Raw genomic sequence first — 72,089 nt, 5'->3', positions numbered from 1 at the left:
ATAAAAATTTAACACTTGTTTATAATAGGAACTCTTAGCATGGTAGGAATAAAAGGTAGTATTTTCCTAAATCTGATTTCAGAATATTTATGAATATTTAATGGATAACATTAAGCTCAATATTGAAAGATAGAATACTTTTTCCTAAGATCAAAAAGGAGAAAAAGATGCCTACTTTTACTGTTACTCAATATTTCACTAGAGTCTTCATTAATGTAATATATGAAAAGTAACAAAAGACATATAAATTGGAAAAGAAGAAGTAAAATTCTACTTGTTTATATATAAAATGATTTTGTACATAGAAAATTTTAAAGAATCTACAAAGAGTTGCTAGAACTAATAAGTGAATGCAAGATGGTAAGATAAAAGGTCAATAAACAAAATGTATATCTCTATAAACTGTGAACAATTAGACATCTTAAAAAAATTCCATTTATAGTACCATAAAAATACTTGGGGATTGTCATGGTCTGAATGTTTGTGTCCTCCTTCCCCACCACGAAACTCAACTCCCAGTGCAACAGCATTAAGAGGTGAGCCCTTGGCTGGGCAAAGTGGCTCATGCCTGTAATCCCAGCCCTTTGGGAGGCTGAGTCAGGCAGATCACAAAGTCAGGAGATTGAGACCATCCTGGCTAATGCGGTGAAACCCTGTCTCTACTAAAAATGCAAAAAAAATAGCTGGGCGTGGTGGTGCCCACCTGTAATCCCAGCTACTTGGGAGGCCGAGGCAGGAGAATCATTAGAACCTGGAAGGCGGAGGTTGCAGTGAGCTGAGATTGCACCATTGCACTCCAGCCTGGGTGACAGAATGAGACTCCACCTCGGAAAAAAAAAAGACGGGAGGCCTTGAGGAGGTGGAGGAGGTGACTAGGTCATTGAGGAGGTGACTAGGTCATTGAGGGTGGAGCCCTTAGGAATAGGACTAGTGTTCTTATAAAAGAGGCCCAAGAAAGCTTGTTTGTGTTTTCCACCATGTAAGTATGCAGCGAGAAGAAACAGTCTACAAGGAACAAGACACTTTCTGGCACCTTGATGTTGAACTTCCCAACCTCCAGGACTCTGAGAAGTAAATTTCTATTGTTTACAAGCTACTCAGTTTGTGGTATTTTGTTATAATAGCCTAGATGGACTAAGACATGAATTTATCAAAAGATGGTAGGACCTTTACACTGAAAACTACAAAATCTTTCTGAGAAAAATAAAAGCGGACCTAAATAAAGATAGACATACATGTTTGTGGATTAGAGGATTCAACATTGTTAAGACAGCAATTCTTCCTAAATTGATTTATAGATTCAATGTAATACCAATAAAGATGATAATAGGCTTGTTGGAAAAAATTGACAAGCTGCTTGTGAAATTTACAAGGAGGAGCAAAATTAAAGAATAGCAATAATGATTTTTAAAACGAAGAAAAAAGTTGGAGGATATAGCTGGGCACGGTGGCTCACACCCTTAATCCCCACAATTTGGGAAGCCGAGATGGGTGGATCTCTTGAGGCCAGGCATTTGAGACCAGCCTGGCCAGCATGGTGAAACCTCATCTTTACTAAAAATACAAAAATTAACCAGGTGTGGTGGCATGCACCTGTCATCCCAGCTAGTTGGTGGCAGAGGCAGAGAAATTGCTTGAACCTGGAAGGCAGAGGCTGCACTCCAGCCTGGGGGACATAGCGAGATTATCTCAAATAAAATAAAATAAAATAAAATAAAATAAAATAAAATAAAATAAAATAAAATAAAAGTTGGAGGATATACATCTCTGAGTGGAAAAATATCAACTGTTTCTCTGCTGTTCAACCACCATAACAGTCAACACGGAAGACTTCTGTGACCAAATATGCGATTTCTCCCCACCAACAAGCAAGCAATCAATTCTGCAGTATACACCAGCTGGGTGTCCTCTAATTCAATTCTAATACCACTTACCTGGAGATAGCATCAGATCACACAGATTGAGAATTAGATCCCTCAAGACTAAGTCCCATTTTCAATTCCAGTCACATGTTCCAGGGGTTTTACCTGTGCTTTTGACGTACCAAGTAGAAATTGGGGTTCCCATGCTCTGCCCCTTGGATTCAATTAATTTTCTAGAGTGACCCAAAGAACTCAGGTAAATATTTCTGTTTATCAGCTTATTACAAAGGACATTACAAAGGATATGGATAAAGAGATGCATAAGGTGAGGTATGGAGGAGGGGACATGGAGCTTCCATGCCCTTCCAGGAACCTCCATGTGTTCAGCTATCCAGAGTTAATAAAACTATAAAGGTTTTTATTACATAGGCATGATTGAGTAAACCAAACTATTGGTGATCACCAAGTCACTCGTGATCAACTTAACTTTCAGCCTATTTCTTTTCTCCAGAGATTGGGGGCGGGCTGAAAGTCCCAATCCTCTGATAATTTATTGGTCTTTCCTGTGATCAGTCTCCATCTTGGAGCTACCTAGTGTCTGTCAGCCGTTAGTCAACTCATTAGTGAACAAAAAAAATCACTTTGGAGATTCTAAAAATTTTAAGGGGAAATAGCTCTGAGACCAAATATGTTTCCAAACATATATTTCCCATTGTCACGATACTTAATTTCAGAAGTTATGATAAAACTACATTATTCAGGCCGGGCACGGCGGCTCAAGCCTGTAATCCCAGCACTTTGGGAGGCCGAGGCGGGTGGATCACGATGTCAACAGATCGAGACCATTCTGGTCAACATGGTGAAACCCCGTCTCTACTAAAAATACAAAAAATTAGCTGGGCATGGTGGCGCGTGCCTATAATCCCAGCTACTCAGGAGGCTGAGGCAGGAGAATTGCCTGAACCCAGGAGGCGGAGGTTGCGGTGAGCCGAGATCGTGCCATGGCACTCCAGCCTGGGTAACAAGAGCGAAACTCCGTCTCAAAAAAAAAAAAAAACACAAAAAAACAAAAAACTGCATTATTCAATACAGTGTGTTATTGGTATAAAGATCAATAGATATAAAGACAAATAGATCAATAGAACAGAATGGAAAATCTGGAAATAGACTCACATTTATATGATTGATTGGTTTGCAGTGAAGATGCCAAGTAATTCAATGTGAGAATGATAGTCTTTCACCAGTGCTGAAATAATTATCTATCTCTGTGGATTAATAAAAAATTAACCTTGATCCTTACCTCATACTATAAGCAAAAATTAACTCAAAATGAATCATAGAACTAAATAAAAAAGCAAAGACAATAAACCTTACAGATAAAAACACAGGAGAAATTCTTCATGACGTTGAGTTAACCAGAGTTTTCTTAACTAGGACATGAAAAGCACTGATCATAAGACAGCATTGACAAAATTGACTTTTGCAAAATTAAAAACCTATACTTTCAGAAAGATACAATGAAGAGCATAAAAAGGCAAATTGTAGATAGAGAGAAAATATTTGCAAAGCATATGTCTGTCAAAGGGCTTGTGTCCAGAATCTATAAAAAAGAAATCTTACAATTCCATAGTAAGAAGGGAAGCACAATGAAAAATTTGGCAAAAAGATTTGAACAAACTCTTCACATAAGGAGACATACGGATGGCAAATAAGCATATGAAAACCTACTCAACATCTCTAGTCAACAGGGAAATGCAAATTAAAGCCACAGCAAGATTTTACTACATACTCACTAGAATGACTAAGGTGAAAAAGACGGCTAGTATCAAGCAATGGTGAGGAATGTGGAGTAACTCATGCTGTTTAGTGGAAATGCAAAATGTTAGTCTTTTTCAGAAAGCTGACAACCCCAAATATTGGCAAGCATTTAGGGGGGAACAATACCTCTCATTCATTGCTAGTGGAAGTGTAGAATGATGCAGTCACTTTGGAGAACTGTTTGTTAGTTTTTAATAAAATTAAACATACCAGGACTTACCACTTCTACTCCCATGTATTTACCAAGAGAAACAAAAATATAGGTCTCCAAGAAGACTCATACAAGAATATTTATAATCCTAAATTGGGAAAGAGAGCCCAGATGTCCATTAACAGGAAAAGGGATAAACAAACTGTGACATTCATAAGAAAGAATATCATGTACCCCAGAAATATATAGATCTACTGTGTACCCCCAAATTTTTTTAAATAAAAAAGGAAAAAGGAATACTTTTCAGCCACAAAAAATGAAGAACTACTCATACTTACATATGGATGAATCTCACAGAGTAACGCTGTGTGAAGGTGAACACATGATTTCATTTACTGTATATGAAGTTCAAGAAAAGGCAGCATTAATATATTGTTATGTAAATCAGAACAATTATTGTCCATGTAGGAACTGACTGGAAAAGGGTGCAAGAAAACTTTTTTAAAGCCATTGAAATATTCTATGTCATGACAGGGCTGTTGGCTACATGGGTATACAAATTTGTCAAGACTAAGTAAACTGTTCACTTAAGATATGTGTATAAATCTTTCTCTGGGAAGAATTATAAAGTGAGGAATTGTAGGAAGAAAAGAGGAAAAAAAGACAGGGAATGGTGGAGACATTATTACTAATGTGAATTCAATTTTCCCCTCCAGTTTGGAACTTTTTTTCTTTTTCTTTTTTCTAGAAACAAAAGAGACGTAATCTTCCTACCTCGGTCTCCAGTCCTCAGCCTGCTGGGATTACAGTCATAAACCACCATGTCCAGCCCAAGGCAAGAGTGCGGGGGCACAATCTCAGCTACTGCAACCTCCTCTTTCCGGGTTCACATGATTCTCCTTCCTCAGCCTCTGGAGTAGCTGGGATTACAGGCATGCACCACCACGCCCAGCTAATTTTTTTATTTTTAGTAGAGACAGGATCCTCATCATGTTGGCCAGGCTAGTCTAGGACCCCTGACCTCAAGTCATCTTCCTGCCTCAGCCTCCCAAAGTGTTAGGATTACAAGCACGAGCCACCGCACCTGACCTTCTTTTTCCTTACTCCTCATCTTCTGTGCCAGAAGGTTTTTGTTTTCTTAATCAATAACTCTCTGTTTGAAATGGCTAGTCTAAAGCTCTTTGATTTTGTTTGTTTGAATTGGTTGATTTCATCAGGTTTAGATAATATTAAACTGTAAGGGGCTGAAGTTAATATTTATTAGACTTAATTATTAAACTCTTGTTATATTCTTAATTTGTTCTAGAAAAATATTATAGACACCATATGTACAATATTTTATTTATTCTTACAGAAAACCTATGGGGGAGTTCATATTACATAAAGTCAGGCTGGGCGCAGTGGCTCATGCCTGTAATCCTAGCACTTTGGCAGGCTGAGGCGGGTGGATCACCTGAGGTCAGAAGTTCAAGACCAGCCTAGGCAACATGGTGAAACTCTTGTCTTTACTTTTTTTTTTTTTTTCTTTTTTCTTTTGAGACAGAGTTTCGCTCTTGTTACCCAGGCTGGAGTGCAATGGCGCGATCTCGGCTCACCGCAACCTCTGCCTCCTGGGTTCAGGCAATTCTCCTGCCTCAGCCTCCTGAGTAGCTGGAATTCCAGGCACGCACCACCATGCCCAGCTAATTTTTTGTATTTTTAGTAGAGACGGGGTTTCACCATGTTGACCACGTTGGTCTCGATCTCTTGACCTCGTGATCCACCCGCCTCGGCCTCCCAAAGTGCTGGGATTACAGGCTTGAGCCACCGCGCCCGGCCTAACTCTTGTCTTTACTAAGAATACAAAAAAATTAGCTGGGCGTGATGTCAGGTGTCTGTAATCCCAGCTACTCAGGAGGCTGAGGCAGGCAAATTGCTTGAACCTAGGAGGCAGAGGTTGCAGTGTGCCAAGATTGTGCCATTGCAAGTCAGACTCCATGGAAGGAAGGAAGGAAGCAAGGAGGGGAGAGAGAGAGAGAGAGATGAGAGAGAGAGAGAGAGAGAGAGAGAGAGAGAGAGAGAGAGAGAGAGAAAAGAAAGAAGAGAGAAAGAAAAAGAAAGAAAGAAGACAGAGGCAGACAGTTAGTTAGTGTTAAAGTTAGATTAGAACTCAGTTCTGGATTTTTTTCCATTTGACCCAATTCAGTTAACACTACAAAGAAACAACTTTCTCACTGCCAGAATTGCCCACTTCAAACTTCCCGTTCATGTCACCCCTTCATTTCTTTTGGTTACCATGTTGATTATTAGTTTGTTAATTCTTTAAATCATTTCGCAAGGATTTACTGTACTGAACACCTCTTCTGTGCCAGGAATGTGTTAGGTGCCTGCTGGGAAGGATTTCAAAATTGAGGGTGGAGACAGGAAAATAGACAACGTCACTGGCAGCATGCTAAGAGAGGGTCAGTATAAGATGGGTGTAGCCTCCAAGAGATCCTTAAAACAGTCTGGGGGTACTAAAAACAGATACTCAAAACAGGCTGGGGCAGACAAGACTTCTTGAAAGGGATGTGGCCTGTGCCAAGCCAGCCAGGCGAAACAGCAGTGGGGGATGAGCCTGCAAAGGGAGCTGCCCATGCATAGACATGGCATCACAGGGAATGTGCTCTTTTCTGGAACTGCATGTCATTTTATCCAAAAAGTAGATGGATTTCCAGTGGCAAAGGGAAGAACAGTGGGGACGAGAGAGTTAAATGGGGGTTTACTCATTAAAGTCCCTGTATGTTGGGTTTGAATTTTATAAAGAGGCAAAGGCAGGGCATCCAGGGAGTTTAAGCCTCTTAGGCAAAGGCAATTGAACGTGCTTGTGTTTTGGGAAGATCACCCTAGCAGGATTAGAAAGGAAGAATCAAGCTGGTGTTGCTATAATGCTGTCAAAACCTAATGAGTGTCTGACATAAGACAGTGCAGTGAAGAAGGGTGAACCTGCTTTCTATTCAGGAAGAGATTTCTTTCTCTTCCCTTTGTTGGTATAAAGAGAAGAAAGTAAAGCACAGATGGGTTTCAGGCTTGGACCTGAGAAGCTGGTGGTGGTGCCTACTGAGAGGAGAATGCTAGGGGAGCAGGTCTACCTAATGTTCCTTCCTAACCAGGGACAAGACCTAAAGCGTGGACTCCGGTTACTTCTGCAGCCGTATGGTACAGCTATTCAAGGGGCAATTGTGTTGTTCTTCAACCTGAATAGAAGATATTTTTGTCTAATTGATCACATCATTATTCCCCTATTAATAACCTCTAATATTAATTTGAAGAAGTGAGACCACTGGCTAGATAACATTTATTGATTCTCTAAGAAAAATTATCTTCTTTGGCTAAGTGAAGTAACTTAGTTAAGTGATTTTTCTTTTTTTTTTTAATATTAATGTTGAAGTCACCCACTATTATTGTGTGGGAGTCTAAGTCTCTTTATTAGTCTTGTATGTATGGATATTCCTGTATTGGGTGCGTATATATTTAGGATCTTTAGCTCTTCTTGTTGTTGCGTTGATCCTTTTATCATTATATAATGTCCTTCTTTGCTTCTTTTGATCTTTGTTGCTTTAACGACTATTTTATCAGAGGCAAAAATTGCAACTTCTGCTTTTTATTTATTATTTTTGCTCTCCGTTTGGTTGGTAAATCTTTTTCCATCCCTTTATTTTGAGTCTTTGTGTATCCTTACATGTGTGATGGGTCTGAATGCAGCATACCAATGGGTCTTAGTTTTTTGTCCAAATTGCCTGTTTTTGGATTGAGGGATTTAGTCCATTTAAATTGAGAATTAATAATGATATATCTGAGTTTATTATTGCCATTTAATATTTGCTGGCTGTTTTGCCCATTAGTTGATGTAAATTCTTCGTTATATTGATACTCTTTACTTTTTGGTATTTTTTAGAAAGGCTGATACTGTTTGTTCCTTTCTATGTGTAGTGGTTCTTTCAGCAGCTCTTGTAAAGCAGGCCTGGTGGTGATGAAATCTCTGAGTGCTTGCTTATTCACAAAAAACTTTATTTTTCCTTCACTTATGAAGCTTAGTTTGGCTGGATGTGAAATTCTGGGTTGAAAGTTCTTTTCTTTAAGGATGTTGAATATTGGTCCCCACTCTCTTCTGGCTTGTAGGGTTTCTGCTGAGAGATCTGCTGTAAGTCTGATAGGCTTCCCTTTGTGGGTAACCTGACCTTTCTTTCTAGCTGCCCTTAGTATTTTCTCCTTCATTTCAACCCTGATGAATCTGACAATTATGTGCCTTGGAGTTGCTCTTCTTGAGGAATATCTTTGTGGTGTTCTCTGCATTACCTGAAGTTGAATATTATCCTGCCTTACTAGGTTGGGAAAATTTTCCTGAATAATATCCTGAAGCGTATTTTCCAGCTTGGATTCATTCTCTTCGTCACATTCAGGTACACCTATCAAGCGTAGATTAGGTCTTTTCACATAGTCCCATATTTCTTGGAGACTTTGCTCGTTCCTTTTTATCCTTTTTTCTCTAATCTTGTCTTCTTGTTTTATTTCATTAAGTTGGTCTTCGACCTCTGATATCCTTTCTTCTGCTTGATCAATTCGGCTGTTAAAACTTGTGCATACTTCACGAAGTTCTCGTATTGTGTTTTTCAGCTCCATCAATTCACTTATATTCCTCTCTAAATTGTGTATTCTTATTAACATTTCGTCAAACCTTTTTTCAAAGTTCTCAGTTTCTTTGGATTGGGTTAGAACAAGTTCTTTCAATTCACAGAAGTTTCTCATTATCTACATTTTGAAGCCTGCTTCTGTAATTGGAACACACTCATTCTCCATCAGGCCTCGTTCCATTGCTGATGAGGAACTATGATCCCCTGCTGAGGGAGAGGCATTCTGATCTTGGGTATTCTCAGCCTTTTTTGGCTGTTTTCTTCCCTTCGTTATAAATTTATCCATCTGTGGTCTTTATAATTACCGTCTTTGTAATTGGGTTTCCGAGTGGACATCCAACCTATTGATTCTTAGCGCCGAAATCTGAGCAACACACTGTGCCGACTAAATCAGCGGCATTAAGATTGATGGTGCTTTTCTGACTCTGCACCAAGAACCGATGCTCCGAGGCGCCGGCAAAACTGCCTCGCCGGACACAAGAGTCGCGCTGGTGACCCATGGGGCTCCTCTGCTGAGAATCTCCTGATGCCTGAGCAGCAAAAAATTCATCTGAAAGTGTGGCGTCCTTTCATTCTCTGCGCTTTCGCTGGGAGCTACAATCCCGAGCTGCTAGTGATCAGCCGTCTTGGATCTGTCTAACGATTTTTTTTTCTAAGAGTAGGAACTCAGCCGGGCGCGGTGGCTCAAGCCTGTAATCCCAGCACTTTGGGAGGCCGAGGCAGGTGGATCACAAGGTCAAGAGATCGAGACCATCCTAGTCAACATGGTGAAACCCCGTCTCTACTAAAAATACAAAACAATAGCTGGGCATGGTGGCGCGTGCCTGTAATCCCAGCTACTCAAGAGGTTGAGGTTGAGGCAGGAGAATTCCCTGAACCCAGGAGGCGGAGATTGCTGTGAGCCGAGATCGCGCCATTGCACTCCAGCCTGGGTAACAAGAGTGAAACTCCTTCTCAAAAAAAAAAAAAAAAAAAAAAAAAGAGTAGGAACTCATGCATGTACAAAAATCCTTACCCTTTTTTCTTTTTCCTTTTTCTTCCCCCTTTTCTTTTTCTTTCCTTCCATCTTCCTTTCTTCCTCTCTCTTTCTTCCTTCTTTCTTATCAATTTGGAAGAAAATTGTCTCCAAACTTGAACTTACTGCAATGACTGGCTCTAGCACAAACATCACGTACTCTGAAATCTGAAGTTAGATGGACATGTGATACTGAGGTTGACATTTCCAAGAAATTTTCCATCAAATGTCCCCGACTTACCACCTCCTGCTCTTCACATAATCCATAGTTTAACTTCTGCAGGACGAATTACATTCTAGCCCCAGCTGGTATACAGATACCATCTCATGGAAAGAAATTTAAAAATAATCATAAACTCATTAGATGTGGCAGTATCTGGGTGAGGAGGAGGACACTGGATGAGGGGACAGTGGATATAGGAGAAGAGACGGGGCACCTGTTTCCACTTCTAAGAGAGGGTACCAAGATTATATTACTGCACTCCAGACTGGGCGACAGAGTGAGAACTTGTTTAAAATAAAACAAAATAAAATAAAATAAAATAATAATAATAAGAAAAGCGAGTGCTTCAGAACTGTGCTAAGTAAAGCTGCTGCTGTACCAGTGCAGGGTAAGCAAACAGAACACACATCTCCACATTTGACTATGACACAATACTTTGGCAGAAGCAATAAAACCATTTTTAAGGAACCTTTATTGGGGACTTTCAATGGTTGCTTTATTACAATCAATACTTGTTATGCAAAACTAATAAAAAGAACAATGTCCTGGTAAACTAGTCCTGAGCTCAAATCATGAGTTTTGTATTGCTGTGGTATCTGAATCAAAAAGACTTTTAATTCCCCAGGCTTCAGTGTCTTGATCCATCAATGAATGACAAGAATTGCTGCCAAGCAAGATTTTATGAGAAAATCCTGAGATAACCTTTGTGAAAAGTTTCCCATTATGAATTTATTTTATTGATTCCATTTATTATTTTTGAGAAACATTTTTCAGAGTCAGAGGGTATTTAAGTGTTTTAAAAAGCAAGGCACAAGAAAAATTAATTTATGGTGAAAAATGGTTTTATGTAAAATGCCGATCTCGCCATAAAACTTTGAAACAGTGAATATTTTAATCCTTAGTGGAGACCGTAACAACATCTTCCTGCACAGATAATTTTTGGTTTGGCTCTTGTGGAACAGATATCACATGAAATATCAGTTAATGAAATAACCTGAACTACAAAAATCTATTTTAGTTTTTTAACAATATCACAAATAGTATTAATATTATTTGCAGTGGGATAAACCTCATGGCAGATGCAATGGTTTTGAATTTCTGCTGTGATGAAAGATCAAGCATTTTAACATTTTTGCTTTATTTGAATTCAGTTTTATTTTTATAGCATGTATTCAACTGCCAAAAGTAATATCACCTAATTTCAGTTTTGTTTCTATAAATCACAAGCAAAGATCATGATGTACATGCAAATGTATATAAATCAAGTTCATTGGGAATCAAAACCTTTTTTCTTTATTTTTCTTTTTTCCACTAAAGAGCATGCATGGAGACTTTTTCTACTTTGATCACTAGATTGGAGCTGTTGCAGCTATATTCTGACAGTGGATTTGGATAATGTTCAAGTTTTAGGCTTTGCTAACAAGAGCTATTAAAGCAAACAAACTAAAATCCTCTGAATAAATTCAGTGTATCCCAGACCATTGCCTCTAGGCAGGCAAATCTGGTTCACTGGGGACAGCTCAGGAAGTGAAAAGTGAACCTGTACGCGCAATCTGTATAACCAGACTGACTATAACAGTACTCAAATATTAATGGAGTAAACATTAAAACATTCCCTTTCAACAGGCATAACTAGATCTCAGAAACATATTACAAATAAATGGCCAGGGATTAATTTCTTTAGAACCCTGATACCGCTATTTTTCTTCTGGAAAAATATAGGCATAAGGGTTCCTTATACCTGCTTAATGTTCAGCTCATCAGAGAGATTAGTGTCTAACTTGTCAACAAAAACACAGACACATGAGCACACACACAAAGGAAGTACTGCAGCTGCCGTCCTTTGTCATTCCCTCCATCAGTTGGAGCAGAAGAATGTTAACTGCAGGGCACTTTGCTGGATTTGATCAAGCTTCCTCAAGAAGATACCACAGTATGGTCTTTACTTTGAAGAGCCTGAAGACCCTGAAACCTCTACTTCATATTGCCATCCACCAAGGTGCAAATCTCATTTGAGAACAGTAGGGTTGGCCGGGGCAGTGGCTCACGCCTGTAATCCTAGCACTATGGGAGGTAGAGGATGGGGACCAACGGAGCCCAGCAGTTTGAGATCCGCTTAGGCAACGTGGTGAGACGCCATCTCTACAAAAAATAAAAATTAGCCAGGCGAGGTGGTAGGAGCCTGTAAACCCAGCTACTCAGGAGGCTGAGGCGGTGGGATCACTTGAGCTTGAGGAGTGGAGGATGTAGTGATCTGAGATCGTGCCACTACACACCAACCTGGGTGACAGCATGACACCCTGTGTCAAGAAAAAAAAAAATAGTAGGATAACTGTTCTTATGTTAGGGACAAAGATTGTCAATTTCACTACCTCTATTGTTATTAGTAAACACAATTTTACTGCCATAAAAAGTGACACAGCAACATATGAACAAAACCTAGTGAAAAGAACATGGGAAGAGGAAAAGCAACAGTTGGTGTTTGAGTAACGGGAGTGGGGGTGAATTTTGTTTTTACATTTTTTATTATTTTTGATGTTATTTGTATCTTTAAACCTCTGGTTCATTAACACATGTTCACTCATGGAGAATTTTTAGTTACGTGAGCATGAACTCGCTTTGTTTATTTTTGTACTAACTAACTATGAAAGAGATGTTAACAAAAATTACAGATTTAAAAAATGTTGTTTGGAAGGGGAGGTGGCTTGCTTAATCTGAGAACAAATTATTTTTTAGCTTACCTTAGACTCATTGTAGAAATATGCAATCTAAATTCTTTGTTATAGCCACATTTGTCAGGACCAAAGATGCCAGTTGTGTTTTAATCATAAGATCACAGTATTGTAAGTACTTGAAAATGACATATTTGATTTTCTTTAAGAATCTCCTATAATCTTATTGTACCAATTCCAGGCTTTCACCTTCTTCTCCTAGCCCCCCACCCTCACCCCAATCAAGCATTGCTGGAGCAACCTTCTTAAAGACTAGCTTCCTCATGGAACTCTTCTGCTAATACTTCATTGGGTTTCCAGTGCCACGTGAACATTTTCGTGTGTTTCTTTTTAAGATGTAGTTTTGCTTTCTCACCAGACTGGAGTTCAGTGGTGAGATCTTGGCTCACTGCAACCTTTGCCTCCTGGGTTCCAGCAATTCTCCTACCTCAGCATCTCAAGTAGCTGCGATTACAGGTGCATGCCACCACGCCTGGCTAATTTTGTATTTTTAGTAGAGACAGCATTTCACTATGTTGGCGAGGCTGGTCTCAAACTCCTGACCTCAAGTGACTGGCCTGCCTGGGCCTCCCAAAGTGCTGGGATTACAGGTGTCAGCCACCATGCCCAGCCCCCTGTGAACACTTTTGGTTGACTTTTTCTCAAAGCTTTCTATAATTCGTTCACACATACTATACGACCTTCTCTTCTAAATTCCCAACACAAAATTTGCGTTTCTCCTACTGAAAAACCCTTCCCTCTCCTTTCAACTCATCTAAGTTTTAGCTTGCCTTCCAGTTTAATTTCTGTGCCATCCAAGTTAAGAAACCTTCCTGAGAATCACAGCACAATTTGGTAGCTCTTATTTCTGTTTCCATAAAAACTTATTACACATACTTCTATCATCACACCAGCATAAATAACATTGAATTATTTAAAAATTCTAAAGATATGTATTATTTTTTAACCAGATTAATGTCCCTTACAACAGCTACCTTTCATTATACTTACTTCATATGTTTCCTAGCACCTATTTATTATGCAGCCAAGAACTGTTAAATTGTAGTAGCATGGTCTAGAGTAGACAATCCCTGAATACTTGTTGAATGAATAAGGGTAGACAACACTGTACTCAGCCAGCAAGCAAGATGCTGACTCCAACGTTGCTCTATTTTAATCACAGTGATAGCGGCCAAGGTAGTTAATATTTTTGGTTTCCCGTTTTCTCATCTATGAAAGGAACCAGTAAAAGAGTTGATATTTTAATTCAGGCTTGTCCCACTTCCAGTGAATATGTATCTCACTCTATCACCAAGCCTTCCCCTGAGAATCCTTGTCAGTGGCGATCTGAGAAATTCCTTTCAGCAACCCCTCATGCAGCATCCACAGGGGGAATCTGCTAAGATAACTTACTTCCTATTACTCTTGCGTTTCAGCCTTTGTCCTATGTCTGGAGACTTCTTGGAAGCTGGAACACACAAATAGCTACAGCAAAACTTGAGGAATGGGCATGAATAGACTGGCTTCGGGGAACCTGCCAGCTTGGCTGTGTGGCCAAGGTAAGAGGCAAGCCAAGGCAGAGCTAGAGCTCAGAGCTGGAGGGTAAATTAAAGCAACAAATGTAGAAATATTAAGCCTGAAGAGGCGACAACGTTGAACTCTAAAATGCAGGCCAAAGCTCAGACTTCAAGCTGTCTGGCTGCTCCTGGAGTGCCCAGAGGTCAAAGTCCAGCAGAGGCAAAGGTGGAGGTGTGGTCCTGGAAAGTGGAGTGTTGGAAGGATGTGCAAGAGGAGACACTTTAAGGTCCAGAGATTCCAGCTGCCTGGTATACCCTTGGAAGAATAAAGGGCTAGGAACTGGATAAGTCAGGCTCAAGTCCAAGCTGCCTAAGGAATCAGGGAAAGAATGGAGCTCAGAGTGAAAGGTCAGGGAAGTATCTAAAAATCCAGGATAGCAGCAAAGCTGGCAGGGGCCCCTGACTCTGGTAAGGGCAGCCTGCAGCACCATGCCATGGGAGGCCTGATTGATCACTGCAAGGTTCTTTGAATTGACTGCACCATGGATTACACTGTAGTCAAGCCATAGTGAGGAGTCATCCTGTGACCCACATATACACCTCCAGATGGCCTCCTGGAGCCAGAAAGTCTGAGATAACAAGAAAACCACAAAAATAGAAGACTAACTAGCTCCTGCAGTGCCTGATTAACCAACCTTGCAACATTCCACCACTGCTTCTGCCTCAACTGATAAATCAACCTTGTGACACTGGACCCTGTGGCCTGATTAACCGACCTTGTGACACTCTACCACTGTTCATGCCTCAATGGATAGGTCAACCTTGTGACATTGGACCCTGTGACACCCCCCACCCCTGGCTTGCAAAAAAACACCCTAAACTCCCTAAACTCTAAGTTTCCATTATCAACTCCCAATCTATAAAACCAGCTCCTATCCCACCGCCGTCTGTTGACTCTCTTTTCAGACTCAGCCTGTTCACATCCGAGCAAATAAACAGCCTTGTTGCTCACACAAAGCCTGTTTAGGCGGTCTCTTCATTCAGAGCACGCTTAACAGTCACGCCCTGCGTTTGCAGACAAGGATTAGTAGGGTATGAGTGGGATTCTGCTGGTTCCAGGGAGGGCAATGCCATCTACATCATTAGAAAGTTTTAACAAAGGCCTGAAGGACACAATCTTCTCCAAAGTCCCGATGTTGCTGTTTGCTGGCAACAATTCGAGCCAAAAGAGAAGTGGCACAGAATGCGCCAGGGGTGTGCTGCATATAGCCCTGAGGACCACAGGGCTTCCTGGGTCAGGTCTGCCATCTCTGACTAAGATGGGCTCACCATCTAAGACCTTGACCGAGTCCTTGGACCACCAAGAGTGCCCCACCAAGAGCCTCCTTCTTCTGGTGGCTTATGCCTGCTTCCCGTGGAGAACTCCAGAAGGGAGAAAACTATGAGGAGGTGGAGAACGTGGCAGGGATCCTAACTTTCTTGCTGAAGGAAGTTCTTAACAAGTACCCATCTGCCTTCAGGGAAGAAAACATAACTCATTTTTGTCTTTCAAATGCAATTCTCAAAACCAAATCCTGTTGTCAGCAATCTGTGTCCCAACGCCTTCCTCAGCAACAGCATTTTCCCTGTAGAATTAGTTTCCAATGTTCTTTCTTAAATAATCCACAGAAGATTAAAAGGAATCCAGATACCCACCGCATTTTGTTTCCTTAGTGAGTAATTATCACATTTCTTTGGCTACTTAAATGCATTCTCTGAATCAGGTAAAGGAGATCGTAATAGTTAATCAACAACGCGTAATTATTGAGTACTTAACAATAGTCTAAGCACTTAATCATACTTAAAATTGACTATTAATGAACCTCATAAACCATTTTGCAACTCTGAAAGTGAATTTCTCTGCAGGCTTAGAGATTATTAAGCCATTTAGATCTTACCAAACAAATATTATTCATGCTTTAATTCCTGGGAAAAGAGATTTGGAAAATAAGGTTAATGTTCAGTTGTCCTTTCCTGAGTTTAACAATTGCATATTACATCTGGGATGCTCTGAATTCAGGTTAAACATTCTTCAAGTTATTCCCACATTCGTCAAGTTATTTTCACATTAGCGACCTACTTTATTTTTATTACTATTACTACAGAAAAGGGCTAGGTGTGGTGGCTCACATCTGTACGCCCAGCACTTTGGGAGGCTGAAGCAGGAGGATCACTTAAACTTGTGAGTTCAAGACCAGCCTGAGAGGGAGACTCTGTATCTACAAAAAATAATAATAATAAAAAAAAATCAGCCAGACATGTTGGCACATTCTCATGGTCCCAGCTACTCAGGAGGCTGAGGTGAGAGGATCACGTGAGCCTGGGAGGCAGAGTCTCTAGTGAGCTCTGGTTGTGCCTCTGCACTCAAGCCTGAGAGACACTCTAGTGAGACCCTGTCTCCAAACAACAAAGTAAATAAATAAATGGGTCACATTTTCTTTTTTTAAAAAAATTACTGACCCACAGAAAAGTCTAAAAGCAGACTATTTCATATTAGTGCTTTAAAAAAAAAAAAAAAGAAGAAGATTTATATAAATTGCCTTCTCACCTGTTTTTAAAATAAAGGATTGAATGATAGAACTTAGACAACAAATCTAGTAGCATGATAAAAGCCTTTAACATGATAGCTAGAAAAAGTAAACAGAATAAGACAGGGTGAAGAAGAAAGAGGACAGAGAGAATATGAATATTATCTACTTCTTTCTCAAGATAAAACTAATATTGCTTTTTTAAAAGACATAGTTTTTTAAAGCAGAGGTCAGCAAACTTTTTCTATAAAGAGCCAGATAGTAACTATTATATAATTTGCAAACCACATAAGTCCTCTGTTTCATATGTTTTTCTTTTTTTTTTTTAAAGCAATACTTTAAAAATATTGAAAATATTCTTAGCTCACATCTATACAAAAACAGGCAGTGAGCTGATTTGACTCACAGGTGGTATAGCTTGCCAATTCCTGCTTTAGATTTTAAGAATGAGGCAGATGTTACCAGGATTTGCTCAATAGTAATTTAATACAAGGTTTGCAAATAAAAGTGCTCCTGACATGAAAACTTGCCATTTTTAATGGAAAGACATGTACAGCCCCTTTTCAGAAAGTGGAAATTAATGCATAAAATTTTGTTTTCCTAACATAAAAGATCTTTTTTTTTTTTTTTTTTTTTTTTTTTTTTAAGAAATGGCTTCTCCATCTTGTGGCCCTTTGATTATGAAAGCTCTGAAAGCTTCAAAAAGCTTGCAGATACCCAACTTCAGGAACGAAATCACCTGAGACCGTCACCTGAAGGCAGGATCTTTCCCACAGCTTCAGGTCTTCCGAATCAGAAGCATTGTTTCTTAAACTGGACTCCAAGGACAACACCTAAAGTCACTGAAGTTCTCTACAAAATTCTTGTTTTGTGTTTTCATTTCTAGAGTTAATAAAAATAATTCATCTGATCAAATTCAGGATCATCTAGATGACTGCTGTCAAAATGGACCTGATCACAGGTATTTTCAGTACCCACTGAATTCTAGAGCTTTGGATACTTGTCTAGTCTGTTTGTGCCACTATAACAAAATGCCACAAACTGGGTGCTTATAAAGAACAGAAATTTGTTTTTCACCATTGTGGGGACTGGGAAGTCCAAAATCAAGGCAGATTTGGTGTCCTCAAGTGATGGATGAATCAAGGGGTCTGTCTGGGGGCTCTTTTATAAGGGCACTAACCCCATTCGTGAGAGCGGAGCCTAATTACCTCCCTAAGGTTCCACCTCCTAATACTATAACCTTGAGGCTGAGAAGGGAAATATGAAAATACCGTAGTACTAATAATAGGCATATCAGTGAGGAACAATATCACAGTATCATGTAGATAGGAAGACTTTGCTGCAATTTGGTTAAAACAAGAAGTCGTGGGTGGACACAGTCATCAGACAGTTCAGTAGCGGTATCCGTGTACTCACACAGAGGAGCCGCACTGCAGTCATGGAAGCCCTGTGCTTGCTACTAGCAGTGATTTAATTTCTGCAAAGCAATGATCACATTCAACTATGCTAATTAACTTGAATTTTACTGAATTTGGCTTAGGTAGGTAGTTTGTAAATTTATTTAAATTTTCTACTTGTATAAGAAGTATAATTATGAAAATGTTGGGTCAGTACCACAGGTCTATGAGAATCTGTGTTCTGTAAAAAATGCCTATTTCTTACTTGGTGAAAAACATTAGTCAATGTTTCACCAAACAAAAGGGAAAACAAAAACAAAACCAAAGCTAGATCAGATATTGACTAAAATGAATATACAAAAATCTCGACTGGAGATATTTTAAGTCAGAGCTAACAGTCTATTTCAGGTATTGACAGAACAAATTCCAGAAGCAGAATAATTGAAACTGTCATGCTGAAATTCATTATAATTAGAAGAATTTAACTGAAACTTGTTACCACCTTTACCAAAATATAGCCTTTCTTTCTTTCTTTCTTTTTTTTTGAGACAGAGTTTTGCTCTTCTTGCCCAGGCTGAAGTGCAATGGTGCGATCTCGGCTCACTACAACTTCTGCCTCCCGGATTCAAATGATCTCCTGCCTCACCCTCAAGAGTAGCTGGGATTACAGGCATATGCCACCATGCCCGGCTAATTTTTATATTTTTAGTAGAGATAGGGTTTCTCCATGTTGGTCAGGCTGGTCTCAAACTCCTGACCTCAGGTGATCCTGCCTGGCTTGGCTTCCCAAAGTGCTGGGATTACAGGCAGGAGCCACCGTGCCCAACCACTCTTCCTTATATTATCAAATGTATTGAAAAAAATTGTGAGCACTTTCTTGTACAACTTCTAGAAATTTAGCTTTGCTTTTGTTATCTGAATATTGTACAGGAATATGAGCATGCAGATAAGATCTTTGTTTAGTTCTAAGTTTTTTAAATAACTAAATCTGGTGGAATTAAATAATAAATGCATTTTCAAAATATGAATAGTCTCTCATTTGATTCAAATTAGATGAGTTGTTTTGCATGCTTTTGGTCTATTATGCAATTATTGTCTTGGTTTAAATATAACCTAATAGCTGACTCTGCTTTCCTATGCTATGCTGGATTCCTAGCTAAAATAAAATCAGTATGCTAGTAAAATATTTTTCATACATATTATTTGGATCTTTGCTTCTCAGTTCTATAAAAAGAATTCCCTTTGGTATCTGTATATTTTTCTCTTGCGTGTTAATACGCATATGGTCCTTCTTTGGTTAACTACCCCTTTAAGGTAGGCTAAAGGGATAAAAGCAGTAGCTTGTATGTTTTGGTCTCAGGCTGCCTTTATACTTTTAAGAATTGTTGAGAAACTTAAAGAGGTTTTGTTTATATGGATTAAGTCTATTGCTATTTACCATAGTATAAATTAAAACTGAAAAATGTTAAACTATTTTAATGTATTTAAAATAATAAACTCATTACATGTCAACATAAATAACACATTTTCTGAAAAGTAATGATATTTTCCAAAGCAAAAATAGAAATATGCCTTTATTTTACATTTCTGCAGATCTTATGCCCAGCCTAAAACAAGATAGCTAAATTTTAATTTCTGTTTCTGCACTCAATTTGTTGTATTACGTTGCTTTGGTTTAAGTATTTGAAGAAAATCTTGTTTCATACAAATGTGTAGTTGGAAAAAAAAAACCAGTATTTTCACAGCATTTTCAAATAATTAATTATGAATGTTCTTCTTTGATACTATACTAAAACTCAGCAAGTGATCGCTTCTTACAGGTTCGTTCCAAAGCGATATCTGAAACTGTATCAATACAGTTTTCATACTCTGTAACATCAAACTTCATTGGTCTAAAAAATTCATTGCTCTGTCTGGTACTTTGGACAGACATTTGATTCATGACTTTTGTAATATTAAGTATTGGCCATCTGGAAAATTTGGTCCCATGATAAATGTTGACCTATGTCACTATGCAGTATCAAAAATCATCGTCGATCTCACCAGAACAACAACGAAGTGTTGAAGTTTTCAAAGCTGTCAAGTTCATAATGGCAGCTACAAGTTTTCCAAATTCTAATTTTCACTTGAAAGCCCAGATCTCATTATTCACAACAAATACTGCCAAATCTTTTCTTGAAATGACAGACCCACTTTGTTCCCTTTTTAAAAAATGTCTGCCAATACCAGTGTTTGAAGAACTACAGTTTGTCTGTCAGTTGTTCTTTCAAATAAAATAGTATTTCATGAAAAGAGTGGCTAGTTCAGACCCCTACTCAGTTGCTAAGTGCTTTTCCTTGAGACAACCACCATATTTCAGTAGGCAGCCGACGTGCTTTCTGTGTACTTGACATAGTTGGAATGTGTATCCCCACCCAAATCTCATATTGAAATGTAATCTCCAGTGTTAGAGGTGTGACCTTATAGGAGATGATTGGACCATTGAGGTTTCTCATGAATGGTTTAGCACCATCCCCTTGGAACTGCCCTCACAAAAGTGAGTTCTTGTGAGATCTGTTCATTTAAAAGTATGTAGCACCTCCTCCCTTGCTCTCTTGCGCCTCCTCTGGCCATGCGACGTGCCTGCCCCACCTTTGCCTTCCGCCATGATTGTACACTTCCTGAGGCCTCCCAAGCAGAGCAGATGCTGGCATCATGCTTCCTGTACAACCTGCAGAACCATGAGCCAATTAAACTTATTAAACCTCTTTTCTTTAAAAATTACCCAGTCTCAGTTATTTTTTTAATAGTACAATGGAAAAATACAGTACTCCTCATTATACCACACAGAACATTATTTTAAAGATCTAGATGTAATAAAATTAATACATACTGCTTCATCTAGGACATTCTTCAGTGAAACTAGCAGCCCTTCTTCAGAACTCTTTAGGCAGAAAGCAGTAGCCATTTCTGTGCTTGCAATTATCTCGAATCCAGGGGATTCACATCAAGCTCTCCCAAGGATTGTCTCGCCCCACTCCACTGCAGCTCAACAAATATCAACCAGGTATGGAGATGCTTGTCTCTCCTTATTGTGGTCCCATCCAAATCTTTATAGGCTCTTGTGGTGGTTAATTTTATGTGTCAACTCGAAGGATGTTTTGACATGAGATTCACATTTAAATCAGTGAGCACCCTATAAGCAGATTCCCTTCATGATATAGATGGGTCTTATCTAATCAGTTGAAGGTCTGAATAGAACAAAAAGACCAGCCTTCTCAGGCAAGAGGGAATCCTCCAGCAGACAGCCTTTGGATTTCGTCTGCATCATCAATTCTCCTGGGTCTCGACCTGCCAGCACACACTATAGACTTGCCAATCCCCTTATTTGTGTGAGCCAAATCCTGAAACAAACACACAAACAAACACATATGATATTGGATCTGTTTCTCGGGATAATCCTAACACAGCTGTTATCTTGGTCCCCTGTACTTGACTTGAAATTCCTTGCTGGGAGACACAGTACCACCTACTAGGCCAACAACTTCACTCTCACATCTTAATCCACAGGTGGCTGCTGGATTAATTCAACCCTCTTTTCGTATTTCTTACATAGATTTGTGTAGCATATCTCCTGGAACATGTAGGAATCCTTATTCCCTACTCTTCTTATCATTGGACCTTAAGCTAGAAAAGTTCCAAGACGACCTATTAAGTCCCATTTGATGAAATTTTATGCAACCTAACATCTTATATAGAAAAAAAATACAGATAAGCTATTTTAGATCATGGTTTATATGGCCTTTTTGGTTGCAAGAAAGAGACTTATTCATGCTACCTCAAGAGATGGAGCCAGAGTGCTATGACCTGTAGAATAATACCTGTGGAAACAAAGAAAATAAGAATTTTTAACTAGGTTTTCTCTTCTAAAGTTTACTATCTAAACCAGAGTCCAGAAAAAGGCTCACAACCAGGAATCACAAGACGATAGCTTTCTATGGAGATTAGAACTCAATTTGTGTTCTGAAAAGTGAGTCAGGATTCTACACAGTTCTAATGACTGGATGTTGCCTTGCCAACTTCTTGAGAATTCTGTCTGCCTTTGCCTCTCTCTGTGTGCCTATATTCTTCTGCTAACATATAGCTGATTTTTACTAGGTAACTAGTTCCAAGTCTCAAGAGAGAGGGTTGGATTGGTCAGCTTAATCACTATGATTCCTAACGGGCAGAGCTTTGGTATCAGACCACCTCGTAAACTGTTGGCCTGTCTAGGTTAGCTGCCTTTGGGTTAGGTACGAACCTTAGTCCAGCTGTCTGTGGATGGCAGACTGATGTGGAGCAAAACATGTCCACCTGTGCTTAAAGAACTTCCTAGATTGGGAGGCCGAGGCGGGTGGATCGCTTTGAGCTCACTAGCCTGTGACCAGCATGGGCAACATGGAAAAACCTTGCCTCTACTAAAAGTACAAAAAAATTAGCTGGGTGTGGTCAGGCATGCCTGTGGTCCCAGTTACTTGGGAGGCTGAGGTGGGAGGATGGCTTGAGCCTGGGAGCCAGAGGTGCAGTGAGCTGTGATCGTGTCATTGCACTTCAGCCTGGGTGACAGAGTGAGGCCTAGGTGTCCTATAGACTGATCATTTTAACACAGTGTAAACCTCAGGTGACCTTAGGCAAAGGGATGAGGAAATCTACCTTCCTTTTGGAGAAGAGTTTCTCTTCTAATGATTCCCTTCTTATCATTCTTTGTATTAGTCAGCTTCGGCTGCTGTTAACAAAACACCGTAGAGTGGGTGGCTTAAACAACAGACATTTCTTTCTCCCAGACAATTTTGGAAGCTGGGAATTCCAAGGTCAATATGCCAACTGATTCAGTTCCCCAGTGAGGGCTCTCTTCCTGGCTTTCAGACAGCCACTTTCTGGCTGTGTCCTCACATGACAGCAAGGGAGAGGAAGCAGGCTCTCTGGTGTCTCTTCCTATAAGCACTAATCCATTGTGAGAGCCCTCATGATCTCATCTAAACCCAACCTCCCCTAAGACCCCATCTCCAGACACAGTCACATTGGGGGTTAGAGATTCAGCATATGAATTTTTTCAGGAGAGGTCGACACAATGTAGTTCATGGCATTCTTCCTCCATCCTAATTCATCATCCCTTGTTGGGTGCCCTGAACAGAGTTTCAGATGCCAGACCCCCCACTCTTGCCATTCTAACTTTACAGGATAGTTGTCCTCTGTCTAATTTATTTGCCCAGAATCCTGCTTTCTCTGATGGAAACTAATGAACTGTGACCCGATCCATGAAAGTGTCATCAACAGAAGCTCGTGGGAGCATGAGGCTCGCTCTTGTGTGCATGGTGGATATTCCTGTAGTTGGGCTCAGGTCAATGCAGGAGAACTGACAACAGGAAATCTTGAAATGAGATTGGTGTGCTGGGAAGTGAGAAGGGGAGCTTCAAATAATAAGCATCTTGGTGCACCTAAGTATAGTAGGCCCAGGCTGGGCCCCGGAAAACCTAAGAAGAAGTTAATAGAAAACTAAAAAATTATTTGCATCATCACACCTAGAAACAACTAGAAAACTGGTAACTTTTCATACACCATTATAGTCCTTAAGTCAATAATTATTGACTTGTTCTCATACACGATTACATATCCAAAACCAATCCAATGGACAGTTCACTTGTAGATTCATTTTCTTCTCTCGCCTATTTTAAATGACATGCAATTAAGGTAAAGAATTGCTTCATTGATCTAGCATTTAATAGAAATAATCAATTAAATGTTAAATGCTAATGGAAAGGAGACCAAATATTTAGTGATAAAGAATGATTTCTCAGATGCATGCATCACACGTCACACTCATGCAGTGGATAACCCAAGCTCTGTTGAAAATTAGTATGATGGTTATGTTAATTTAGATGTTTAATCTCCTCCTCCTGCTGCTGCTGCTTCTTCCTTTTCTTCTTCTTCTTCTTCAACAGGGTCTTGCTCTGTCACCCACGCTGGAGTGCAAGGCGCAATCACAGCTCACTGCAGTCTCGATCTCCCCGGCTCAGGCGATCCTCCCACTTCAGCCTTCTGAGTAGTGGGGACTACAGATGTGCTCCACCACACCTGACTTAGATCCTTGATCTACACACTTGCCTTCAAGATTTAAAGTTACTCTAAGCAGAATAAGAGTTCGCCCTGTGCATTGTTTGCAGAGTAAGCAAGATCCAGGGGAATCCTTTTGTACGTGACAAAGGAAACTTGTTACGCTGACTACATTCAGCAAATTTCCTTCAAGTTCTCATTGCCTCTGTAATATTCAGAGACACTCAGAAGAAAAAATATATGGATTTCAAGCTGTAAATGGAGCCCTCAGCACTGCCTTGTGCTTTTTGTAACAAAATTATAGATTTACTCACAAAGAACTGTGACCATTTCATCTATGTTCAATTTTTTTAAGTGGTAGATAAGATTATGGCTGTGTATTATACAAACTGGGCTTTCACATCCACGAGCTGTGGAAACTTCTCTAGGTTATTATGATCTCTCTGGGCCTTGGTGTCTCCAGATATCTGGTTGGATAATATACCTCTGGTACAGTTGTTATGGTATTAGAGATTTGTGTATATCGGGGCCCTGCACATGGCCAGCACTCCTTGTATTGTTATTTAGAGAAGTGCTGTGCAAGCTGTTTATATTGAAAGGACAGTCACATTCTCTTGAGTTTGATGTTGCTTGAAGGCCTTCTTTCCTGCCTGGTGGCCAACTTTCCCTTTTCTTATTGTTCTAAGAATACCTCCTCATTTGAGCCATTGTAAATAGTAACAATTGTTTGGTTGTTCCATCAGAAGGGAGAAGCCTTCCTGGAGCCTGGCTGGGAGAGCCCCTGTCTGATCCGTCTAGCAGTTACGAAGCTGGAGACAGGCACAGTGCTCTTACTTCCTCCTTGAGGAAAAGAACGGCATCCCCCACCAAAATAGATCCTCATCATCTTGCAAACACCACCCAGAAAAAATATACAGGAAATGAGGGCAAAATCCCACTGTGGTGGTTATTAAGGCAAAATTCTTCCCAAAACATCAATTTTTTCAGTGTGTAAGAGGGAGTAGAGTAGTGGATATTACAGCACATGAATCATGGTGGTGCTAATTCCAGATTATAAATTGAGTAATATACTATACGCTGCATGGTTTTATTTAGACTAATGGAAAACTCATATTTTATCTAAAGAAATCTGTCTATGTAGCTACATTTGCAAACAAAGATAAATTAGTTAAAAAGCATAAGAACCAAATTGTCCATGGAGGTTAGCAGAACATTAGTATCTTGGCATTAAACAAATAATAAACTTCAGGTCTTTCACATCCATAATGAAGCTTGGAATGAAAAACATATGATCTTGTCTAAAACATGGGATGCTTTTAAAATGAAAGATAGATGCAAATTAGAAATAAAGATGGGAAAGAGGGGGCCCCCACCAAAGAAAAACCATAGCACTAGGAGAGCAGCTATTTGAGCAATGAGATTATGACATCACATTAAATTATTGTTAAACCAAATTATTTCAATTCAAGTAAAATAGTGGTCTTTATTAATCATAAAATTTACTATGCTTTTTCCCTTAATTTGCTAATTTTCCTATTGTTCAGACAATTACTAAAGTGGAAGAAAATGCTAATTCGAATCCAAAATCATGGTCAACTCATTAATAATACTATTTGACAAAATCTGAAGAATGTCAGCTTGTATAACTTCTCAGACATGAAAAGCTTTATTTACTTAAAAAAATTGTAATCCTTCTTCATCCATAAGAAAATCAGCTTATAAGAGGCCAGCACCCTGGCCTACTGGAAAATTAGTAAGTAAGTATCTAGAGAAGAAAGGTGCCTAATGAGCCTTATAGTCCTGTTTTAGAAATGGAAAGGGGGTGTACTTCCCTTAACAGATATAAAAACTTACTATAAAGATACTGTAATCAAAGCAAAATGGTACTGATAGAAAAACAGATAGATCAATGGAAAACAGTAGGATCCAGAAGTAGATCTCACTATATCTGAGAGCAGAAGTCATTTGGGAAAAGATATGTATATTCATTTTACATATAATACAAAATACATATAATAATGGGGTTGGATAATTGACTATGTATATGGAAGAAAACAGCTGTCAATTCCCATCTTGTAACATAGCCCAAAGTAAATTCCTGAAATATTAAGGAGCCAAATATAAAATAAGGAAAACTATAGAATATATTTTTTAAAAATTTAGAAAACATTTTTATAGTTGTGGAATGAGAATAGTTTTCTGTAGCAAGATAGGAAGCTTAGTTAGATAATAATTGAATATATTTCCAAGAAACTATTCATACTATAAAGTACTGTGTAGCTTATAAAGGAAATAAAGGCAAGAGTCAGTTAAACAAAAACATAAAATTTCTGTGTACTATAAAGCAGGGAACAAATAAGTCTCTAAGAGAAAATATTTACAACTCATAGAGGACAATGGCTTAATATTTCTAATACACATTAATTAAAAAATGACAAATGGGAATAGACATTCGCAGCAGAGGAAATGCGAAGAGCCAATAAACATAAAACAAGATGTTTGAGGAGACATTTATGGTGTTATTTACAGTAACCCAAAATCTGTGTGTAGGAGTGAGGGTGTGTTAAGAAAAAATATGCTCAGTAATAAGAACATGTGGAATAGGATGAGATAGCAACTCAATGAAATATCAGGAAACCAGTCAAAACAATAGCCATAACATCCTAAACAAGCCAATACATCTTATTATATAGACAAAGGTTTGAGCTGAAATGTTTTTACCAATCAGATGTAAATTGAAAATAAAAACATTAGTCTGACTAAAAAAAATGAAAGTCTGTACTTAATAGATTTACAGGTATGCTATATGGTGCTAACATAAAATTGAATTGTTTGTAATAAGCTCTGCTGAAATGCCTTTACCTACACTGATTGTTTGTCATCCTCTATTCTTGAGAATACAACACAAGAAAGTTCCATAAAATCTTTTTTTGTTTACCTGTATCCTGAATACCTAAGATAAGGCCTGGCATATCGTTTGTGATGAACATTGTTGAATAAATAAATGAATTACTATTTTTTGGCTATAAGGTAGAAATTAGGTAGCAATGGAGATAAAAAGTTTATTAGAAAATGTTATAAGAAAAAGCTGAACTCCAAGTTAAATTTATACTATTATTATTTATATGTTATCTCATTTTAATTCTCAGCGTAATAAGTAATTTTAAAAACGTGTGATATCAACGATAGTAATCAGGGAAGTGAAAACTGAAACACTTGGAAACCATTTGGGGGCTTGGGAGGGGCAGCTTTCCCACCAGAATAATATAACCTCAAACTAAACCTAGTATCACCCAAAGCCTTACCAACACTTAATGCTAAGTTTAGTTTGAGTGACTAATAGCGACTCTTGAACACTATGAAATATTCTGTAAGTTGCTTTAGCCCCAAAGTAATCTGCTAGTATTTCCTAAGATATAAAAATACACACATTACCTACAATCTCAGTTCTGGATAATTATTTAACAAATAGTATAAAGCTTGTATACGAGTATGTTTACTCGAGAGAGGCAGTACAGTATAACAGTTAAGAGACTGACCTCTGTATATCAGCCCACTGGGGCTCAAATCTGTAACTTACTGTGACCTCGAGTAAGTTATTTAATCCTTGTGTGCCTCAGTTTTCTCATCTTCAAGAAAAAGGCAAAAACAATGCCTATCTCATGAAGATTTTTTAAAGATTAAATGAGATCATGTATGCTTAGGCCATTGTCTAGTACATATTAAGACCATAATAAACATTGGCTGTAACAACATTATCATGATGTATAATTACCAAAAGCTGGAAACAACCTGAATTTCCATTGACAGAGAAAATAATTGAACAAATTACACTATGAACTGTATTATGAAGACACTAAGAAAAATGAAGTATATCTGTATGCAGGTATTTGTCCAAGATAAATTATTAAGCAAAAAAATTCAAGTTACAGTTCAATATATTGCATAACCTCAATTTTGGAATAAAATCAAAACTAAACAATTACTCCACAGATATGCCTATATTCGTGCCAGGATAATAACTTGAGATAGTAATTGTATATATATATATATATATATATATATATATATATATATATATATATATTTTTTTTTTTTTTTCTAGTTGTTCACTTTTTTCCTCCTTCTCCTCTTAGGTTCAAGGCCCTTGGCTGCTCTATGCTTATTGCTCCCATGGGGCTGGTTAGTACCTGCTTTCCAAAAAGCCAAATGTGTAAATGTTTGAGGGTTGGAGAAGAAAGGGATCTTCCTGCTGCCTGACTGGAAAAGATATTTGACAGAAATAAAAATACAACATATAAAACATGCATTCCTAGGTAAAACCATTCAGGACATAGGTGTAGGCAAGGACTTCATGACCAAAACGCCAAAAGCAATGGCAACAAAAGCCAAAATAGACAAATGGGACCTAATCAAACTCCACAGCTTCTGCACGGCAAAAGAAACAGTCAGTAGAGTCAATCGGCAACCAACAGAATGGGAAAAAATTTTTGCAGCCTACCCATCTGACAAGGGGCTGATATCCAGAATTTACAAAGAACTAAAGCAGATCTACAAGAAAAAAACAAACAAGCCTATTCAAAAATGGGCGAAGGATTTGAACAGATACTTTACAAAAGAAGACATACAGGAGGCCAACAAACATATGAAAAAATGCTCATCATCACTGGTCATCAGAGAAATGCAAATCAAAACCACATTGAGATACCATCTCACACCAATTAGAATGGCGATCATTAAAAAATCGGGAAACAACAGATGCTGGAGAGGATGTGGAGAAATAGGAACACTTTTACACTGTTGGTGGGAATGTAAATTAATTCAACCATTGTGGAAGACAGTGTGGCGATTCCTCAAGGACCTAAAAATAGAAATCCCATTTGACCCAGCAATCCCATTACTGGGTATATATCCAAAGGATTATAAATCATTCTACTACAAGGACACGTGCACACGAATGTTCATTGCAGCACTGTTTACAATAGCAAAGACCTGGAACCAACCCAAATGCCCAACGATGATAGACTGGATAGGAAAAATGTGGTACATATACACCATGGAATATTACGCAGCCATCAAAAACGATGAGTTCACGTCCTTTGTAGGGACATGGATGAACCTGGAAACCATCATTCTCAGCAAACTGACACAAGAGCAGAAAATTAAACACCGTATATTCTCACTCATAGGTGGGTGTTGAACAATGAGAACACATGGACACAGGGAGGGGAGCACTACACACTGGGGTCCGTTGGGGGGAAATGGGGGAGGGGCGGGGGTGGGGAGGTGGGAAGAGATAGCATGGGGAGAAATGACAGATACAGGTGAGGGGACGGAAGGCAGCAAACCGCACTGCCAAGTGTGGACCTATGCAACAATCTTGCATGTTCATCACATGTACCCCAAAACCTAAAATGCAATAAAAAAAAAATAATAAAAAAAATAAAACATGCATTAACAGATGCTTATGAAAGGCCATGGAAGATGTGCCCCTGTTGAAGGGAGATGAGACTGTATCAGAAGGAAGGCAGCTCATGTTGGAGGCAAGCCTGGGAGAAAGAGGCCAAAAGCAGCAAATAGAGCTTGGGGAAGCGGAAAACTTCAGCTAGGCTGGTGGGATCTAAAACCAGTGGACAGGCTGGTTGCAGTAGATCATGCCTGTAATCTCAGCGCTTTGGGAGGCTGAGGCGGGCGGATCACCTGAGGTCAGCAGTTTGAGATCAGCCTGACCAACATCATGAAGCCCCTTATATACTAAAAATGCACAGATTAGCCAGGCATGGTGGTGCACACCTGTAGTTCCAGCTACCCGAGAGGCTGAGGCACAAGAATCCCTTGAACCTGGGAGGCAGAAGATGCAGTGAGCTCAGATTGTGCCACTGCACTCCAGCCTGTATGACACTGTCTCAAAAAATTAAAAATAAGTAAAACCAGAGAGCTGGACCTCCATTTCAGGATGGAGGCCAGGGAACCTGCCACAGAGGAATGGCTGTGGTGAGCCAGGCCTTATGGTGAGCCTGGCAGAGATTGCCATGGCCCAACCATGGCACAGAAACCACCAGACCTCACAGCATCAGACAGCATGGGTCAGGGCGTTTGTGGGGACCAGGGGCCAAGGCCCAGACAGGAGGAAAGATGTCTCAATATCACTATGGTTACCAAGGTCTAGAGGCTTCTCATGCTGAACCCCCAGCCCCAACACATACCAAATTCTTGGCATTACATTAACCCTTCTGAAATGAGGCACAGCTACAGGGAAAGGGAGGGTATTCCAAATTAACTGAGACTGAGTCTTAACTGATGACATGGAGTCTCAAACTAGATATTAACTTGAGTCAAAGAAGAATTAAATTTTATTTTTTCCTTATCCAAGTTTGGACTCATAGCAGTTACATGCATTTTTTATATGTTTATATATGGATGATTGAAAAACAAATTGTTAAGAGTAGTTGCCTAGGAGGAAGAGGCTTTACAGTTGGAAGGTGAAGGAGAGACTACAGGTTTTACTTCAAGCACTTTAGTAATGTTTAATTGGTCAAATAGGTGCTAGTTAAGTAAGCTCATTGATTAAAGTAGTACAAATTGTAAAGAAAAAAAGGCAAGTGCAAGATCATTTTGTGGTACAGGAAAAAAGCCAAGGCTCCAAATGTCTGCTTTGAGTGAACTATCAGCATCTTCAAACATCAATTTACTAATTTATAATGTGAGAAGATTGGATTAAGTGATATATAATCTCTTTAAAATTATTGTAAGGCAATGAGTTTTTTGTTCTTGGAAATGTACAGCCAAATACAGTAGAAAAGAGTCATATTTGTGAAAGACATTGGATAAAGCACTTTCTAACAATGTTCTCAAGACAATAGCTATAGGAAAGGCAGTGGAAACATAGAATCGTTCCAGGAACAGGGCTTGGTTATCAATCCCAGATCTGCCAATGATTTTCTGCATGACTTTGGGCAAGACAATTTCAACACTTGGTTTAGGTTACATCTGTAAAGCAGGAGTTCCCAAACTTGGCATTAGACTCAGTCCAAGATTTTTAAAAATACACATTCCATAAATCCAACAGAAATGTCAACAAAACACCCTACAAGAATTTGTCAGCAGCACTACTTGTAATAACTCAAAACTGGAAACAACCTGAATGTCCATCAATGAATAAAGAATAGAATAAATAAAGAAGTGTTTGTCACGTGGTTGGATACCATAGAGTGGAGTTCACCAAACTTTGTTCTGTAAAGGGCCAGATAGTAACCTTGCCAGCCATGTAATCTCTGCAGCAACTAAACTCTGCCATTGTAGTGTGAAAGCAGCTGAAGATAATACTGAGACAGATTAGCCTGGCAGTGTTTCAATAAAATTTATTTATAAAATGGGAGATTGACCCCTTACTCTATAGCAATGAAAACAAACTAGAACTACCTGCAATAACATGGATGAATTTCACAAGCATACTGTTGAGTGAGAGAAGCCACGTACAAAAGAATACATGCTGTGTGATTCCATTTATCTAAAATTTCAGAATTGGCAAACGTAAGCTACGATGTTAAAAGTTAGAAGAGAGTGGTTATCTTGGGAGAGTGGTGCCTCGTAGGGGGTCCAGAGGGTGTCTTCTGGGCTGGATTGCTTTGCTATTTAATGTGAGACTGTGTTCACTTTGTGAAAATTAATCTGTATACTTACAGGGCTTGCGCATTTTTTTTCCTGATGCAAGGTTTACTTCAATGAAAAGGTTATCATAAAAAAAAACATAAATATTTCAGTGTCTCACTCTGTAGAATCCAAGTTGTTGGCCGGGGGTGTGGCTTGAGGATCTGTCCTAAGCCTGCCTTGAAGAGGTAAAGTGAGCTAACTAAGGTCACGTTACTGGCACAGCTGAGACAGAGAGCAAGCTCTTACAGTGTTGGGCATGGGGTGAATCAGCCCTGCAGAAAGAGAGGATGCAGCATCTGCCCTTGAGAATGGACCGGAAACGGCTAAAAGAAGTCAAGGTCACATTCCAGACTTCAGCCTACAATCGTATTTGCACTGTCACCTGGATATTCTCACTGACTTCTGCCGCCTAGGCAGCACCCAGTTCAGAACTTCACAGACGGCTAGAATTGCTGGGGAGCTGCCAGAAGGCTTTCAGAACTCAGCATGAGTGCAGGGAGTGCAGCACCAGCTCTCCGGGGGCACGGCCTTAGCGGCATTTCCAGCTCTCTGCTCTCTCATAGGAAGGCATTGCAATGTAGCAGACACAGTCTGAAGTGGAGTTTCAAACAGACACAACTTCACATTCTGGTGAACGTGGCAAATTAGTGAATTTGACTCAACCCCAATTTTTCTCATCTGTAAAACAGCCGTAAAAGTGACCCCCACTGCACCTTCCTCATCCCTCCCACAGACAAAGGAAATTTTTTTTTCCATTCAATCTTCATTGAGCTAACATTTATATGCCAAGCACCATTAAGTCTTTTGCAAAGATCGTCTCATATAATTCTTGTCAGTAAAGAAGTTTCATTTACGATCCTCATTTTAGAGTGAAGACACTAGGAATCTGCTGACTTTAAAATGACCTGTCGAGAGTCACACAGGTAAGAGGTGGAACCAATTTCCTACTGAAGTAGTGTGCCTGCGAGCCTGAGCTGCTAACCACTGCTTGCGACGATGACTGTGCCTGGCAGTTGTCATCCTGTCTGGCCCATGGATGAAATTTAATAGAAGTTAATTCTGCATTGCCTCTTTCCTTAAAGAGCAATGAATTGGAGCTGAGGCCCGGCAGTCAGAAAGCCAAGATTCTAGTGGGCTGGTAAATCACTTCTATTTCCTTGCAGCATAATGAAAGCATTGGATCAGATAACTCTCCTTAAGCGTTTCTTCTGGGCTGAATGAATTCGTACTCCTCTCTACAGGTCTGAATGCTTGCTCTAAACGGAAAATAAGTTAGTTCTTCCCTAAAATTTTATGAAAACTTTGCACTTGTTTACATAACCTGAGTTCGTTTTGATATTTCAAACATAGATACTATGTACGACCTAAACCTCTCTCCACGCACTCACTCACACTCACCTCATCCCATCTCGCAGTCTTATTTGTTTTTTTTCACTCCAGGCACACCTAACTCATGGCTGCACATTCCCAAGGACACTCTAGAAGGAGCACTCTCTTGTTTTGAAAAGCAGAGGTGGGCTGGGCGCGATGGCTCATGCCTATAATTTCAGCACTTTGGGAGGCCAAGGTGGGCAGATTACAAGATCAGGAGTTTGAGATCAGCCTGGCCAATGCGGTGAAACCCCATCTCTACTAAAATTACGAGAATTAGTCAGGCATGGTGGCAGGTGCCTGTAGTCCCAGCTACTTGGGAGGCTGAAGCAGGAGAATCGCCTGAACTCAGGAGGTGGAGGTTGCAGCAGTGAGCCGAGACTGCACCAGTGCACTCCAGCCTATGGGACAGAGAAAGACTCTGTCTCAAAAAAAAAAAAAAGAAAGAAAGAAAGAAAGAAAAAGAAAAATAGAGGTATCAGTTGGTTTCATTAGGTCTCTATACCTACACAATTCTATTACTCTATTAACCTATCTGAGGTGGAGGTTTATGACACAGAAGTTCTCCCCAGACCTGACCATGAACTTCCCAAAGTCATCTAGAACTGAACCACCTATTCCCTTAAAACAATCCAAGCTCTTTTGGTATCTTTTTTTTTTTTTTTTTTTTTTTTTTTTTTTTTTTTAATTTATTTTTATTGCATTTTAGGTTTTGGGGTACATGTGATGAACATGCAAGATTGTTGCATAGGTACACACATGGCAGTGTGCTTTGCTGCCTTCCGTCCCCTCACCTGTATCTGTCATTTCTCCCCATGCTATCTCTTCCCACCTCCCCACCCCCCGCCCCTCCCCCATTTCCCCCCAACAGACCCCAGTGTGTAGTGCTCCCCTCCCTGTGTCCATGTGTTCTCATTGTTCAACACCCGCCTATGAGCGAGAATATACGGTGTTTGATTTTCTGCTCTTGTGTCAGTTTGCTGAGAATGATGGTTTCCAGGTTCATCCATGTCCCTATAAAGGACGTGAACTCATCGTTTTTGATGGCTGCATAATATTCCATGGTGTATATGTACCACATTTTCCCTATCCAGTCTATCATCGTTGGGCATTTGGGTTGGTTCCAGGTCTTTGCTATTGTAAACAGTGCTGCAATGAACATTCGTGTGCACGTGTCCTTGTAGTAGAATGATTTATAAACCTTTGGATATATACCCAGTAATGGGATTGCTGGGTCAAATGGGATTTCTATTTTTAAGTCCTTGAGGAATCGCCACACTGTCTTCCACAATGGTTGAATTAATTTACACTCCCACCAACAGTGTAAAAGTGTTCCTATTTCTCCACATCCTCTCCAGCATCTGTTGTTTCCCGATTTTTTAATGATCGCCATTCTAACTGGTGTGAGATGGTATCTCAATGTGGTTTTGATTTGCATTTCTCTGATGACCAGTGATGATGAGCATTTTTTCATATGTTTGTTGGCCTCCTGTATGTCTTCTTTTGTAAAGTATCTGTTCATATCCTTTGCCCATTTTTGAATGGGCTTGTTTGTTTTTTTCTTGTAGATCTGCTTTAGTTCTTTGTAAATTCTGGATATCAGCCCCTTGTCAGATGGGTAGACTGCAAAAATTTTTTCCCATTCTGTTGGTTGCCGATTCACTCTACTGACTGTTTCTTTTGCCGTGCAGAAGCTGTGGAGTTTGATTAGGTCCCATTTGTCTATTTTGGCTTTTGTTGCCATTGCTTTTGGCGTTTTGTTCATGAAGTCCTTGCCTACACCTATGTCCTGAATGGTTTTGCCTAGATTTTCTTCTAGGGTTTTTATGGTATTAGGTCTGATGTTTAAGTCTTTAATCCATCTGGAGTTAATTTTGGTGTAAGGTGTCAGGAAGGGGTCCTGTTTCTGCTTTCTGCACATGGCTAGCCAGTTTTCCCAACACCATTTATTAAACAGGGAGTCCTTTCCCCATTGCTTGTTTTTGTCAGGTTTGTCGAAGATCAGATGGTTGTGGGTATGTTGTATTTCCTGTGAGGCCTCTGTTCTGTTCCATTGGTCTATATCTCTGTTTTGGTACCAGTACCATGCTGTTTTGATTACTGTAGCCTTGTAGTATAGTTTGAAGTCCGGTAGTGTGATGCCTCCCGCTTTGTTCTTTTTGCTTAGAATTGACTTGGCTATGCGGGCTCTCTTTTGGTTCCATATGAAGTTTAAGGTGTTTTTTTCCAGTTCTGTGAAGAAGGTCAATGGTAGCTTGATGGGAATAGCATTGAATCTGTAAATTACTTTGGGCAGTATGGCCATTTTCACGATGTTGATTCTTCCTAACCATGAACATGGAATGTTTCTCCATCTGTTTGTATCCTCTCTTATTTCGTTGAGCAATGGCTTGTAGTTCTCCTTGAAGAGGTCCTTTACGTTCCTTGTTAGTTGTATTCCTAGGTACTTTATTCTCTTTGTAGCAATTGTGAATGGCAGTTCGTTCTTGATTTGGCTCTCTTGAAGTCTATTACTGGTGTATAGGAATGCTTGTGATTTTTGCACGTTGATTTTGTATCCTGAGACTTTGCTGAAGTTGTTTATCAGTTTCAGGAGATTTTAGGCTGAGATGATGGGGTCTTCCAGATATACAATCATGTCATCTGCAAATAGAGACAATTTGATTTCCTCCTTTCCAATTTGGATACCCTTTATTTCTTTTTCTTGCCTGATTGCTCTGGCTAGAACTTCCAGTACTATATTGAATAGGAGTGGTGAGAGAGGGCATCCTTGTCTAGTGCCAGATTTCAAAGGGAATGCTTCCAGTTTTTGCCCGTTCAGTATGATATTGGCTGTTGGTTTGTCGTAAATAGCTTTTATTGTTTTGAGATACGTTCCGTCAATACCTAGTTTATTGAGGGTTTTTAGCATAAAGGGTTGTTGAATTTTGTCAAAAGCCTTCTCTGCATCAATCGAGATAATCATGTGGTTTTTGTCTTTGGTTCTGTTTATGTGGTGAATTACGTTTATGGACTTGCGTATGTTGAACCAGCCTTGCATCCCCGGGATGAATCCTACTTGATCATGGTGGATGAGCTTTTTGATATGCTGTTGCAATCGGTTTACCAGTATTTTATTGAAGATTTTTGCATCTATGTTCATCATGGATATTGGCCTGAAATTTTCTTTTCTTGTTGAGTCTCTGCCGGGTTTTGGTATCAGGATGATGTTTGTCTCGTAAAATGATTTGGGAAGGATTCCCTCTTTTTGGATTGTCTGGAATAGTTTCAGAAGGAATGGTATCAGCTCCTCCTTGTATGTCTGGTAGAATTCAGCTGTGAACCCATCTGGACCTGGGCTTTTTTTGGGTGGTAGGCTCTTTATTGCTGCCTCAACTTCAGACCATGTTATTGGTCTATTCAGGGTTTCGGCTTCTTCCAGGTTTAGGCTTGGGAGGTTGCAGGTGTCCAGGAATTTATCCATTTCTTCCAGGTTTACTAGTTTATGTGCATAGAGTTGTTTGTAATAATCTCTGATGATGGTTTGGATTTCTGTGGAATCTGTGGTGATATCCCCTTTATCGTTTTTTATTGCATCAATTTGGTTATTCTCTCTTTTCTTTTTTATTAATCTGGCTAGTGGTCTGTCTATTTTGTTGATCTTTTCAAAAAACCAGCTCCTGGATTTATTGATTTTTTGAAGAGTTTTTTGTGTCTCTATTTCCTTCAGTTCTGCTCTGATCTTAGTTATTTCCTGTCTTCTGCTAGGTTTTGAGTTTTTTTGATCTTGCTCCTCTAGCTCTTTCAATTTTGATGATAGGGTGTCAATTTTAGATCTCTCCTTTCTTCTCATGTGGGCACTCATTGCTATATATTTTCCTCTAGAGACTGCTTTAAATGTGTCCCAGAGATTCTGGTATGTTGTGTCTTCGTTCTCATTGGTTTCGAAGAACATCTTTATTTCTGCCTTCATTTCATTGTTTATCCAGTCAACATTCAAGAGCAAGTTGTTCAGTTTCCATGAAGCTGTGCGGTTCTGAGTTAGTTTCTGCATTCTGAGTTCTAACTCGATTGCACTGTGGTCTGAGAGACTGTTTGTTATGATTTCTGTTCTTTTGCATTTGCTGAGGAGTGATTTATTGCCAATTATGTGGTCAATTTTAGAGTAGGTGTGATGTGGTGCTGAGAAGAATGTATATTCTGTGGATTTGGGGTGGAGAGTTCTGTAAATGTCTATTAGGTTTGCTCGTTCCAGGTCTGTGTTCAGGTCCTGGATATCCTTGTTGATTTTCTGTCTGGTTGATCTGTCTAATATTGACAATGGGGTGTTAAAGTCTCCCACTATTATTGTGTGGGAGTCTAAGTCTCTTTGTAAGTCATTAAGAACTTGCCTTATGTATCTGGGTGCTCCTGTATTGGGTGCATATATATTTAGGATCGTTAGCTCTTCTTGTTGCAGTGATCCTTTTACCATTATGTAATGACCTTCTTTGTCTCTTTTGATCTTTGTTGCTTTAAAGTCTATTTTATCAGAGATGAGAATTGCAACTCCTGCCTTTTTTTGCTCTCCATTTGCTTGGTAGATCTTCCTCCATCCCTTTATTTTGAGCCTTTGTGTATCCTTGCATGTAAGATGGGTTTCCTGGATACAGCACACTGATGGGTTTTGGCTTTTTATCCAATTTGCCAGTCTGTGTCTTTTGATTGGGGCATTTAGTCCATTGACATTTAGGGATAGTATTGTTATGTGTGAATTTGATGCTGTCATTTTGATGCTACCTGGCTGTTTTGTTGGTTAGTTGATGCAGATTCTTGATTGTGTTGCTGCTTTTTTACCATTTGGTGTATTTTTGGAGTGGCTGGTACTGGTTGTTCCTTTATATGTGTAGAGCCTCTTTCAGGAGTTCTTGTAGAGCAGGTTTGGTGGTGATGAAATCTCTGAGTGCTTGCTTGTTCACAAAGGATTTTATTTTTCCTTCACTTATGAAGCTGAGTTTGGCTGGATAGGAGATTCTGGGTTGAAAGTTCTTTTCTTTAAGAATGTTGAATATTGGCCCCCAGTCTCTTCTGGCTTGTAGGGTTTCTGCTGAGAGATCTGCTGTGAGTCTAATGGGCTTCCCTTTGTGGGTAACCCGACCTTTCTCTCTGGCTGCCCTTAGCATTTTCTCTTTCATTTCAACCCTGGTGAATCTGACGATTATGTGCCTTGGGGTTGCTCTTCTTGAGGAATATCTCTGTGGTGTTCTCTGTATTTCCTGGATTTGAATATTGGTCTGCCTTGCTAGGTTGGGGAAGTTTTCCTGGATAATATCCTGAAGAGTATTTTCCAGCTTGGATTCATTCTCTTCATCACATTCAGGTACACCTATCAGACATAGATTAGGTCTTTTCACAAAGTCCCACATTTCTTGAAGATTTTGTTCATTCCTTTTTGCCCTTTTTTCTCTGTTCTTGCCTTCTCTTTTTATTTCATTGAGTTGGTCTTCGACCTCTGATATCCTTTCTTCTGCTTGGTCAATTCGGCTGTTGAAGCTTGTGCATGCTTCACGAAGCTCTCGTGTTGCGTTTTTCAGCTCCATCAATTCACTTATTCTCCTCTCTATGCTGTCCATTCTCGTCAGCAGTTCGTCCAATCTTTTTTCAAGGTTCCTATTTTCTTTGCGATGGGTTAGAACATGTTCTTTTAGCTCATTGTAGTTTCTTACTACCCATCTTCTGAAGTCTGATTCTGTCATTTCATCACCCTCCTTCTCCATCCGGTCTGGTTCCCTTGCTGGTGAGGAGTTGTGATCACTTTTAGGAGGAGAGGTGTTCTGGTTTCGGGAGTTTTCATCCTTTTTACGCTGGTTTCTACCCATTTTTGTGGGTTTATCCACCTGTTGTCTGTCTCTGTCCCAGGGAGTTGGAGCTTTATGAGTTTCCGTTGCACTACTGCCTTTTTTGATTTTTTTTTTTTTTTTCAGGTCGAACCCGCCCAGCTAGCAGCACGCCTAGCCTCTGCCTGCCCGCAGGGGCTTTGCTGAGCTGCTGTGGGCTCCGCCCAGCTGCCCTGAGCTCTTCCCTGTAGTCCTTTTTATATGGGCGTAGTTAGAACTGTCTGGGCAATGGTGGCCCCGCCTCTGTTATGGCGGACTCTCTCTGTTGTGGCAGGTTGCCTCGGCAACGGCGGGTTGCCTCGGCAACGGCAGCCTGCCTCCGTAGCGGTGGAGAGTCTCAGTAATGGCGGAAGCCCCTCCCCCACGGAGCCGGACCGTCCCGGTTCAGCTGTGCTTGGTTTGAAGGGCTCAACCCAGAGGGTTTCCAATTACTGTTTTTGTTTTCGTTGTTGTTGGGGGTGGAGGGGTGGGACCAACCGAGCCTGATCACCTGCCTCCCTGACTCAGAGTCTTTTCTTTTAAGTTGAACGACCCCGCGTTCCGGTCGCTTGTTGAAAAGGCGCCGGGATCTCCTGTGCTGCGACTCACGGAGTCGGCTCGAACCGCGGCGCCGGCTCCTGGCGGATTTTTTGCCTAGGAATCTCCTGGCCTGACTCGCTATTTCAGATGAATGGGCTATTCTGCCGTCTCAAGGCTCTGCTCGCCAGCTAAGAGGGCTCCCAGACCAGTGGCTTTTGTACGGAGAACCGCAGCAACAGGGAGTGGTCACAGCAGCCGCGCGGGCGGAATCAGCCCCGCGGGGGCCAAAACAGCCGCACCGGCTGGGACTGCGACGCTGGCGACCCCTCTGCCTGGGTATCTCCTGGTCTGTGGGCAATAAGAGTTCGTCTGGAAATGCGGCGTCCACTCACCCTCTGCACTTTCACTGGGAGCTGAAGTCCTGAGCTGTTCTTAGGCGGCCATCTTGAAAGTCCCTCCTCTTTTGGTATCTTGCCAACTTGGCAGATAATACTGGATTTTCTACAAATTGAAAAGTGATGATAGTGATGTGTTTTTGGTGAGGATGCTGATAAAATATGACCCCTTCTTTATGCGAGATGATTTCTTATAAAGGCAAATGAAAATTTTGTATCAGAGTTGGAAACCACTGGACCATCAAGTACACTTGAAGGGCAAGAAAGATAAATTTACAGAATAAACTAAGGATTGTTTTTTATATTACATATTTCTCTGTCATCTGCCCACTCCTGAAACCTAATGAATAGTCAAGGGAGAATTAATTTTGTTCAAGTCATTTCGAAGAGTAAAAGGAAAAGTTAATTTTAATAAGCCAGTATTTTTCTCTTGACCCGAAGATTAGCAGAATTTTGGAATAATGTTTAAAATAAATTGTTATAATATATGGAATGTATATGGCAGCATTATATTTTAAAAGCAAACCATTACAAAAAACACTGTTAATTTTGGAATGCACACAAGCCAGTAGGGTTGAAAGATTTAATGTTTCAGTAATAGGAGTTTGGAATTCCAAAACTCAGAGAAATTGTCACTTGTATTGTTCTGCTTAGTTTGGTTTTATTTCAGGAAGTTAGGAGACACTGGGCCCGACAGCGTAGATGACAAACCATGATGCGAATGCTTCCTATCTATGGGACAGGAAATGCTCTCAGACCCTGCACGTAATTCTCTTGCAAAGTGTGCTCTTTGTTTTGGGGACATCCATTTGCTTCTTTGTGCTGAATTCTACATACTGTGTGCAGATGAGACAAAGAGTAAACATCAGTTATAGGACAGTATATGACTTCTAAAGAAATCGCTCTTACGTTATCAAGGAACAAATGAAGATGTTTACTGATTTATGAGGAGACATTTATGAGGAAACTGAAGGACTTGCTAGAGTAGCCTGATAAAGGATCTCACAATGAAATGTTTCAGGTCACACACACGCACGTACATATATACACATATATGATCGCTTTTCAAGTGATTTCAAATTTTTAAAATGTAATCACTAAAGATTAATTCTAACAATTCATACATTTTGAATTTGTATTCTCTGAGCTCTTACCATTTTGATCATGCAGACCTTGGGAATTAAAACCCTAGAATACTTTTCTTCATCATTTTGACACTGATTCATCCTGGATTTTGTTTGTTTGTTGTTGTTTTTCAGGGAGGAAGGGGGTCACAGGGTCTCACTCTGTCACCCAGGCTAGTGTGCAGTGATGCATGATCATAGCTTCCTATAATCTCAAACTCCTGGGCTCAAGTGATCCCCCCGCCTCAGCCTCCTGAGTATTTGAGACTACAGGTGCAGACCACCACACCTGGCTAATTTTTAGAGACAGGGTCTCACTATGTTGTACAGGCTTGTCTTGAATTCCTAGCATTAAGTAGTCCCCCTGCCTCAGCCTCCCAAAGTGCTAGTATTACAGCCAGGAACCACTGCACTGGGCCATGATTCATCCCAACTTTGAATCTGCCCACCTGGAAGTGTTGTGTAAATTTTTCCATAAAGATTGGAATTGGCTTTGGTTCAACTATCGGATTCTTCACAGTGCCCCAGAGGTATGCTCCAAAAAAAAAAAAAGCCAGGGTAGGAAAGTATTTGAAAACTATTGAATGCTGCTTGCTTAAACTTGCAAATTTACAGTGGCCGGGAGCACAAAATCATGGTAAAAATCCTTCTCCTACAAGTACTTCTGATGAATTTGTTGCAATATTATTTCAAGCTCAACTAGAGAATCGCAGTAGAACAATACATTTCATTTCATTGGCTATACAGCCAGTTTTTATTACAAAAATCTTGTTACTTTATTTTCATTTTTAAGGCAAATATTTAGCCCCTGGTTGAGGGAGTAGAGTGTCAGCCCTCATCATTTGAAAAGGGAATCGCCCGTTGGCAGGGTCATGCTCCCTCCCAAGCCTGTAGGAGAGGAGCCTAGCTGGTCGCCTCCACTTTCTGGTAGCCCCAGGCATTCCTTGGTTTCCAGCAGCAAAACTTCAGCCTCTGCCTCTTGGTTACATGGCCATCTTCTCCGTGTGTCTGTGTCTTCAGACGGTGTCCTCTCTGTGTGTTATTTTCTCTTCTACTTCTTTTATTTTTCTCTTCTACTTCCCCTTAAGGGCAGCTGTCTTTTGGGATTAAGGATACAACCTATTCCTTGCAACCCCAACAATTATATCTGAAACAATCCTATTTGAAATAATGTCACATTCTGATGTACTGTGGATCAGAACATCAACATCTCTTTTGGGAGGCACAGTTCAGCTCGTAAGACCTGCCAAACACCACTCTAGGTGCCAGATTACAGAACAAATAAGACAGAGTTGGTGCTCTGCAACTACAAGGAGGTTGAGATTAAACAAACAAAAACCAAGAGTATCAGTTCATGATAAGTGCTATGTAGACAATTATAGGGCACCTTAAACTTAGATTGGGTGCCACAGAGACAATTATATAATAAGGCTCCGACTTTGAAAGATCACGCTAAGGTGACCTTTGAGCTGAGATCCCAAGACAAGAGGAAGGCAGCCATGCAAAAATAGGAAAAAGAAGATTCAAGGCTAAGGAAACCAAGGCCCCAGGAGGAAAAGAACTGCCCCTATCCCATTGCTCATAGCAAAATCTGTCAGCAAGAAGGGCTTCCTGTTTTTCCATGAATTTATGCATGACTTCACATATGATCTGCTGAAGTTTGAGCTCCTGGTAGGTAATTTTCTGTAAAGTTATGGACAGATGGAATAGCAACCCAAAGAATAGAACTTTTTATGCTCTAAAAATAAGTATTCATCTTTAGCTTAAAGGTGGCATATTGTTTTATGGACTGTGAGGCAATTTTTATAGTTTGGTAGCTATTTTCTAAATATAAACTGAAACATCATTGCAAGGAATTGTAGAACATAAATAGAGAAACTATTAGTGACTAGTCAAGTCCTCCTCATATCTCCTTAAGCGATACCAGATCTGGGTTGCATCTACTCATTCATGAAAGACATTAGTTTCATTTGTAAGATAATCATCTCAAATTTATCTTACGTCAGACAAATTTAAAGAAATAAATAGGTACTGGCATGGTGACATACTTGTAATCTCAGCACTTTGGGAGGCCTAGGTGGGCAGATCATTTGAGACCAGGAGTTCAAGACCAGCCTGGCCAATATGATGAAACCTGGCCTCTACTGAAAATACAAAAATTAGCCAGCCATGGTGGCTGGCACCTGTAATCCCAGCTACTCAAGAGGCTGAGGTAGGAGACTTGCTTGAACCCAGGAGGCAGAGGTTGCAGTGAGCTGAGATTGTGCCACTATACTCTAGCCTGGGTGACAGCGAGACTCCATCTCAAAAAAAAAAAAAGGAAAAAAAATGGGAATACTGAAATAACTATAAGAATATAATTAATATAATATGAACAAAAAATTAACAGAAATAATGTAGGAATGGCCATTATTTATGTGACTATATTTCACAGAAACCACATTTTCCCAAGAATGGTTGTCCCTTTAAAAATTCTATAGGTCCTATGATATAGGACATAGTGGTCTAAAGCTAAGATCTAAGTGGTTTCATCTCAAGGAAAATTAAAGCATTGCATGGCAATGAGAACAGCAGAGAAAATTTAAGGGCCAAGATCTTTCGTACGTTTTCTATGTCAAGTTTGGGTTTGCATTTTAAAACTCTTAGAAAGATTAACAGTAAAAATAGGGCATCTTTTTTCATCTCTGTTGTTTGCAGATATAAGCATATTTTACTCACTGAATTATTAATTCTTCCATATCCCTGTCAATTTTTTAAAAAAGACCAAGAACTTCTAAAATAACATGTCAGAATCTGTGATTCAGAGGCAGAGCAAATGTATTCAGCTCTCAGAATAACCTCAGTGCTGACCCAATTGAGTCTTAAATGAGAAGCTTTCTAAGAATATGATTGTTTCACAGTAACTTTCTATGTATTCTCTCAAACAGAATTTAACAAGGGCCACAGCTTCTCAAGATATTCAAAATTGAATACTGCTCATCCTTTCATCCATTTTGGGGGGAAAAATCCAGCTACAAATCCTTAAACATTAAGCAAATAAGCAGAAACCTTCCTGTGCAATAAGCATTTCAAGACACTTGCAGGAGAGTCACGCCTTTCTATTGAGTTATATTTCAAATAATTGCATTAGAAAAAAAAAGGCATTGGGAGATTAAACATAAAGTGTATTCCAGTCAATACCTTTGGGTCAAGCTATACTGCCCTAAACACACTAGACCAGCATACATTCATCTGTAGGATGCGAAATTTCTTCCACTCTCCCTATCACCGGAACACTCACCTGCAGTTCTTGGAGGCATTAGACTCAGATGTGGAGTGTCCATTGTTCTAGCTGAATGTGGACACCATGAAGACTGTTGCTCCTGAGCCCCTTCTATCAGGTCAGCCATAGAGGAGGTCAGTTTTTATTCAGTTGGATTTTCTGTTGTTTCTTAAAGGCCCACAGTTACAATATCACAGGCCTGAGTGAGATTTTGGTTCCCTGGAAGATCTAGCAAATGAGCTGTGAATGCCTTATTGACATTAGCTAATCAAATAATTAGCAAAGGCAGGTAGAGTCGAAACTCTCATATAAATAAGTCACTTGTGATGTACATTGAGGTTGCTGAGAATGAAGATTATTATATGGCTTACTCCAGTGAAAGGATATATATATGAATGTAATTTCAGAGACCTTTCTTCTAAACCAACAATAGAAAAGCTAATTCTCTTTTCTTCTACTTTTGACATCACAATTAAAAAGAGACCCCATTCCTTTGGCTCTAAAAGTATGTCACAAGAACAAGAGCGAGCATTTGTTGGCTTTCTGCTTGGCATTGGTGTTCCTTTTGTGTCTCTCAAGCTTGGCATGTGAATAAGTCACTGAAGATTGAGTGTGTTATAGAAAGAAAAAAAACCACTTGAGTTTGAACCTGCAGCTTCAAAGAACAAAACAAATGTCAGCACAGAAAAAAATAGCAAGTTACTCTGTGTCAAATGAATATGCTCTTTTAGGCGGAAACACCTTGAACGAGGTGATGGGTACTTTCTTCACACGAGAGCTACAGCACAGCACCCTGGCAAGGTACCTGCGTGAACCAGGCAGTGAAGGAATATCTTCTCCTGAAGCCTTTCATCATACCACTTTGACTTGCTATCACGGCTGCCTGGGCATGCTGACTCCAGTGAGTTCCAGGCATCGGTAGGTACCGAAAATATAAACAAAGGAAAACACTTCACAGATATGGGTTCTTTCAGAAAATCAAAAAAAAAGGAGGAGATTGGGAGTCCCAGGCAAAGCATTAATATTATGAGTCAGACATACCTGCAGTTCCCAGGTGCTTTGCGGATTTATTTTGTGCCGTGTAGCACACGTCTTCTGCCTGCTTTTCTCTTGCAGATTCTCCTCTTGATCCTCCTCCCTCCCACTTGGAAATGACTTCTGCTGGATTTTAATGCTTTGATTCTTTTTTTTTTTTTTTTTTTCTGAGGTGGAGTCCCGCTCTGTTGTCAAGGCTGGAGTGCAGTGGCGCCATCTCAGCTACTACAACCTCCACCTCCTGGGTTCAAGTAATTCCCCTGCCTCAGCCTCCTGAGTAGCTGGGATTACAGGGGCCCACCACCATGCCTGGCTAATTTTTGTATCTTGAGTAGAGATGGGATTTCACCATGTTGGCTAGGCTGGTCTCAAACTCCTGACCTCAGGTGATTTGTCTGCCTTGGTCTCTCAAAATGCTGGGATTACAGGCATGAGCAATCTTGACTCACTGCAACCTCCACCTCCTGGGTTCAAGTGAGTCTCCTGCCTCAGCCTCTCAAATAGCTGGGACTACAGGCACTTGCCACTACACCCAGCTAATTTTTGTATTTTTAGTAGAGATGGGATTTCACCATATTGGCCAGGATGGTCTCCATCTCCTGACCTCCGTGGTCCGCCCACCTTGGCCTCTCAAAGTTCTGGGATTACAGGTGTGAGCCACTGTGCCCGGCTGGTTTTGCACATTTTTAAAGGAAAGAAGCTGAAGGAGAAAGAAGTGGATGAGGGGGATAAGAAACAGAGACTTTCTACAGTCTACAAAGCTTAAAGTGCGTATTATCTGACCCTTTACAGGAAAAGTTTGCTGACCTCTCATATGACTCAGCAAGTCTCTAGGGCTCTGAAGCACTTCACTGGATCTCCCATAAGCAACACTTAGGACAGTGGAAAAAGTGTTTGAAGGATTTGGTGGTAGGTGTTAGAACCAGGCTTCCACAAGGCATATGCTTCTGGTAGATAGAACTCAATCACATCTATCTGCAAGGGAAGACAGAAAATAAAGTCAAGCTCTCTGCCTAGGAGGGAAAGGCATCTGGTTGGTTAAAATGCAGTTGTTACAGGGCACACAAGGTCAACTGCTAGGAGAATTAAATTGGCAGTTGTTGAGAGCTCAAGAAAGGCAACCAGAGCACATCAGACAAAGGTTATTGAGGTGGCTTCCCAGAAAAGGTCAAACCAGGACGGTGGGTCAGCAAGAGGGTGGGAAATTCAGGTAAATGGAATGAGATAATCATAGCACAAACATGGGAAATGTAAGGCTTGCACAGGGAATCACATCTAACAAGGGACAAGGTCTCACTGGGGAGTTCTGGGACATCAACTGCCTAGAAAGACAGATTGGGTTTCAGATGGTAAAAGGCCTTGAGTGTCAGTTTACATATATGGATGTCAACTTAAAAAAAAATAGTCCAACCAAGAATTTTTTCTGATTTGTATTTTATCTTATTTGCGTTTTCCTCTTTGGCAGCATTGTCTATGGATCTGGAGACTCTGCATCATGGTTTTCGTCACAGATATCTCTGGATAAAGGCTACCCTCAGAAGATAGGGATACTTGGATTTCAAGAAAAGAAATAAAATTTGACTCATCTTTTTTGAGAAAACAAACTTATAAATCATACATTTAAAGAATTGGATGACAACATTTATAATTGGTATAAAGAATAACAATAAAATGAATACTCAGCCTCCTACCGTGGCATTACGTAACAAAACACTGCCAGTAATTGACACCTTTGTGCCCTCTTTGAAAACATCTCCTTCTCCCCACCAGGAGAAATTAAATTCTGAAATTTATGGTACCTGTTCCTTGTTTTTCTTTATAACTTTACTACCTTTTTATGGATTCCTGGCAATATACTGTTTAATTTTACCTGCTTTGACCTTTCTATAGGTGGTACTTTATTGTACATATTCTTCTGTCATGTGTTTTTTGTCCTATGCTATGTTTTTAAGATTCATCCAAGTTGCTGCTCATAGCTAGTAGCTAATTCGTTTATACAGTATTCTGCTATATGTTATCCCACTCTTGAGGACCATGTCTCTTTCTTTTCAAATTGGAAAAAAAAAATGTATCTCTTTCAAAGACATCAAAATAAATACTAAAAAGTCAAAAACAAAACGAAACAAAAAAACAGAAAGTAAGATGACGGTGAAGAATGCATTGCTTGTGTCTGCAGACTATTTAAAAGTCAGGGTATCTCTCCGTGGAACTCCCTGTTCTAATAGGAGTATAGAGCTTAGCATATCATGTTCCATTTGATTTGCTATGACATTTGTCTGTACTCTTTTCTGGCGGTTGGTTTTTTCAAATCACAAGTCCTTGCATGTGATCGAAGGGTTTTAGTTGCTTTAGAGACTGCCCCGTCCCCTTGCCTTCACCCTGCCAGTTACAACATTCAGGGCACTTTTGTACTAACAAGTCTCAGATTTCCATTTCGGGACATTTGGGCACGGGCCTTCCTAGGAGAATTTCCTCACATACTCCGGCTGTCGACAACATGACTTGACTTTTGTAATCCAATTATTCTGAACATAATATAAGTCTGACGGTGATAATTCTATGCATTCATCTTCCTTGTTAGGCTTTTGTTCTTGAGTCTACTTGTGGCTCAATTTTGTAAATGAAGAAAGCCATTTTCTCTTTCATGTCTTAAACCTGGCTGAGAGAACCTTTCTCAGCTTCTGCTGACACATTCATTCCACCGTCCACGTAAGAAAGCTTGGAGATCCTGGCACAGCATCACAAAACATCAGTGCACAGTCTCATGTGAAAACCTCAACTGTTCAAGTCTCACTATCTAATATAGTTTTCATGAGTGTTAACAACTGTCTGATTCCTTCCTACAGAAAAGAAACAAGAAAATTTTTCCAAGAGTGGTAAAACATTTTACTTTTCAAACATTTCTCTAAGTTTGTTTTCCTTTTTGTTGTATATTTCACAGGCAGGTTTCAATTCTGAATAATTAGCATATGTTTGCCTCTGGAGAACAACCTGAGTTGCAAAAACTCCTTTTTAAGCTTCTCTGCTTAAAGCAATCAACTCTATAAATTATACATCTCTTACTTACTTGATATGCATTTTCTAATAGGTAGTCTAAAGCCATTGCATATGAATTCTCATTTTCACATTAAAGGTGGAAAAATCCTAAAATTTTTTTTTTTTTTTTTTTTTTTTTTTTTTTTTTTTTTTTTTGCCAAGAGGCAGATATTCTTCTTTTGAAAAGCCTGTTTATTCCTGGTGGAAAGTTTTATTTCTATCTTCAGAAACATCATTTTAAATTTGTGTAATCAGTTCAGCAAACCGCTTCTTAAAGTGATAAATAAATATCAAATTAAACTTGCAATTAAAATTTACTAAAAATATAGGTTGCTATAATTTTGTTGGTGATAAAAGTACAGAAGTAGAAATGATTAATGATGATTACTAATTATGCAGCTGTGTTCTGAGCACACAAGTCTATGGAGCTATAGCTTTTCAGCTAAATGAAAATGTTATTCTAGGAAAAACCTTTGTATATCATATCTAAATGCAACTCATTTCCAGTCAGAACTTAAACACTCCCATCAGCTCATAATGCTTAGCTTGACAAAGAGATCCAGAAAATTAGAATGCTAGAAAAAAACCTCTCATTTCCTCTTTTGCTTATTGTTGTCTTTTTGTTGACTGTTAGAGTTTCTCAGAAAAATGCCATCAATGTGAGAAATTATCTGATATTAATAATAGTGAAGACAAGAGTTTCTTGTTAAAATTCTGGCTTCTTTCTTTCCTAAATTTTGTATATCCTGTCTTGGCATTTCATATGAAAAATAACTTATTGGTAAGACGAACAAAGTCACTAAAAAATAAATTTACTAAATAATTGTGTTTTTTTTGTTTGTTTTTGTTTTGTTTTGTTTTAGAGATGGAGTCTTGCTCTGTCACCCAGGCTAGAGTGCAGTGGAGTAATCATAGCGCACTGCAGCCTCAAACTCCTGGACTTAAGTAATCGCCTTGCCTCAGCCTCTCCAGGTGCAAGTCATTGCACCCAGCAACTTACTAAATATTTGACGTGTAGACAGAGTACCTAGATTTGATCCTATCCTCTATTACTTAAAATAAGAAAACCTACAAATTAGGTAGCCCTCAATTTTTTTAACCATATATTATTTTCGATTAGCACAAACATCCCATTTTCCTCTCTCTCTTCTTCACTTGCATAGAAAATCATTATTTTACAAAACACAATTTTACAGATAAAGTAACAGAGACTCACAGAGGTTATGTGAAATTATAATATCTCTGACTTAACTTTCTTATATTCCAGTCATGTGTTACTTTCAGTATGCAATCAACAAACAAAACCAGGCTGGGCATAATGGCTCATACTGGTATAATCCAGCATTTTGGGAGGCTGAGGCAGACGGATTGCTTGAGCCCAGGAATTTGAGACCAGTCTGGGCAACATAGCAAGACCCTGTCTCCGAAACAAAACCAAAAGCAAACACACAAAAAGGAGATGGCGAGAGAGAGAAAAGCAGAGAGAAAAAAAAGAAGAGACAAAGGGAGAAAAAAAAAACAGAGAGAGGGAAAAAAGAAGAACGATAAAAGAGGGTGTTGTTGTTGTGAATGTTAAGTATGGAATTCTGGGTAAAGAAGAAAATGATAAAGTAGTAGAAAAATTATGGAAATTTGGAAAATGTTGTCCTCAAACCAGAGTAGCTACTAAGAGTATCACATTGTGGCTATAATTTAGTGGATATTTAACATGAAAAATGTTGAATGAGGGAGATGCCTGCAATTTTCCTTCACAGAGGTGACTTGGTGTGATGGAAAAGATAAAAAAAAAAAAAAACCCATGAAAACTTGTCTAGAAATTCGATGCTTCTGCTGGAATCTGGTTCCACCTCTGAAGTGCAGGGTGACCTCGTCCATGCGGTATAATTTATTTACTCTTCTCTCCCCATATGGGAAATGATAGAGTATCCATCAACCGTACCCACATCACAGGGCTATGTGAAGATCTGATGATATCACCTTTGTTTAAAAGCTCTTTGAAAGTTGTAAAGCACCAAAGTAGCATAAAGCATGTGACCACAAGTAAACCACATGCTGTTCCTTAGCTTGGAAGTTGGAAAGTAAAATGCCAAAGTAAAATGGAGAAGATGGGTTATGTCATTTTAAAGAAAAATGCAGCGGATTCCATGAACCACAGCCAAATTTTTGAGACCTTCTTTGACTTTTTTTTGAGTGCTTCATCTCAAGCAACAGCGCATAAGCAATTTTGTTTTAGTATCATAAACACCAAGAACCTTTTTATTTTTGTTTTGTTTTGTTGTTGTTGTTTGTGACAAAGTGGTTCGAAGAGGCATTGGGGAAGGAAGCAAGATGCAGCTGAGGGAACCTCAGCCATTTCCCTCCTTATTACAGAGCACCCTGAAATGAAGGCAAGGAAGAGAGCTCACAAGGGGGTAGATCTGCGTCTCCATCTGCTGCTGAGTGACGCAGAGCAAACTACAGAGGTGGAGACACAGAAGTAGCCCAGAAAACTGGCCTGATGGCTCCTCCTGGGCCAAAAACCTCCTGTCAGAGCTGGCCAGTTAGCCATGGGGGACAACCTCGTTAGGACATAGTTAGGGCAAGGGTGCAGAATCAGAGTGGCTGATACAAGAGAGCCCTTCACTATGACAGCAACTCAGACTTCTGAGGCTCCAGAAAGGAAGTAGATGTTTGGGAACACATAGGACAAAAGGCCTTTCCCTTTAACTGCTTGGCATGTGAGACTGAATTTTGGAGAATTAAAAAAAAATAAAAAGAACCACTGTTCGTCTCCTCAGGGCTTAGCGAGTGATTTATCACATTTTTCTAAAATACAGTCTTCACCCCAAACCTTTGTTTGCATGAGGGTGTGTCCCATCCATGGGTGGAAAATTTCCATGACTTTTTTCCATTCTGTTCTGTTCCTCCCTCTTTTGTATAGTTTTTCAGGGTCTCTGTCCATTGTGATTCTAACATGCACCAACCCTAAGGATCAATGTTATTTGCTATTTTAAAACTTGAAAGATCAAAATGGCAGGGGAAAAAGATCAGAATCCCTTTAGTATAGTGCCAATTACTTGCCAAATGTCTGTATGAAGAGCCAACATGACACCTTTCTTACTTAATTCATCCACCAATGACATTTGTTAAATGATTATTCAGCCAATACTATGTCAAAGAATACCACATACTTAAAAAAATCCTTTAATTCAGCAAATCAGCTGATACGAATGATTTTTTTCTTAAAATGTTTGGTGTGTTTAAGTCTCTTTCCCACTTGCAGTCTTCACTACTCCTGTGTCTGAGGCAGGTGGTGACAGTTGTTATTCTGTGGTATGAATTTTTAGAAACAGCAGCACTGTAGGGTGGACAAATGGTTTCATCAGGAAATCATGCGCTGGTTTGAGATAAGGAAGGGTGGATTTGCAAATCACCTTCTCTTGAGTCTCACGTGTACTTTCTCCTCTCTAAGCTGCTCTCTGTTGTGGATTCTGTCCTTCAAATCACTGCAAAGCTTTTCACACACTCCTTATATAACACCTTCTTTTCTTGCAGAGAGCAATGATCTTACCGTTTTCTGAGAGAAACTCGTAGATTAGTGCATTATGAGACAAAAGTTGACATCAGCTTTCTCTTAGATGCTTTACAGGAACAAAACAAAGAAACAAAAGAAAAACAGTGCTTTCTGCTGAGGAACAGGTCCACAACCTTAGGATGCCCTGCACTTCCAGGACAATCAGTTCTGAAAACACCATGGTCACCTACAGCACTGCAGTGAACTGTATTCCAAGAAGACTGGGGAGCAAATGTCGAGATGTTCTTTTCACTACAATGCAAAAGCATATCACACTGCTGCTTACACACAGCACATTTTTTAACTTAAAAGTAAATGCTAATTCTTTGAAGATTAAATATTTTAAAAAACTCTCAAACCTAAGCAAATTTTCCAGTCTCTCTGGAAAAGCAATTGATAAATAATACACTCAAACTGTGAACATATTTTCACACTGTTAGAATGTATTTATTAAAAAATAATATGTTTCTGGAAACAGCTCTCTATTGATCATCTCCCCAGGGCCAGAACAAACACACAAGTTCTATGGAATCAAAGCCTTACAGGTAAGAAAAATTTTGTCAGATGAATTCTTCAGGAAACAAGATCATGCCAAGATAGGCCATCTACATTTTTTTTTTAAACTGGATTCTTCATCCTATAATAATAGACCGTAAGTTTTATATGAAGTGTGTAATGTGTCAGCATGGCTAGGATGAACTACATCTCCCACAATTCCTGTTCTTATATCTTTCTGGGTAAGGTGAGCTATGGGGAGAGGTTCTTGCGGGACACAGGAGGGTGGAAGGGAAGCAGCAGCCACATTCTAGCCTTCCTCCACACACTGTGGCTTATCTGCTGGCTTAGCTCCTTGGTGTGGGCAGTGGCCAGGCTTGCAGCTATTTCATCTTCCCATGGATCCTCCTTCAGCTTTTCTGATTCCTTCTCTGATAATTAAAAAGTACTAACTGCTCTAGATATAGTGGTAAGACATTTGCACAGCAAGGGCAGGAGATAAACCCCAGAAATACCTAGTCTGAGGCATGTTGAGGCACACTACCCAGAACAAGAGAAGGTTCCATAAGTCCAGACTGCTGTGCAAACAGCTCTGCCACTTAGACCACATGATCAAGAAGAGTCAATGGTGCTTGAAATGTCAGTAACAGATAGAAATGCTGTTTAAAGCCTTTGCCAGGCTCTTATAGGTGGATCACAGATCAGACCCTTAGGATTTTGGAAGAAAGCCCTGCCATTCTTTATAGGTAATTATTCTTCTTTTTATGAAATAGCTTTTGTGTTACTACTGGGCCTTAGTAGAGACTGAATGTTTGACTATGGGCTACCAAGTTACCATATGACCTGAGCTGCCCATTACTAGTGTCATCTGAGTCACCAAGCCATAAAAGTTGAGTAGGCACAGCAGGACTCTCTGATCAAGTGGAAATGGTAGACACAAAATTGGGCCTCAACAGGGTTTGAAAGCACAAATATGTTACATGAGCAAGTGGCCTACAAATCCGTGGCCCTTACTCCTGTTACATTGCCTTCTTATTCTCAACTTACACCTACGATCTCTTGGAGAGCTTCATATGGCCAGCCGATAAAGAGACAAAAGTCTTGGGCCTCGTTTGCAGAACTTAAAGCAATGTACCTGGTCATTCGTTTTGCTTCAAAGAATAAATGTCCAGCAGTATAAGTCAACACTAATTCATGGACAATTTGGTTGGATGGTCAGAGATTTGGAAGGAATATGATTGAGAAATTGCTGACAAGGAAATTGGGTGAAAAGATAGGTGATGGACCTCTCCAAATGGGCATAGTGTATCAAAATATTTGTGTTTCATGTGAGTGCTCACCAAAGAGTAAACTCAACAGAGGAGGGTTTCATTCATCAGGTGAATAGGATGAGCCATTCCGTGGACATTTGTCACCTTCCTTCCCAACCAGCTCCTGTCATTACCCAACTGGAAAATGAAAAACAAAAAATGGCAATAGTGGCAAAAAAGGCAGTTATGCATGGGCTCATCAACATGGACTGTATCTTCTTATCAAGGCCTGTCTATCTATAGCCAGCACTGAGTGCCTAATCTGTTAACAGCAGAGATCAACAGTGAGCCTCTGACATGGCACCATTCCCAGCTACTAGGCTGATTACATTAGATCACTTCCCTCCTGGAAGTGGCAGTGTTTTGCTCTTACTGGAACAGACACTTATTGTGGATATGCATTTGACTCCCCTGCACACGTGCTCCTGCTCCCCCACTACAAAGACCATGTACAAAGTAACTTATTCACTCTCATGGTATTTCACACAGCATCACTTTTGACCAAGGAATTTGTGTCACAGCAAATGAGGACTCATGCAATCCACTTATCTTACTGTGTTCCCCATTACCCTGAGGCAGCTGGCTTGATAGAATGGTGGAATGTTCTTTTGGAGACTCATATATGGTCCTTTAGGATGCAAAGTATGCTCTAGATCAGCATCCAGCATATATTTCTGTTTCTTCCTTAGCCAGAACTCTTGTATGGGAATCAAGGGGTAGAAATAGGACAGGAACCTTTCACTATTAGCCCAAGCAATCCACTACAAAACTATGGCTTCCAATCCCTGTGACATCACGCTCAGGTGGCAAAGAGATCTTAGTTCCAAAAGGAAGAGTTCTTCTGCCAGGGGACGTATGATGACTTGGTTGATCTGGAGTGCTACCTGACTACTTTGACTCATGCCACTGGAGAATCAACAAAGAAGGTAGTGATCAAAACTAGGCTGCTTCTACACAAAGAGAATCAGGAGGAATGTCTCGAAAGCTAAAGTTCTAGGTTTTCTCTTAGTACTTCCATATCCCATGATTAAGGAGAATAGAAACCCACATCAATTCAATTTAGCAAGACCGCTAATGGCCTAGAATGTTCAGGAACAAAGATTTGGTTTATACTACCAGGCAGGAACCCATGAGCAGTTGAAGTCATTACTGAAAACAAAGGGAGCATGAATAGGTAGTGGAAGAATGTAGTTCTAAATACCAGCTATGGCCATGTGACCAGTGACAGATACTAGTACTGTAATAGTTATGAATACTTCTTCCTTATTTTTATATGACTGTGTGCAAACATACATATAAATGCATGTGTATCTATTTCTTTAACCAATTGTTTTGTGCTTGTCTTCTGTCTCATTTCCTCACCATCTAACATAAAATGTGTTAATACTATTTAACTTAATATATCAATATAGAAGTTGTCGGATAGCAAAGGGGAACTGAGAATCTGGTGTGAATCTGTTAAAAGAAAAATGGATATCACTCAACATCAAAAAAAAAAGAACGTGAAATTCTCTCTGAAGGAAAAGTGTGTTTTGGTTGTACTTGGGACAGATGTATCATGTTAGAGGCAGGCATGACTTTGTTATCATCTTTAGATAGGTAGGAGGCCAAGCTGTCAAGGGGTGGCTTTGTAAAGAGTGAACCCGACTAGACTCAACTCAGTCTCCCAGGATTTCCTTTTCCATGTGTTTCTGCTTAGGGTGAACCACGGGAGAGATGCTCAGGCAAAACGGAGAGGGGAGTAAAGCAGCAGCCATTTGCTAGCTCCTACCCATCTCTTTGCTGCTGGATCACCTCTCGAATGAGCCAGCAGCTGGGCCTGTAACCGTTCCACCTTCCCCTGGATGGAGCCTCCTGAAGCTTCTCCAACTCCTAGGCCAGGTACACACCTGTGCTGAGCTCTGTAATGAAGAGCTTTGCCTCTGAAGGGCTCTATACAACCAAGGCTAGAGGCATTAAGAACGAATGCAAGTTTCAGTCTGTCCTTCTGAGCTCCCACTGTGTCTGGGGATCCAGCCTGCTCTGGTTCTTTCCCACTTTATATCCATCTTCCTTTCCTGACAACCCGGCATTGGAATTCAAGCTCCCTCATCAGATGTGAAGACAATGGCTTTATAGGCATGACTTAACCACACCACACTGAAAGGTTATGTAATGTTAAATCCCCGTAACTGTATGAGATATATATATACATACATACTTGCTTCTCTATTGAAACCTGACAAATACAGTATTTTGGTTGCTCATTCTAAAATAGTTTCTAAGGTTAAATTCTTTTTTTTCTTTTGAGACAGAATCTCACACTGTCGCCTGAACTGGAGGGCAATGGCACGATCTTAGCTCACTGAAACCTCCGCCTCCCAGGTTCGAGCGATTCTCCTGCCTCAGCCTCCCAGGTAGCTGGGATTACAGGCGCCTGCCACCACACCAGGCTAATTTTTTGTATTTTTAGTAGAGACAGTGTTTCACTATGTTGGCCGGGCTGGTCTCAAACTCCTGTTTACCCACCTTGGCCTCTCAAAGTGTTGGGATTACAGGTGTGAGCCACAGTGTCTGGCCCAAGGTTAAATTCTTAATGAACAACATTCTGGTTAAGTATAGATCCATCACATGTATTTAGATACATTGTGACTGGGCATAATCCAGAGAAACCAAAATGCCGACTATCAGAAGTGATGCATGAGGAACATTTCCTTATGTCAGGAAGGTCTAGAGATAGTAACATTACATCAGCCTCACCATTAAGTGGAGGGGAAAACAGCTTCTTTGAAAAGGGTTTCCAAAGTCTGGACATTGCATAAAACAGAGATCTCGGTAAGTGGAGTCGGGCTGGACAGCACCATCTCAGGAGGTTAGCCAGGAAACCTAGGGAAGGATTGGGACACCATCCGCTGAATTTTGAGTGTGGCATCTTCTGAGGGAGTCATGACATCGGCCTGAATAACCGTGAGTCATTCTTGTTCTTACCTTTCCTCAGCACCATTGGCATGTGAATTCAGCAGCCCCAGAGTTTCTGCTTTCACCCAGTTTTGTTCTAGCCCAATTTGCTCCCACATTGCCGCAGATGACCCAGGAGGGACAGACTGCTCCACAGGGTGCCTGAAAACCTCCAAATATGAGTCATGGAAAGCAACATCATGTAGTTGGCATTTGACTAAAAATCAAGAGATCTGGATGTTAACCAGGAGCTGCCATTTAATTATAAGCTATGTGACTATGGATAAATCAAATTCTCTCTCTGAATCTCATTTTCTCAACTGTAAACCAAAGGAGTTGGACAAGGTGATCTTGAAAATACCTGCTTTCTGTGTAATTAAGAGTGGGCTAATAGGCTAGGCACGGTGGCTCACGCTTGTAATCCTAGCACTTTGGGGGGATGAGGCAGATGGATCACCTGAGGTCAGGAGTTTGAGACCAGCTTGGCCAACCTGGTCTGAAACCCTATCTCTACTAAAAATATAAAATTTGGGTGGGTCTCAGTGGCTCATGCCGGTAATCCCAGCACTTTGGGAGGCCAAGGCAGACAGATCACCTGAGGTTAGGAATTCAAGACCAGCCTGGCCAACATAATGAAACCCCATCTCCACAAAGATACAAAAAAAAAAAAAAAAAAATTAGCCAGGCATGGTGGTGGGTGACTGTAATCCCAGTTAGTCTAGAGGCTGAGGTGGAAGAAGTGATTGAATCCAGGAGGCAGAGGTTGCAGTGAGCCAAGATCTTGCCATTGTAGAGCGAAACTCCATCTTAAAGAAAAACTAATTAGCAGGCTGTGGGAGCATGTGCCTGTAATCTCAGCTACTCAGGAGGCTGAGGCAGGAGAATTGCTTGAAACCAGGAGATGGAGGTTGCAGTGAGCTGAGATAATGCCACTGTACTCCAGCCTGGGCAAAAAGAGCAAAACCCCGTCTCAAAAAAAAAAAAAAAAAAAAAAGAGTGGGATAATAAACGCCCAGAGGATTAACAGGTATGTATAGTCATGCTACATGGACAGCCTGAATTAAATCCCTATTTGTAAATGTGATACGCTACAGCATAGCTGTCCGTTCATCCATCTGTCCACCCCATCCATCCACCTGCCTATCAATAAATATTCACTAAGCACTTCTATGTGCAAGATATTGTGGTCAACATTGGAGACAGGAAGATGAATGTGGTCTGGCTCCCTTCTTCAAGGTGCTCACAGTTCACTGAGGGCAGAAACATTTACACATAACTAATTACATGTGATACTTTTAAAAAGTATATTCAGAACAGAGATGGTACTTTGGGAATATCTTGATGCTCAGAACCTTGTACAAAGTTAAAGGAAAATAATTTTTTTTTCTGAATATCAGAATATATGGAACAAACAGCATTTTAGAAAGTACTATATGGAGATATGGGAAAGAGGGATTTAAAATGCTCCTTTAAACTAAAAATAGAACTACTGTTTGACCCAGCAATCCCATTCCTGGATATATACCTGAAGGGAAATAATTGTTCCACCAAAACACGCCTGTAAGCATATGTTTATGACAGCACTAGTCACAATAGCAAAGACGTGGGTTCAACCTAGGTGTCCATTAATGGTGGACTGGCTAAAGAAAATGTGGTACATATACACCATGGAACATTATGCAGCCATAAAAATGAATGGAATCATGTCCTTTGCAGAGATGTGGCTGCAGCTGGAGGCCATTATCTGAAGTGAATTAGTGCAGAAACAGAAAATCAAATATTGCATATTCTCACTTATAAGTGGGAGATAAATATTGAGTGTACGTGGACATACAAATGAAAACAAAGACACTGGGCTCTCCAAAAGGTGGAGGTGGGGAAGTAAGAATTTAAAAGCTACCTGTTGAATACTATGTTCACTATTTGGGTGATGGTTCAAATAGAAACCCAAACCTCAGCATCACACAATACATCCACGTAATAAACTTACACATGTACTCCCTGAATCTGAAATTTTTTTAAGTTCCTTTAGGAAACTCATTGTCCCCTCTTTTCCTTGACATGTCTTACTGATAGTTATACATATTTATATATATATTCATTACTGCAGCAGACCTTTAGGAAGAGAAAGAGGAGAGAAAAGAAAATTCAAATTCTTCTCTCCATATAACTGAACAAGTAACCATCAACCCCTCTGGAAAAGGCCATGAACTTTCAAGGAAAAGGAGACAGTTACCTAGAATTAGCCAAATGTAATTCAGCCAATGTTATTAACTTACACTATTATGTATAAATGTGATGATTGTTAACTGGAGTTTCATCTTCCTGAAGCAAATATGTATTTTTGAGACTGACATCATCAACACTAAAATGTTTACAAATTAGCATCTATATTTTCCAGAGACAGTTTTAAAGAATTAAATTTATATTTTCAAAACACGACTTCATTTTTCTCAATTTTGTCAGAATCAAACAACTGTTGGTTAAATGACAACAATAAGCAGCTTCTACAAACAGAAAATTCCTGGATGTCATTTCTAGTTTTTGTTCTTAACTCGTACAGTTGAAGATAGTATTAAAGAAACAGAATATCCATATTTTAATGGTTAAACTTAAAATGTTTAACTGTTCGGCATCCAGCAAACTGGGTGAAGTTTGCTCTTCTATCTGACTTCCGAGAAGCCAGCAAGCCAGGTCACGTGGCTGGCTGACCTCCCAGCACCACCCACCTCAACTCCGTGAGATGCCATCAGATCCCACCCAAAGGAGTCAGTCGTCCCCATGAAACAATGACCAATTCTTACAAGACACAACTGGAGCTCTGTTGCTGTGGCACAGGAAGGCTCGATAAGATCGCCCAGCCACAGCATTCTTTTGTGTCAGCAGACGCAAGTGGGATGTTCCTTCTGCAGCTCTTACCGAGCAAGAGGAAGTGGGCTTTGAAACACAATGTTCATTGAAATCGGCTTTCATCTGAGGAATCCCAGGGTGGCTCCTGCTTCACGATGTGCATTCTGTCTGCAGCTGAGCTCTCCTGATGCATTTCCGTTGTTTGTTCTGGAGGGAAGGCAGCACCTTTATGGGACTCACCCTTTTACTAGGTAAAGGGCACCACATTGTGCTGGGCAAAGCATTATGTGTCAGGATGTCTCCAGTGAGTCTGGAGCCTAGGGGAGCATCAAAAATAAAATTTAAAAAACTCAAGTCTTCCGCCATCCTGGCTCACTGATGGAACAATTTAGGAGAGGAACACAAAGACATTTAATGACCCCTGGGGAGAATATGCTTGTTTGGTGACCTTAGGAGCAGGAAGTCAATTATTGCTTTAGTTGCTACGTTGGGCATGACGCCACAGGACACAAATGGGGCTACTGAATGTACGTCTGAGTGTTGGCCCAATAGAACCTGTCCAGAAGCAGCCTGAGATCCGTGATCCATTGTGGGGCAATTCTGGCTCTTAAGAAAATGAAGAGAAGCAAGTAATCCAGTGTCAAATCATGGGTGAGAAGTCTCTCCATCCCATTGTCCTAGTTCTATAATGTAGCAATTCATCTTCTTTTCAGAGAAAACCATTCTGGATCCAAAACAGATTTTCTCTAAGAAATGGTCTCAGTCAGTACACGGACAAAAAAGCCAACACTATTAGGCCCATCTTTTCTTCTTACTAGACACCTCTTCCTTTCCATCTGCTCCACCCAATCTGGGCCAACCAGTTTCTAATGCAAAATGAGATCGATAATCAACTCCCAATAGGGATAGAAGAGTGAACAGAACACTTTTTGACTTCCCTGGCACTTTTAACTCTGAACATACATTTTCCTTTGACTCTCAGAATAAGCTGGCAAAGTTAGATAGGCATTGTCTATTTTCAGCAGTACAAGGAGTTAGGACAGAGACAAAGTTAAAGACCCTTGAACCTCATAAAGAGCTGGCAGCAGAATATATGGAAAAAAACCCGTGCGTCAGGTTCCTCAGGTAGGCCTTGTTCATCAGGTCAGATCCCTTAGGCGTGTGGACAAGTGATCAGTCTCCAGGTGACTAAAGGCTGGCTTTCATTCATCACCTCCAGAGGGCTGACCCCGACATATGTCTGTGTGTTTATGGCAAGGTAGATAGGACCCATACATAAGGAAATACTGATACTGAAAAACTTGAAAAACCTGGAAGTTGCTTCTTGGAATCCAATGTTCTTGTCCTAATCTAAAAAGAATAGATGTCAATCTTGCAACTGACGCAAGACACTGACGAAAATGACAATCCATGCACTTAGCTTTCCCAAGAATGAAATGAATCAAAAAGTACAAAGAAATCAAAATTCTAGCTAATGCTCATGAAAAGGACTCAAAACTACTCTCTAAATGGCTTATCTTTAGCTGAGCTCATAACAGAACTCTTGAATTCCTGGGAATTTGATAGAGTTTTCTTGCAATATTCTTCAGAAAGGATTGCCCGAACCTAGGGATAGCAAAAGTTTCTGATGATCTTTCTCCTACCTATGACTCAACTTATCCCTAACTATAATAGGCTTCTGGAGAAGAGAATTTATATTAGCAATTGGCTTTGAGTAAACGTGTCTGTGAAACTGTTTCTTTCTTATCATCCCGTTCCCCAAATCTAGTTAAAAGAATAAAATGAAATTAAATGATTAAATAAAATGGATAACCAGTGGTCAAAACTTTGCAAAGGAGATTCTTGCACTGAGTGGGATACTCTGGCAGTATCTTTTTAATTCTCAGATTCTATGACTTTAAAAATTCCAGCCAGGCGCAGTGGCTCACACCTGTAATCCTGGCACTTTGGGAGGCTGAGGTGGGTGAATCACTTGAGGCCAGGAGTTTGAGACCAGCCTGACCAACACGGTGAAACCCTGTCTATATTAAAAACACAAAAAATTAGTCGGGCATGGTTGTGCACACCTGTAATCCAAGCTACTCAGGAGGCTGAGGCAGGAGAATTGCTTGAACCCAGGAGGTAGAGGTTACAGTGAGCCAAGATGGTACCACTGCACATCAGCCTGGGCTACAGAGTGAGACTTTGTCAAAAAAAAAAAAATTCTAGAGAATAATGCTGGAGCACATAATATATATGTATATATTTGATATGTATATATCAAATTTGATATATACATATCAAATGGGTTTGAACTGTGCTGTACACTTATGCATGGATTTTCTTCAGCCTCTGCCACACTTGAGATAGCAAGACCAACCCCTCCTCTTCTTCAGCCTACCAAACATGAAGCCAATGAGAATGAAGACTACTGCTGATCCACTTGCATTTAATGAATAATAAATATATTTCCTTTTCCTTAAGATTTTCTTAACTTTTTTTCTCTAGCTTACACACACAATATATAATACATATACAAAATATGTATTAATTATCTACGTTATCAGTAAGGCTTTTGGTCAACAGTAGGGTGATAGTAGTTTTGGGGGAGTTAAAAGCTTTACATGAATTTTCAGCTGCACAAACCCCACATTGTTCAAGGATCAACTGATTGTATATTCTCTGGGCTGGGACCACATAAATAATGTCCAGAAGAGAGATCACATAGTTTATTATTCATATCTAATTCAATTTGTTTTAATTTAGGGAAAAATATATGTATTGAATACTGCTATGTGTCCAGGACTATATAACACAACAAATAAAAAGGTACATCCCTGCCCTCAAGAACATCACAGTGATGGTCTGAAGGCAATCATGTAAACAGATGTTTTTAGAACAACATACTATGTGTTGAGATAGAGTGACACCCATGATAACATGGGCCCTAACTGGATGGACCCTAACTTGTCTTATGAAGCAATAGGAAAGATTTCCAGTAGAGGTAATGCCTGAGCTGATACTTTAGGCTTGAAAAGTAATTGTTTCAGTAAAGAAGATAATGAAGGATATTCCAGATAGAAGGACTAACAGGAGAAAAAGTGAGGAGGCCTGAAATACAAGGCACATTTAAATAAATACAAGAAACTTGGTATTACTGAAAAGCTAAGAGCAAGGAAGAAACGGGGTAAGACATGTATGCAGAGGCCAGAATGAAGATGGTCTTGAAATTTTAAAGCTCCTTTAAGATATAGACAAAATAAATCAGAGCAGGATTTAGGTCTCACCACTTTCTGATACTGAGACTTCAGAAATTAGTGTGAGCTAAAAAATCAAAGAAACTGAAAAGACAAGATGGAGGTTTTCCTAAGATCAAAAGATTTGCTTAGAGGTGATGAATGACAGCTAGAGGTGAAAGCGGAGGTAAAACATTACTGATATTTTGGCCCGCTGCTTATAGCCTCTTGGGAGACCTCTAAAGAGCACTATCAATATGATTCTTTTTTCTTCCTTAGAAGTAACCAGCAGGACATCCACAAAGGCCTTAGATTTCAGCCACAAAGATTTAGATCTTAACTACAATTCTGTGGCCATAAGAATAAATAAGAAATCAGGACATAAGAAAAAAGGGAGAAGAGGGTCAAATTTTGCAGGATATACGTAAAATACTTTTTGTGACCTTAAATTATAAAATTAAAAATGTAATAAAAAGGAAATGGTTTTGAAATTAGATGGTTGGATACAAGCTGCAAAAAGAAAATGAAGAGAAGTGGCCAGGTGTGGTGGCTCACACCTGTAATCCCAGCAATTTGGGAGGCTGAGGTGGGTGGATCACTTGAGGTCAGGCGTTCAAGACCAGCCTGGCCAATATGGTGAAACTTTGTCTCTACTAAAAATAAAAAAAAAGCATCCAGACATGGTGGTGCAGGCCTATAATCCCAGCTACGTGGGAAGCTGAGGCAGGACAATCACTTGGACCCAGGAGGCAGAGGTTGCAGTGAGCCAGGATTGTACCACTGCACTCCATCCTGGGTGACAGAGTGAGACTCCATCTCAAAAACAAACAAACAAAAAAAGAAAATTAAGAGAAGCAAGTAATCCGCAGTGTCAAATCATGGGTGATTTGAACTTGCTCTATAGAAAGTAACAAAAGCAAAGACGACTTAAGTTTAACAAAGGGCAGTGTGTATTTAGTAAATTAGAAATAAGAATACTGGGACCTTTCTGTGGTTGGAAAACTGATAGAAACTACTATTATTAATATAATCGCACAATAAGGCAAGAAAGACCTCTATTAAAGCAATATAGAAGAGAATCCCTAGGGCTTTGCAAGGAAGGAGCTTGAAGTATGCCTCACCTGCTCCTCCATCCTTCTCAAACGCCACCTCTTAGTGACTTAACAAGGTCAAGAAGAAAACAGCTGTAGAGTAACCAGGGCCAGCTATATAATTTCCAGGGTCCAGAACAAAATGAAAATGCAGAACTTCTTATTCAAAAAGCAGAAAATAACATGATATTAAAGGTACTAAAATAGTTTTTTCTGTTCTTTCACAGTCTTTTTCTTGATTTGTCACGGGTTTTTTTGTTACTATAATTCTATTCTAAATAAGAAAAAAATAAAATTTTAAATTATTAGCAGGATTCTTAACATTCTTAACATTATATTGTGGAATGCCAGTCTTCAATGCAAATTTAAAAGCCATTAACACACGTGTAGAATCATCAAAATCACACAATTTGTGTTTTGTACTCATACATGCATATGTATTTTGCTCTGACCAGGACAGTGGAAATGCTTCAGAATACTAACTAAACTGTTCTTACTTCTCTTCTTTATACACATACATTCTACCAGCATTCTCTCCCTCTGACTTACTGATGGGGAAGAAAAAAAATAAAAGGAAAGGAAATTGTGGATTAACTTATCTTTCTCTTTCCTTTATGTCACAATTTCTAGCATATGTGGTTGGCTAATACAGGGAAATAACATGAGTTATGGATATGATAGAGTTCCTTGCTGTTCCCAGTTTTTTAGAACTCTATTTTCTTCTGTTTGCATTCAAAGCAAGTTCTCATTCAAAGGAAAAGTGGTCTCTTGGGGTTATTAGACCACTTCTCCCACTACTTACACAGTGGTAGACCCGACATGCTTACCGTTGCTTGCTTTGAGTTCCAGTGAACCCCCATGTACTGTGGGTCCATCAGAATATTCTGTTCATGGGCCATGGTGAATACTACATGGCTAATGGGGTAACGAGCATAAATACAGCAATTACACATTGCATGTGCCTTCTCTACTCATGCACATGCTGCATTGTCCCCTTTCACTCATTTTCAAACCACAAGTTCAAAGACAAAATTATCAAGAATTTTTAAATGGCAATAGAAAGGTATGAAGCCAGGCACAAATCCTCCTAAGCACTGTATGAGTGTACAATCAGCATGTCTATGAGGCCAGCCCAAGAAGCAATGGGCTAATATTCTTAACTCTCTCTTAACTATTCTTTGGAGAAATTGTTTCTTCTCAATTATTTCTTAGTTTGATCACAGAGCTAATTTAGAAAATGCCTTGAGATGAACAAAATCTCCAATAGTGCAATTTATAACCCAACCTTATAGCAATTAGGCAGTAAGACTAAGTAATTGTAGGGAAGTATAGCTGCAGAAATGATTTAGCTGCCTGAACCAAACACCTTTTAATAAATAGAGATTAAGATTGAAATAATTTGAGCTAATATCTTAATGACTATTACAATTTTATCTTACTCACGATCTTAAACAATGACCCATGTAGGTGGCCCACCGTCTATTTTTAGTCTTGGGAAAGGGAAAATTCAAGCTTAGAGTGCTCCCTTGACCACCAAAAAGCAAGATGGAGCAATACAGGAGGAAATAACTTAATGCTGCCTTTGGATTCTTCAATACAGGGTATACGGCACCGGGACACTGTAGAAATAGCCTAGATGTGAAAAATGATTGCTTCTTTTGCCTCCCTTAAGTTGCAACACCATCACTTTTAAGAACACCACCTTGGAATATGATTCACTTTAAAGACATTTCTTGGTGATAATATCAATATCTTGTATTGCTTTCTTGTACAGGTCCATGAGCATCTACAATTTCATACATGTTAAATTAGAATATCCTGATGAAAAAGGGTTAATATTGAAGTACCCGGCAGAAGACATGCCTGACACATTTCATTACCAGAAAAAAACGGGAAGGCACTCATCCAGGAACTCATAAAAGATACTGCAGAGAATGTTGATTGGCAGTTTTTAGCCTCTGCATCTGGAGAGTTATTTATAGTTGAATCTTGATAATCGATGGTAAAGGAGAAAAGGGAAAGAATAGATTATTGAAACCATGCATCATTCACAAACCATTTTAAACAGTTGTTTTTAAATGTTTATTTAAGACACTGCCACTTTCTGTCAAAATTTCAACCAGATTTATTAACAAAGAGTCCATTTACAACTTGGTGTTACTTTTTATGTCATCTGCTGTCCCTCCTGATAAATGTCAGACTGGGTCAGAGCATTGCTGGTAACCATAAGCAAAGGATAACAAACAAATGAACTATTACTATGAAAAAGTGACTGTTTTACTTTTACCCTGCATGAGCACATCATACAACTTTAAAAGCTCACAAAACTTGAGTGCTGAGCCTAATAGCTTGAGGAATACTTACATCACTTAACACATTAAATGCCAAGTCATACGGTTTTAAAAAATTTAAACTCACTCAAAAATAGCAAAGAGTAACTGACTAGAAAATAATTATTGATACTTTCTCTTTAAAAAACTTTCTCTGAGTTAGAACATGTAGCCAAAAGGCCAAGTCTCAATAATTCTAGAATTTTCTGAAAGATCTGTTTAAGTTGGCCTGTTAGAAAGAGCTTCACTCAATGGACCATTTGTTTTTGGACCTTATTTGATAAAAGCCATGGCACAGGAACTCTCCTTGGGATGTAAAACTGCTTTAATATGCAAATTAATTGATAACGACTGATGTTAGTAATACCACAAGTTTATCTGAGGCCATAAACCAAATGGATTATGTCTAGGTTCTATCACCTATTAGAATTAGAGTAGGGCCGGGTGCGGTGGCTCAAGCCTGTAATCCCAGCACTTTGAGAGGCCAAGGCGGGTGGATCACGAGGTCAAGAGATCGAGACCATCCTGGTCAACATGGTAAAATCCCATCTCTACTAAAAATACAAAAAAATTAGCCAAGTGGCATGTGCCTGTACTCCCAGCTACTAGGGAGGCTGAGGCAAGAGAATTGCTTGAACCCAGGAGGTGGAGGTTGCAGTGAGCTGAGAAAACGCCACTGCACTCCAGCCTGGGTGACAGAGCAAGACTCTGTTTCAAAAAATAGGAAAAAAAAAATGTTGGTATTCTATTACACAAGTGCTTGAGAAGGTACCAGTGCATGGTGTCTATGTGATGGTTTTCGCTGTAATTCTATACTATTGCATCTGAGAGTGGATTCTTCTAAAAGTGAAAAATCAACTCTATTTTCTGCTCTTTCCCATTCTATCTCATCCTCTACTCTTGTTCTTAATCAGCTCAGAATAAAATGAATCTCTAATCTAGTCAACAGTTAAAGTGTTGCTTTAATGCCACTTGTTGAAAATAATTAATCTTCAGTTTATAAATTCACGAACCAACTAGTCGCCCCCAGATCATCATGAAATTGACTAGGCTTTCATCATCAAGTCTCTTGCTCATCTGGTAGGACTATACATCCAAATGGCACCATTATTTCTGAGATTCTTTTTCTTCTGATAAAAAAATTTTAAAGTTTTTAGAATTGAGAGCTTTCTCTGGAACAATATTTTCTATGTAAACCAAGAAAACAGGAGAGACACATAAATTATAGGCGATGTAGTTTTGATGAGATAAACACATCTTGAAGCCTAATATTTAGTAGCATAAGAACCTTTTGAGAAATTGCTTTTTGAATTGAGGAAAGATAACAGAACAGGTGTAATTCCTGATGACTGAATATAAAAGTTTTTAAATTTTTGTTGTCTCTGCACATAGAAAAATATCCCTCTAATTCCAAACTACTGGTTTGGAAAGCGAGCTGTAAAGTGGGCGATTTTAGTACATTCTCCTACTCAGAAACTCTGTTAAAACAGAAGCAGTGGGATTTGAGAGCAAAAGGCCTTCTGTTCATCTACAAGCTTTCATTTGGATCACTGAGTTTACCTTTTGTGGCTACATGAGCTCTTTATAAAATAATAATTCATGTGTACCTCCCATTTTTATGTCCCTATATTGTTTTTAGTAAAAAAAGAAAAAAGTGTCCAAAAGAATCGGATTAATGAATCCAGATGGAAGTTCGAATTTGTGTTGGATGATGCTTTAAAGTACAAAACAGATAGACTTCTATGGTCACAGGGATTGAACCTGAATTGTTTGCAAAAAGAAACTTGAATATTGGACAGTTTTCAATACTGTTTATAGTAATACGATCACGTAAATGTGGAAATAACTTCTTCAGTTTGTCCCAATCTCAGCACCTGGGGGTGAAGTTTTATTTTTATGTCCTCTATGTTGCTACATGATAACATTTAGCAAAGTCACATTTCATTGTGACTGACAATATCTTATGAGAACAGAGCTTAACAAAACAAAGCTGAAAGAAGAGTTTTGGCTTTGCTTCATATTTCATTTCCTGTCCATAGCTTATTGTTATCAAGGATGGAGAGCCTTTTTACGTTCTTTAGAATATAGAGTTCATTTACTACTGGTAGATATTTATTCCAGAGCAAGTGAACAAATGACATTGTAGCTTTTAACAATAATGAAATGGTCCATTTAAAATAGTCTTCTGTTCAGCCACTTTTGGGGCAAGTTAAGCTTGAGTTAAGATTGTTTGATTATCCCAAACTATTTGACTTGATTTTTTTTTTCACATTTTGACCCTGAAATATGTATCAGACCTTTCTTTTTCAATTATTCTACTTTATACTAAAGATTATCCAATTCCAGGATAAAATTTCCAATGAGGTAAAAATAAAAGTTGAAGGATTGTGGTCAATAGAAAGATCATTGGTTTATTAGGATTTTGCCCCTTGCTGACTTTAAAAAAGCATTTACTAGATTTTGGAGTAAACTTTCCACTCACAGGAAAAGGATTTATGGAAAAATAACATTCATATGGGAAAAGAAAAAAAAATCAACTCACTGCTGCTTTATCATCTCTATAAGGACAGGTAGGGGGAAACGCACTTCTTATTTCTCTGGCTATAATCAAATAAATTAAGAGAAATGTTAATGGAGAATATTTTTGTTTTAAAAAAGAAAGAACAGTCATGGTTTGAAACCATCAAGGATTACTTCCTGTGTAGAAGTCAGCTGCATGGATACAATAGTGAAGCTATATTCCCTCCTGGAGCCAGACCAAGGTCAGAAATTTCAATTGTGATTCCTGACTCATGGAAAATTCTGACGCATTTTATATGTGTGAGGCTAGGTACATGCAAACCCATCAATTCTTCAGCACAATTAGTATTTTTACTCATTACTTCTTTATTGTTTTTTTTTTTTAACAAAGAAAGAACATAACTGGAGGAAATCAAAATTCATAATATATTAGAACACAACCTCCCTCCTGATTCCTCCCTCTTAGTTTTAAGAGTTTCTCTGATATTCATACTATTAGGGTTTGCCCCACAGTCTCAAGGTTGAATACTAGCAAGTGTCCTTAGTTTTTTCAAGATATTTAAAGATAATTGTATTTAAATCATTGCATATATTATTTATGGGAATGAAAACTGTTGCAATTTTTTTGGATGGTAATTTGGCAATATCTATTGAAATATCTCCTCTGCCAAGAGACTTCCAGTTTCAGCTCTGATGTGTAAAGAGCTTGGAAGCTGTCATTTCCATCCTTACAACAAGATCAAACTGAAAAACTGAAAATTATCAACTTTTCTTGGACTCATAATAGACATGAGGAACAAACTCTGCTCCCACTACTCCTACAAAATTCTTGAATCCAGAAGTGAGTCCAGCTGAGATCTACTCACTGGAGGCAACTGCCTCTGGAGTTCACAAACTGGTAAGAACACTTAAATGGCAGTTCTGACAAATTCCTAGAGGCTGAGTGTACATTTGCCTTGGAAGAGAAACTCTTAGAAGTCATGACCTTAGGGTTGAAACACACAGACTCTATCTGAGCAGGAGTACTCAGGGAAGCCGAAACTGAAGAAGAGCCAAAAAATAAAAGGACAATGGAGGAATTTGGAGCCTCTGGCACCTGTAATTACTCCAAATATTAAACGCAGCCCAGCTCCTAGCAGATTAGTGTAAAACCTCACACTAGAAGTCAATTTACCCTATTACCCTATTATCTGTCCCTATTACCCAGTGTGATGCATGTGGCTTTCCACACACACACACACACACACACACACACACACACACAACTTACAAGGCAAGCCAAAGGCAAAAAGCCACAATCTAGGAAGATAAAGCAAACCTCAAAACCAGGCTCAGATATGACACAGACATAGGGAATTTAAAATAGCTATGATTAAAATCTGAGGGTTCTAATGTAAAAAATAGAACACATGCAAGAACAGATGGGTAATTTAATGAAGAAATGTAAATGCTAAGAAAGAATAAAAATTAAATACTAAAAAGAAAAAAACACTAAAATAAATGAAGGATAGCTTTGAGAGGCTTATTAGTAGACTGGAAATAGCTGAGAGAAGAATCAATCAGTGAACTTAAGTTAGATCAACAGAAACTTCTCAAACAGAAATGCAAGGAAACAGAATTTTTAAAAATAGACTAGAATACCTAAGAACTGTAGGATAATTTCAAAAGGTATAGTATACATGTAATTGGAATACCAGAAGAAAAAGAAAAAGAGAGTGGAGCAGAAGAAATATTTGAGGCAATAATGGCCAATAATTTTCTAAAATTAATCACCAACACTAAGCTACAGGTCCAGAAAACTTGGAGAATATGTGACAGGATAAATACCAAAAAATCTAAACCTAGGCATATTGCTCAAAATACAGAAAACCAAAGACAAAGAGAAATTCTTGAGATAAGCCAGAAGACACTGGATTCTGTGGCCCACACCAGTAATTCCAGCACTTTGGGAGGCCGAGGCAGGCGGAACATGTGAGTCCAGGAGTTTGAGACCTGGGCAACAAAGCAAGATATTGTCTCTACAAAAAATTTAAAAATTAACCAGGTATGGTGGCATGCACCTGTAATCCCAGCTACTTGGGAGGCTGAGGCAGTAGGATCACCTGAGCCCAAGAGTTCAAGGCTGGAATGAGCCATGTTTGTACCATTGCACTCCAACCTGGGTGACAGAGTAACACCTTGTCTCCAAAAACAAAACAAAAAGCAAAAAAAGCAAAAAGCAAAAACATGCCAGAAGGAAAATGTCACCCCATTTATAAAGGAATAAGAATAAAACCATAGTGAACTTCTCAAAACCAATATAAGCTAGAAGAGAATAGATTGAAATATTATTTTTGTTTGTTTTTTTTTTTAATGACAGTCTAATTCTGTCATCCAGATTGTAGTATAATGGTGCAATTTCAGCTCACTGCAACCTCGATCCTTAAGCAATCCTCATGATTCAACCTTCTCTGAGTAGCTGAGATTACAGATGTGTGCCACGCCTGGCTAATTTTTTGTATTTTTAGTAGAGAAGGGGTTCACCATGTTGGCCAGACTGGTCTCAAACTTGGGGGCTCAAGTGATCTCCCCATCTTGGCCTCCCAAAGTGCTGGAATTATAGGCATGAGCCATTGTACCTGGCCTGAAATATTCAAGATGTTGAACAATAACAACAAAAGCTGAATTTCATACTCATTGAAATTTCATACCAACCTGGAATTTCATAACCACTGAAATTATCTTTCAAAAGTGAAAGAGAAATAAAAACTTTAATGAACAACTGAAGGAATTTGTTGCCAGAAGATTTGTTCTGCAAAAAAATATTAAAAGGATGGAAAAGAAGTTCAATTTTACAAGTGAAGGAATCTGGCAAATAGTACTTCAGCCAGGTGATAAAGGTTAACATCAACAGTGATAACTTATGTACTATTGAGACAATGTGGTGAAAATGACTTCTACAGTATTCCTCCCAAAAACATATAACTCTCTTTAATCATGAGAAAAACATCAGCCAAATCCCATGTGAAGGTCATCCTACAAAATATCTGGCTACCACTTCTCCAAACTGTTAACGTTATTAAAAAATATGGGAAATATGAGAAACTGTTGTAGCCAACAGAAAGCTAAAGAGACATGATGACTGAAAATATTCAATGGTTATATATTAGAAATATTTTTTGCTGAGTTCTATTCTACTATGATTACATTTACTATCTTGTGCAATTATTTGGTTTTCTTTAAGTTAATAATCTCATTTTTTATTTGCATAATATCCTATGTATCTACTGATCATTGTTTTACCCTAGACCATTTGCCAGAAATGTAAATCTTTTCCCATTACATCCCAACACATCAAATAAGCCCTGAGTATGAATTTTTTTTTTAATAGAAATTCTCCATGAAGGCCTCTGTCCTTCTGGCTTAATCTGAAATTTTTCTCTCTCAGGATGTTTCTCAGCTTAATCTTGGGATCTCCTTTTATCAGTGCCTTAGACATTTGCTTTCTCTCTTCTGTGTGCCATTTACTGTTTTATGAATCTTACAATTTCTTTCTTTATTCTCTTTTTAATCC

At 39.4% G+C, this 72,089-nt stretch overlaps 1 long non-coding RNA gene across 1 annotated transcript; it reads right to left on the bottom strand.

Annotated features, from left to right (window-relative positions):
- Positions 1-45,942: 45,942 nt before the first annotated feature.
- LOC141584261 (uncharacterized) lies at positions 45,943-61,472 on the bottom strand. The gene is made up of 3 exons (XR_012517182.1): positions 59,260-61,472; positions 50,568-50,793; positions 45,943-46,174 (listed from the first exon to the last, which is right to left on the bottom strand). It is a non-coding gene; the product is annotated as an uncharacterized LOC141584261 (long non-coding RNA).
- Positions 61,473-72,089: the final 10,617 nt, after the last annotated feature.

The sequence above is a fragment of the Saimiri boliviensis genome, chromosome 4 (assembly GCF_048565385.1).
Source record: "Saimiri boliviensis isolate mSaiBol1 chromosome 4, mSaiBol1.pri, whole genome shotgun sequence".
Lineage (NCBI taxonomy): Eukaryota > Metazoa > Chordata > Mammalia > Primates > Cebidae > Saimiri > Saimiri boliviensis.
Note: the sequence above shows the minus strand (reverse complement) of the source record. Positions and strands in the feature narration are given on the sequence as shown.